Source organism: Stegostoma tigrinum, chromosome 33 (genome assembly GCF_030684315.1).
Source record: "Stegostoma tigrinum isolate sSteTig4 chromosome 33, sSteTig4.hap1, whole genome shotgun sequence".
NCBI classification, from domain to species: Eukaryota; Metazoa; Chordata; class Chondrichthyes; order Orectolobiformes; family Stegostomatidae; genus Stegostoma; species Stegostoma tigrinum.
The window spans coordinates 22369840-22434613 of NC_081386.1; the positions used below are offsets into that span (position 1 = coordinate 22369840).

Consider the following 64774-nt stretch of genomic DNA (forward strand, 5'->3'; position numbering starts at 1 on the left):
ACATTGTTTAATGATTCCTTTGCACCTGCAACTCCTTCAGTATTCTTTTCATGGGAACCAGGTTTATTTTCGGTTTGTAGGAACGTGAACTGAAAGCTGCAGCAGATGGTGTCTTGTCAGAGGTGCGGAAGAAACAGGCAGATGCAAAAAGACTAACGGATATCCTGCGGGCACTGGAGAAGCTGCGAAAACTGAGGAAGGAAGCTGCAGCTAGAAAAGGTGTGTTGGTAAGAGGGTGTAATAGATACTGGCATTTATTTTCAGGTTTGCTGATTGACAAATGGTCATAGTATGTCAGCTGATGACCTGTTACACCATGTTAAGACCAGTGAGAAGGGTGAATAGTCTCCCCTCTTTCCAACTACCTTAGTCACAACAATGATTTAAGTAAATTACATTAGTTAATGAATAACCAATCATAAGGTTTTCTTGAATTGAAAAAAAACAAGTTTATTACCTGCTAACCAAAGAAAAATAATAAAGATGCAGCATCTAGTAAATGACCCTTATCACTTGGCCCAAAATTGATAGGTGATAATGTCCAGTCCAGAGGAAGATAAAAGAATATGTAATCTTCCTTGGTCTTTGAGATGTAAGGTTTAACTTGAGATGAATTTGTTGGTTTCTTGAATGTCAATCAGCAGCATGAGATCTTGAGGGGACTGATAGGCTGGATATCAAGAGGATGTTTGATCTTGCAGGGGAAAGTAATACCAGTGGATATTGTTTAAGAATAATTGGTCAACCTTTTAGAGTAGTGTTGGGCAGAAAATATTTATCTTATATGGATTTTAGACACACCATCCCTTAACTCTACCCCTCCCAATAGGTCTTCACTGAACTGAATCCACAGGAGATCAATCTTATTTAACCCTCCAATTCCTTGTTGTTCTTAAATTGTGGAATCATCCTCCCCAGCAAGTAGCGTAAGCTGTGTCTTTAAATTTACTCAAGGCTGATTAAAATTTTTTGATAGACAAAGGGGTTGATGCTTACAGGGTAGAGACGACAGAATGTGGAGCCAAGACTACAACTGTCTCAGCCACGATCTTATTCAATGGTGGAGCAGGCTTGGTGGGCCAATGGTCTACTCATGTTCCTGGTACCGAATATTGCAGTTGTTTTAAATTTTCAGCTCCTCTACACTTTCTTTATGGCTGTTCCTGAGGTAACTGGGCCAGTTTCTTTGAGAGAGTGCAGACAGTTTCCTTTCCAGTATAGCTCAACCAGTGCTTGGAACCTCCACTGAAGTTATGATACTACTGTTTATTTTCAAGAAATACTTTGTTTTTGCCTGATACAACCATAGTGATAGTGCATTTGTTAATGTCTTCCTGAGACAGTAATTCAATGGTTGTCTAAAGATTATGAATCTGTCCGCACATGTGCGATCTCTCTCTCACTCTCTCTCTCTCTCTCACACTCACACACACACACACACACACACACACACACACACACACACACACACACACACACACACACACAATACCTCCATGTGTGTAATTCTTTTGATCTTTCAGCTCAGCCTTGAAGTGGAATTTTAAGCAGTTTGCCTTGTCTCAATTAAATTTCCAATATTTTCAACCTGTTGAAAATTTTAAAAAATTTATCAAAAATATATTGCACAGCCTTGTGACAACTGTCAAGAACTCAACATTTTGTGTCAAATTACACAATGTAGACAGCTTTTGTACAGCAATGTTCATAGAACTGTGCAGATTTCCAGTACAGGTGATGACTAATCAGCCTGTCTTGTCTGTGTTGAAAAATCACAATCCAGAATGAACCCTACTCCTCTCCCTACTGTCATTTATATTCCCATTTCAAATGTTTATCTACTCTTAAAAGATGCAGAGGTCGGCTGCATTTGACTATTCTGCAGATCACTGTTATCACCAAGTACTCTGATTCACACAAGGGTTGCAACACAGACTTACAAATCGTTTTACAGTCGTTTCTGATATAACACAATAGTTCTGTATTCGTTTGATCCCGCATTATTAGAAAATTGTGCAATAGCCACGCCATTTAAACTAGCCAGGATCGCATTATACCCAATACAGGTGAGAAAAGTTCACTTTCTACAAATAGTGACCTAAATTCTTCAATTGTATTAAAGCCAATTTGTATTGAAGAAACACACGCTATAGCAAAATCGACTGTACTGAACCATGATTAAAGATGCATTAATACTGCATGCTTCTTCCTTCGTAAGTCAGCAAACCTTACCTGGTTTTCATATTCAGCAACAGCTAGTCAATTGAGTGATTTTTTTTCTTTCAATTTCTTTCTGCAAATCTGATCCCAACTTTTTTGAGAAAATAAATGATATTTACTTGAGATAACACAGGGTGGCGCTGGAGGAACACAGCATAAGAGGAGCAGGCAAGTTGATCTTTTGGGTTGGGACCCTTCAGAAATGGCAGTCAGGGAGAAGGGAGCTCCAAAATAAATAGAGAGAGGAATGGTAGAGCTGAAGAAAATAGATGGGGTGGTGATAGGTGAGTGCACGTAGGGAGTGGTGGGGATTGGTCAGTGAGGTAGGAGGAGCAGAGAGATGGGAGAGAAGGTGGACAGGTTGTGTCAGGTAAAGGAGGCAGGGATGAGAGGGAAGGTTGGTCGGTCGTGGGATGAGGCCAGGGGTGGGGAGGTTTTGAAACTGGTAAAATCCACATCAAGACTGTCAGGCTGTAGGCTCCCAAGGTGGAATATGAGGTGCTGCAACTCCAGTTTCAGGGTGGCATCATTGTGACACTAGAGGACATCAAGGATGGACATCTCACCCAGGGAGTGGGAGGGGGAGTTGAAATGGTTTGCGATTGGTAGGTGTCGCAAACGGAACACAGGTGCTCTACAATGAGTGCTGGTTGCTTTTAAATGCTGGAATGGCAAAATGACAGTTCACCGGAGAATACAGCAAGTTTATGTCTATACCTTAGAATATTGCACACTCGCATGGAACTATTAACTCAAGTGCACCTGAAGAGTATGAGTAAAAGAAATGACATGTTTAAGCAAGGAGATTTAGCACATGGAAACTCATTCACTACATTAATTTTCTCATTATGATAGTCATTTGTATTTCGTATATAATAACAGACCTTATTAATCGTATTTCTTCCAAAGAGCCTTGTGACGTAATCTGTCATGGACTTGTGTACTGGTACAATCTTTTGACTACCAGATAGCAAATTTCACACCAGTAATTCACTTTTAAACTATTACTAATATTGCAAACATTTTATTGCATTGTCTTTTTAAAAACTTAATATAAGTTAACTTATAGTTCATAAAAGATTGTAGAAGAATTAACTGGAAGCTAATTTTAATGTTTTTCCATTTTGGAATGAATTATGTACAATCAGAATATTTATTTACAATTAAGTGCTCAGCCACATTAAGAACCCTACAGTATTCTTTTAAAAAAGGCTTGTGTTTGACAGTGCATTTAATTCAAATGATTTTATGCAACGTTCTTTGAGTATGAGCGTTAACCAAACAAATTGACTCAGAATGGAAAAATCTGATCTCATTTTGCAGAAGTCCTAAATTGTAAATAAAAGATACAATGAAATTTTTATAATCCAGCATATGGGAACTTTGACTCAACTGAAAACTACTGTGGTCCGATGGATTTTATCATAGCAGGAGCTGTTTATTTTTTTGTCACTCTTGGAGAAGTATTGCCTTATGCTTCTAATTCCTACTGTGGTAACGTATGGAATAAACTGATAGACATTGTTAAATTCTAACTCCTGCAATTTTATGGTATTGGATTGCATTGTAATGGATCTTAAAATTGGCAATAGTTTGCTAAATAAAGACTCATGCTAATTAGCACAGTTTGCTCGAGATTTTGTACCTGATCAGTTTGTAACTATATATTTAAATCATGCTGACTATTCAAATACTGGTTTGCTTTTCCAGGCGTTCACCCTCCTCCTTCAGCTGATGAAACCTTTGAACGTCATATTGAGAGGCTGAGAAAGCTGATTAAAAAACGCAGTGACTTGTATGATGCAGAAGAAAGAGCCTTGAGAGTTATGCTGGAAGGAGAACAAGAAGAAGAAAGGAAAAGAGAAAATGAGAAAAAGCTGAAAAAAGAAAGGGAAAAACTGGAGAAACAGCAACGTGAAGTGGAAATGATGATGTTTGGAGATCCAGGTATTTGTAGTACCTAGCTTATCCATTTTACTATAAACAGTACAGTTTTTTTAAGTAAATGTTAGTTTATTAAAGTGAGCAAGTTAAGTAATTGGTTCTTGTCTTAATCAGCATCGTGCAACTGAAAACCTATGTAAAATTATAGAACGTTTAACTTGTTTGTTAGGTGTTCTCTTACCAGTCCTCTGACAACAGATCATCAACCTGAAACATTACCATTTTTCTGTCCACAGCTGCTGGCTATTTTCTTTGTTTTCTATTTTTATTCCTTCCCAGCATCTACAGTATTTGTTCTGCAAAGTTAATCAGTGTTAGTAATGACCAATTTGAAAAGTTTACTTATGCTTGTTGTGTGTAACTGAAATACCACCCAGGTGACCAATAAAAGGGAAACCTGAATTCATGTAGCAAGTTGACTGATCTCAGGAAATACAAAAGCACTTTTCCAGTGATGTTGTACTTCTGTAGTGTAGTCGCTACTGTATGGTGTGATATACATTGTGTTAAAATTTCATAAATAATGTCATTCAGAATATTTGAATCTGGAACCACTGTGTAATTGTTACTGTTTTAGCTAATTAACTTGAGGACATAGGTAATGAACAATTGGTTTGAGGACTATGAGCTTTTAATGGAATGTAAATCTGCCTGAGCGCTCAATATTTGAATAGTACTGAGTGGTTATTCAGATTTCCATCAATCTGCAGAAGTGCAGTGATTTATTGCAATTTGGTTTACAACTCTCATTACTGATGTCATTAGTATTCATTATAAGAATTTGAATGAATTGGTTTTCTTTGAATAATCATCATCTACATTGCTGTGCGATATCTAAATATATGGGCTGCTGATATAGTTTACTAAAAATTTTTGTACCCATGAAGTACCCTCATGACCAAAACTGTTTTGCTTATTTTCTATTCATCTGTGCTGATTGACATTTAATGTGCTTTGCTAACAGCAGCAGATATCAGTCACTACAAATAGAATAGTGGTTCCCACTGAACCATGAGAAGTTTTATTCTTCCTGTCTGTTCTCCTGGGAACATTAGTGTGCTGTATTCCTTGAAATGAGGAGTGCCTTCTGGCTGTGGATAAATAGTTAAAACTGTGGAAGATTTATTTTTGGTTACAGTAGCTCAAATATGATTAGTCAAATATTTTACACAAGTATTGAAGATTAACATGCAACCATAACCCCTGTTGTTGAATAATCCACCACTTTTTGAAGAGATTTACAAGTAATAACATTTTGTTCTGTTGAGTTACGTCTAAAGTTCCCATTTGTTGGAATGATACTTTAGCAGGAGCTTTCCTTAAAGAGCTACAGGTTGCAAGCAGATTAAAATGGTGCAAAAAAAAAGGAGTTTCTGAAAGTTCGGGCCTGGGTGGAACACCGAACTGAATTGATCAATACATTAAAGTATTGCTGTTATGGCACACTACAAATACCAAATGATTTATTAATGTTTTACTTGATTCAATAGATTTGCCTTCAGACCACCCACTACAGCCATTTCGCCAATATTATTTGCAAGCTGAGCATTCTTCACATGCACTCGTGCAAATCAGGTGAGGGTTAATGAATGTTGATAGCTGAAGCCTTCGGATGTATTGATATCATTCAGTTCAGTTGTCTGTAAAAACAATTATCATATGTTACTGAAACTGTTTCAATGTTTCCACATAATTCAAATGTATCCCCTTTTCCAAATGTATCTGATAAACCACAGGACTTTGCACATAATCGGATGAATTGAGGAAGAAAATGGTCCTCCTTAGCTAGGGCAGTAATTTTTACTAGGATTGTATCTTGGAGTTGAAGATAAAGACAGACCTATAATTTTCACATGGAAAGTAATTATTTTTGACTATTAAATAACAACAATGAAGTCAACGAAACCCATGCAGTTTATAAAAAGAAATTGGTACTTGGAGGCAAACACACCCTCTTGGCTTTCTTGGATGTTTCTCTGTAGCCGGTCATTTGCCATGAAAAGTTAGTTTTTTCAGGTGGATCATTTATAATGCTCCGTAATATTTGCCAGACTTGTTAATTTCCAGATGATTTGTTATGCTTTGATACCTGTTTCTTTCTGCAGGAGGCAGTACCACCTCCATTCATACTCTCAAGGAGGGACCAAATAATCCAATTCATAAAATCCCAACAGTGTGAAAGTAGGCCATTTGGCCCATCGAGTCCAAATCGCATCCCACTCAGACCAAAACCCTACTTTATCCCTGTAACCCTACATTTCCCATGGCAAATCCATGTAACCTATACATCCCATTAACTGTGGTTGGATGCTCAAAATTGGCTTTACTTTTGTTAAATATAGTTCCATTGTTTTTCAGTTCACTTTTTTACTGCTTGAGGTTAAGCCTCAAGGTTTAGGCCCTATCAGAACCACGGAACTTGGATAACACTTTCTGTTTGAGACCTGTTTTGGAAATAATCCAAGTAGGCAGAACTGATTTACATTCTCAATAAATGCATGCTGGAGCAGTTCTTAAGACAAAGGGGTGTTGATTATAATAATTGGATTTAATATTTTTCTTTTACTCCTCGTTAGACAAGAATGGGATCGATATCTTGTGTCAGGTGATCATCCTGATGGAAGCAGTATTCCTCAGGGCTGGGTCTTTCCACACCCACCCACTTCTGACACGTGGGCAACTGCACTCAAACAGAATGAGAGTTGATGCTGATCAACAATTTTCTCTCTGGCTGAAATATTTTATTGCTGATTAATATCTGCTTTATATTTAATAAAGATTAATTCAAGTTGTTTCAGAGTTCTGTGATTTTTCTGATAACATCTTAAATTCATAAAACTAGTGGATCATTTGAGTTTCTTAACAGAAACACAACAGTGGTTCTGCTATAATACATGTTCCAGCATCACAAATTGGCTATAATGTGACTGATGAGTAAGGGAACGCTGTTTCTAAAAGTTGTATTGGCTATAACGTGATTCCATCGGTGCACGGAGAATGCGTCAACATCGTAAGAAAGAAAGCCTTCTCATTTCATGAAGATTTAACAAAAAAATGCTGAAAATCCTGCAGATGTGCCTGCCTTTAGTGCTAGCAGTGGCTGGTTTGAAAAACTGCAGTGCTTTTCATAACATAAAATTATGTGGCGAAGCTGCCAGTGCATATGAGGAGCATGCAATGGCATTACCCCCATATTAATAAAATTAATTGACGAAGAAGGCTACCACTTGGATAAAATTTTCAATTTGGATGAAACAGGTTTATACTGGAAGTGAATGTCATTAAGAACCTACATTTCTACATATAAAGCACATGCTCCAGGCTTTAAGGCAACAAAGGATTGTATGACTGTGCTGCTGGGTGCCAGTGTCAGTGGAGACTTAAAGCTTAAGCCTATGGTGGTGTCCCGCTCTCCCAATTCATGAGCTTTGAAAAGTTACCTTAAGTATACGCTAGGCATCTAATTTATGTCAAGCAAGAGGTTAGATGATGGAGCAAATTTTTTCTGAGTTTATTGTTGATGTTTTAGAAGATGTTTTTAGAGTAGTGCAGAAAAAAAACATGGTTTTCAACATTCTCCTCATTGTGTATAATGCACCAAGCCATCCTCCCACCATTGGTGAGCTTTCTGAAAACATCAGAGTGCTATTTCTACACCACAGACACAACCTAAATCCTTCAATCCATGGACCAGGGTGCAATAGCAGCTTTTGAAGCTTATTATTTAAGGCACACATTTAGGAGACTGATTACAGCCAATGAAGGGGATAAGGACAGTCTTCAATTTTGGAAAAACATTTAAGAATCCAATTGACATCATGGAGACCTGGGGTAATGTCAGTAAGGACTGCTTGCATGCAGTTTAGCGGAAGCTTCTCCCACATTCTTTTCAAGATTTTAAAATCTTTGATCTGTCACAGGAGTTCCCAAGAATCAAAGAATATTGTGAGAATCTTGCAAAGCCCGTTAGATTTAAACAAGTGGAGAGTGAGGGTGTTGAAGAGCTGCTTCAGTCCCAATGTGAAGACAGTGATCTACACTTGATCTACAACAACCTGTTGCTGGGGGGAAAGTGGAAGCTGAAGATGAAGTCCAGGATGTAGCACCACAAGAGCTTTCCACCTCTGTTTTGTCTTCTATCCTGAGAGAAGTTGAGAAGCAGTTGCAGCTCTTAGAGATAATGTTTACAATCCAGAATGCAGCAAGGTAGCAGTTCATGGAATAAGATCTTAAATTTTGCACCATATGAATAGGTTCTTCATTAAAGAAGGAAAAGGGCAAAGCTGCAAAAACTTGAGACGCTGGAGAATCTGAGATAACAAGGTGTGGAGCTGGGATGAACACATCACGCCAAGCAGCATAAGAGGAGCAGGAAAGCTCTCATTTCAGGCCTACATCAGAAATTTCTGATGAAGGGTCTAGGCCCAAAATGTCAGCTTTCCTGCTCCTAAGATGCTGCTTGGCGTGCTGTGTTCATCCAGCTCCACACTTTGTCATCTCAGCAAAAGCTGGATGTCTTTTTTTAAGCTAACTACCCAGAAACAACCAGAAGACAATGAACCACAACCATCCACTTCTAGATTAACTATTTTTCACCCTGCTACACCACCATCTTCAGGTGCATTTGTGGTTGTAATGAGGATCATCATCCCATACCCTGCATTGATAATAAAGTAACTTCAAAACCTCTTCCCCATTGTCATTTTCTTTAGATAAAGTGTTAAATTTACTTTTATTTCATTTTTAGATATAAATTAAATATTTATGTGAACTGCTATCTTTTGTGTTAGGCTTTTGAGTGATTTTTAACCATTTTTGAGTTTTTTTTTGATGGTCTGCCCTTAACACTGCTTTTCCCATAGGTTATGTTATAGCAAAACCCCTGTACAAAGAAAATTTCCTCATTAGTGATGCTGAGTTATATGTATGGGAATTTATTTCTGGAGTCTATGAAGTTCTATCTAATGTAGGACTATGCAAGTTTGACTTTGTCAGAGGATGATGCGCAAGGAAGAGAGTGATAATATATTTAATATATTACAGGCACATCTCCAGTGGCATTTTTTATTTGTTCAGTATTTATTGCCCATTCCTAATTATCATGGACAGTCAAAACCAGTATAGTCTTCAGCTGAAGTGGAGATTAGAGGGCTTGTAGTAATTAGTGTGCTTCTAACAATTATGCATATTCTACTACTAAGGTCAGATATTAGGGATTGGACCAAAACCCCTCAAAATATACCATGGAGGTAGTCTAGACACTAACTTTTATTTTGTTTGAGGGCAAGTGTAAGGGCTGTGTTCTAGATTTGATCTAATTGGTCAAACTACTAGATTTTAAGCAAAACACTTTATTCATTACAAAATGCAAACAAGAAAAAGCTTAACTTATACTTAATAAAATATTATTTAACTAGTAATCATTAACTGTTACAATTTAGCAGCAACTCATAAATACACTGCTAGCAAGGGCAAATTCAGTGTAATACATTTATCTCACTTGGTACCTCCAGTCCAGGATAAAGGAACACTGAAAATCTAGAAGCTGAGAGAGAATTTGAGGTTTTTTTTGGCACAACAAAGAGAAAGACCTATCACCTTCAAACTCAAATTCCAACTCCAACTGAAAGCAAAATTAAAACTCTGAGTCTGTGTGAGCCTGACTCCACCCATTAATGTTTCTTTTGTAATTTAAAACACTCAGGGAGCTCAAAACTGTTTACCCACTGCTTCTCAAGCAGATGTTTCAGAACCACTACGAACATCTCTCTGCATGAGAAACTGCACAGAACAAATCCCTCAAAGGCACAGTATCATCACACTGGATAGATTTGGAGAGAGATGGTAGGAACTGCCGATGCTGGAGAATCTGAGATAACACGGTGTGAAGTTGGATGAACATAGCAGGCCGAGCAGGAAAGTGTGACGTTTCGGGTTGGGACCCTTCTTCAGAAAAAGGATATATTTGGAACTCGTTTTAATTATAATTCTGGATGCAGGAAAAGGAAAAGCAGAAAGTACACATGGAATTTTTCAGAAATAAGAGCTGAAGATTTGCAATATTTTGAAAGGTGACTAATGTTTCTATCAGAAATACTAATTTCTCTAACACTGTCATTCCTGTTCTTTGCCTGTAGTTGATTCTAGTTTGGTAGTTATTGTAGTTGGGTCTGTGAATATACTTCAATCTCAGTTTACGCAAATATCCCATTTTAATGGAGCCTGTTGTTAACTATAGTTAATAATAGCACTTCTGGGTTTGTAACATGAATCACACTACAGGAACTAATGCAATTCTTTGAGGGGTGAAAAAAAATAATGTTTTAAATATTCAGACGACTTAAGTAGTTTTCTGAACTTACTGATTCATTTGGTCTTATCCTTTTAGTTTTTTCAAAGTTTTGTCTGTTCTCACAAAGTTACTTATGCTGAGTTTTTAAAAAAGGCCTTTATTTAGTACCAATATTGAGCCTGTTTCATGTAATGTGAATGTGCTGTGCTGGTTACCTCTCTTCAGCTGCATAATTGAAATCAGCTTTCCTTTGGTCACTGAGAGATAGCAAGAATTGCAGATGCTGGAATCAGAGACAACAGTGTGGAGCTGGAGGAACACAGCAGGCCAGGCAGCATCAGAGAAACAGGAAACTGTATCGTCTCTTCCTTTGGTCACTGAGCCAGTTCTGAGGAACAGTCACTGGACCCGAAACGTTAACTCGGATTTCTCTCGATAGATGCTGCCAGACCTGCTGAACTTTTCCAGCAACTTCTATTTTTGACTCCAGTGATATTGGCTTAAAACCTAAGAAGATATTACTTTTTGAAGAAGAATTTTGTGTACCATGTGAAATCTAAATAAAGCAGCAAAAAGCAGAAGTATTAATCAATATGTTTGTATTTACTCTTATAACTACTGTACCTTCTTATTTCACGTTTTCAACATAAGACTGCTGCTCAGATACAGTACAAAGTTGTTTTATGCCCATTCTGTGTTCCCCATCTCAAATTTCACATTCCTGAGGATTACTATAAAATGCACTACCATTCCACTGAAGCAGTTCAACCCACACTACAGCCATGTTGGTTACTGCAGAAGTAAAGCAGCTGAATGTTATATTAAAAAGAGTATTAAGAATGAGAAGTTACAATAGTGAAGATTGGCTAACAAAATTGGGGGCTTTCTCATTGTGCAAGAGAGGCGTAAGGCCTCATTAAATGATTTTAAAATTTGGGAAAGCTTCGAATTTGTGAACAGTGAAGTCAGGTGTAACTGGCTTGAACTGCCTTCTTCCTTGTAAAATATATGATACAGCACCACTGCAATTAGGGGGAATGAAGTGGTTATTGGTTTTTGTTCTCCATTTGAAGTGACTGAAAATTTTCTGAGATGGTGAGCAAGATTTGAGAGGCAGGATTGGACAACATTTGGAAAGACAAGAAAGAAAAGAGAGAGAGAAAATTTGAAGTGACAAATTCGATTCAAAATCTTTGGTGCCATAGCGATCATAAATTCAGGCATAGCTGTGCAGGGGATAGGAAAATGCTGATACAGGAACACAATGAACCCTGTCTTTTCTGAAGAAGGGTTCAGATCCAAAATAACAAAGTGTGTAGCTGGATGAACACAGAGGGCCAAGCAGCATCTCAGCAGCACAAAAGCTGTTTTTGAATCTTTTCGGGCCCAGACCCTTCATCAGAGATCTGGGCCCGAAACATCAGCTTTTGTGCTCCTGAGATGCTGCTTGGCCTGCTGTGTTCATCCAGCTCCACACTTTATTGTCTTGGATTCTCCAGCATCTGCAGTTCCTGTTATTTCTGATCCAAAATGTCAGCTTTCTGCTGTGTTCATCCAGGACTACACCTTGTTATCTCAAATCACATGTATTTTGTTTTGGGTCTCGAAAACTGCAGTAAAACCTGTTAACCTCCAGGTGGCAGTAATTCCAAGGGAGTAACTCAAGAAATATCAATGCTTTCCAAAATAGAGCAAAAGGTTTTGATCTATTTTATCCTTAAAATGAAGGCAAATACTGATAAAATTACCTTTGTTTTAGTTTTTGCAACCAGTGAAAATATTTTAACATCGGGTATGTTGCTACAATACTAAGGATGATGCAGACTTGAGCAGCAGGTGAAGATGTACCTGCATTGAGCGACATAAGATTACAGTAGCATTGAACAATTTCAGGTTAAAGTTAGCTAAGTTACACCACATTTCAGATTGAACCAACCAGAATTTTGATGCAATTAAAAGTAACAGCAGGAAAATTTGGTCCAGAAGGAGACTATTAAGCCTGTTGTATTTGTACTGGCTGAAAAAGTGCCTATTCTTGATCCACAGCCCTGTAGGTTACAGTTCTCTAAGCAAATTTTAAACGTGGTGATGGTTTCTGCCTCCACCTCCGTTTCAGACAGTGAGTTTCACCGACCTCTGGGTGAAAAGAATCCCCGTCAAATGCACTCACCTTTCACCAATTGCTTTAAATTATTCCCCTTTCCTCATCACACTACAAACCCCTGTGTTATTGATCTTTATAGTAATGAAAATAGATCCTTCAAATTCCATTCTATTCAGGCCCCTTCTTATGTGGCATACATAAATTAAATCACCTCTCAGTTTGACTCTGTTCCAAAAGTACAACTCTGATTGACTCGCAAGGTTTGGCACCAGGAAAATAAAGTGCTTCCATACATTGATTAGGCTTTATCATGAAAATCTGTACTTACCATGCACAAAAATAATTTTTTGAAGGTATCTTTTTTAGACAACATTACAACTAATAGGAAAAGAGAATTTCAGAATAATAAAATATACTTCTGCTACCTTTTGGGTTTTTTCATTCCTTTTTAGGCTTTTTACTTCTCCCTTTTCTCTTGTGGTTTTGTTAGTTTTCTGTTCTTCATGCAACTTTGTTTTAGAAGATCCCTCCCATTTTATGGATTCTGTCCTGTCTTTCAGTCAAACCTCCTTCATCCTTTCATACTTTTGTGTTTAATATTTGCTCCATTGTTCTTATTTCCAGAAGTACTTGGTCAATTTCTTTAGCCAGATCTCCGATTTCTTCCAGCTGTCAGTCCCAATCAGCTTAGTTCTCTTGGAACTACTCTTAAGTTATGACTCAAGTTACAAGTCAGCAATTGTGTACTTTTTCTAGACTGGGTCTCTAGCCCAGTATTGAAGGATAGCTTTGGAGTAAATTTGAAGCTAGGCCTGCCTGGGATTTAATTGGATATGACAGACCCTGTGACACCGTTTAAAGACGACCAGTGAAAATTCTGCCCACCATTTCCTCAAACATCATCACAAAGATTGTTCACTCTAATCTGCACGGAGCCACTCCAACATTCCAAGGACAGTGATCAGTTGTGGATTGCAGTATAGAAGATTCAGAAATGTTGCAGCATCAACTTTGGTTTCCAAAATCTTGTACTGCGCAAGGATCTTGGAGAGTGACACTAGGAGCAGTGCTGAGTACAATTAGATTGTTTGACCAATCGGTATATTGTTCCTTGCAAAATCCAGCGTGCAAAATGGCAGCTGTGTTTGCCACCTGTCACTGGACAGTTCTTTCCAAATTCATTTCCAGGATGTAGGAGTCGCTGGCTAGAAAAGTATTTATTGCCCACCTCTAACTGCTCTTGAGAAGGTGTTGCTGCATCACCTTGAACTGCTACACTCCACATGGTGTTGACACCCAGACTGCTGGTAGGATACGAGTTCTAATTCCCCAATGCCAAATACCTGCCAATTCCTAAGCTCAAAGTTTCCTTCTAAACCTCTCTGCCTCTTGAACTCCCACTCTTCCTGGAACAGCCTGATTATAACCTACATGTTTGATCAAGTTTCTAATTAGTCTTCCTAAAATCTCCTTTTCTGTGTCAGGTTTTGTTCTCATGCTCCTTGAAGTAACTTGGGATATTTCCCTACCACTTAGAGCATTTTATAAATGTTTGCTTTATGAGATGACTATATTGGGGTAGTCCAAGTGCTGGTGTTATTATTAGGGTAATTTCCACCGGTTTAGGAAATATTCTATCCATCATCCCATCAAGCTCTAATCAATAATTACTGATTCTGTCAGAAAATCATTCAGGTGACCAGTGACATGTCTCTCTACTAGATTGCACAGAGCAATTTCTACAACAACAGTTTGTTACGAAGGTAGTTTGAGGAAAGCGTTTCTCTTCCCAAACCTGGCTCCCAACAATTGGCAATATTAAATAATAATTATGCTTTTGAAATCACACCACAAGACTGTTCACTTATGGGCTGAACAGTAGTTTTTGTAAAGTTTTCTGCAGGTGATATTTTTCTAGAAACATTAAAATTAAGAATGTTCTTTGCCCTGTCTTGGATTTCTCATACGTTGAATTTAGTAATCTCAGAAAACGTTGAGGCAAAGGGCCAGACATTAAGACTTACATGATTCAAAAACCGAAATTGCTGGAAAATCTCAGCAAGTCTGGCAGCATCTGTGGAAAGAAATCAGAGTTAGCATTTTGGGTTGAGTGACCTTTCTTCAGAGCTTTTCTGAAGAGTTCCGCTCAGTTCTGAAGAAGGGTCACTGGACCCGAAACATTAGCTCTGATTTCTCTCCACCAATGTAGCCAGGCCTAATAAGATTTTACAGCAGTTTCTGTTTTCCAACATCCACAGTTCTTTTGTTTTTATGACTTTTATGACTGCTTGAGCTTAAGGCATAAAACACTGCTCTAGTAGTTTCAATGTATTTTGCGAACCTGCACATTCAGTTTGGATTTTTGGTTTGATCATTGGAGTTGGACAGCTTCCAGTGAACAAATATAACTCTTGTATATCTGAATTTTTCTGATCTGATTGCCCCATTATTATGATGTTTTTCTTTCATTTAAAACTAACAACTATGTATTTTTAACCATCTGACGGAAGATATTTGGAACAACACCAAAAACAAAAACACCAAACTATTTCGCAATAAGTATTTTATCATAGGAATTTCTAGCTGTGCCCTGTCAGGCAACTAAACATCACCTGTTCCAGTCACATTAACACAGACAAGAAAATCATTCTCACACTGATATTTTTAAGGAAACCTGTGGTTACAAAAGATGCTCCATTTTAAATAAAAAGCTTGTATTGATCATCTGTATGTCATAGCGTTGTTCTGTAAGCACTTTTTAAAAAATCTTTTATGGGATATGCATATTGTTGACAAGACCAACATTTGTTGCCCCTCTCTACTTGCACTGGAAATGAGTGGTTCCCTAGGTCATTTCAGAGGGCAGTAAAGATTCAGCCATCGTCTGGGATCAAATGTAGATCAGATTGGGTAAAGTGGCAGATTTCATCCTCTGTAAGTAACCAGCTGAGTTTTTAGCTATAATTGATGAAACAGTGAAGTCACCTTTACTATGCCTAACTTTACAATTCCATTTTTTAAATTGACTTAAGATTTGAGCAGCTCCTGTGGTGGTGGTGGGATTTGAGCTCATGTCCCCAGACTACGGGCCTAATAGTTACTAGACTAGTCATATTATTACTATGCTACTGGTTCTCTTTCCTCACCTTCTACTCCCCAACTAACAGTAGCCTATTAATAACTTCTAAGTTTAAATAAATCAGAGAATGCAAATTAAAAGCCCATCAAGACCATCCAGACCCTTGTGAGTTTTTCTAGTCCACTTTTTCTCCCAGGTGGTGTACATTTCCACTGTGTATTTCTGACCAAGCTCGGCCATTCCCTTATTGCCTGTGGAAGTCAGCATGCTTCTACAATCTAACTTCCCGGCCAGACATTTATGTATTTTGTCAAGGAGTTTCCAATTCAATTCAATCCATAATTACTTAGCAATAAAGCAAATATTGATCGACAGCAGGAAAGCTGACGTTTCGGGTCTGGACGTTCCTGCTCCTCTGATGCTGCCTGGCCTACTGTGTTCATCCAGCTCCACATCCATTGAGAGGTACTATTTTAAAGTAGCATTAGAAATATTGCAAAATGGGAGCTTTCTTGTGGCTTGACAGATATCGTAATTGAGGCAATAGTTGCTAATTTACCTGAAATCTGTATCCCTGGAATAAACATTCGTCTCTGCTTGGGTTCTCCTTCAAGGTCAGTATTTTTTTTAAGGTTGGGAGGTGGAGAAGGGAGAATTAATGCAACAACTGGGACTTTTCACAAACACTACATGTATGCTTCGATATGTAATTTCTAGTTTGTCTCTTTTACATATGTAGTGATAACATGGTCACGCCAAGCAAATCTGTTTATTGAACTTCTACTCACGTAGAAGTGACATGTTCAATCGGGATAATCTTTCTGGAGATTAACCTGCGTCCGACCTAAACTCCCGCAGTTTAATTACAAACATACTCTCCACCAAAGAAGGGGGAGGGGTGGCGTCGGAAGCGCCCATGTGCATCCGCCTGAAGCATAATCTGCAATAAACCTGAAATACAATTAACAGGCTGACGAAAGAAATAAGCACAAGCACATTTGCACGTTTCTATTTTTAGCATATTTTCAAGCCATTTGTGTGTGTGTGGCAGAGCTCAGAGCCAAAAAAAGGTTACGTCTTCATGTCATTGTTTTCTTCTTTCTCGGAGTGTTTCAATTGCGGTAACAATGGGCAGCCCGGGGAATGAAGTTTACAGCAGTTTAGGTAAGTACGGTATGGACGGTAAGGCAGTGCGAGCTTCCTAGCAATTAAAATGGATTAGTGGTACTTCTTTGCTGTAACATTTGTAGGTGATTTTGCTCAGTACCAGTTTCCTACTTCTAAATGAAATAGTGATCATCTGGCTCATAAAGATACCAGGTCAATCAATCTCACAGTCTACCTCTCATGGATATCCCAATCACCCTGGGAGAATGCAAAGACAGAAGTCTCCCATTAAACACTGAGATGAGGAGGAATTCCTCTTTGGAATTCTCTTCCTAGAGAACTGGAGGCAGAAATATTGAACATAGTCAAAGCTGAGCTGAACTGATTCATTGATAGTATAGATGATATAGTATAAAGTTATAATCAGATCAGAAAAGATTTTTATTGACTAGCAGACCAGTAGTTTGGTTAGGTCCAGATTGGGAGAGGTGGCGAAGGAAGTTGCAAAATTCCTGAGAGCCCCAGACAACCTCCCATTAGTGGGATAGTAAGGACTGCCGATGCTAGAGTCAGAGATAACAAGGTGTGGAGCTGGATGAATGCAGCAGGTCAGGCAGCATCAGAGGAGCAGGAACGCTGACATTTTGGGTTGGAACCTGTCCATTAGCGGGACTGTGTTGCAGCTGTACCAAACTTTGCTGAGGTCATAGCTGGAGTACTGTGTTTTTTCTGGTCACTGCAATATAGAAAGGATGTGATTGCAAGTGCAGATGAGATTCACCAAGATGTTGCCTGGGTGGAGCAGTTCAGCCATGATAAGCTCATGTTGTTTTCTTTGGGCAGAAAAGGTTGAGAGGGGACTTGATTAAGGGGTATAAGATTGTGGGACATGGACAGGGTGGGTAGAAAGCAGCTGTTTCCTTTAGTTGATGGGTCAATAATGAGGGAGCATAATTATAAGGTGAAAGACATGATTTGGAGGGGATTTGAGGAACTGATTGTCACCCAGAGGGTGGTGGGAATCTGGAATACACTGCCTAGGAGGATCGGTGAGGCGGGAAACATCACACCTTTTAAGATGTACTTGGATGAGCACTCGAAATGTCAGACCATTCTGGGCTATGGGCCAAGTTTGGGAAAGTGGGATTAGAGTAGATTGGTCAGTGTAGCCTCAATGACTCCCGTCAGGTAATTGAACCTGGTCTATGGCAGCAGTCCTTGAACTAGGGTCTGTGAACATCTGGGGACTTTTCCTGATTGGTCAGTGACAATTAAACAGCGGCCCTGTGCTCTCCAAGTTCATGGGTTAAGGGTAATGTAGCTGCCACATGTGCCACTCCTGGTCTTAAAAAATACTCTCTAGATCTTTATAAAAGTTAAAGGAAAATCACAGCCAACCAACAGAGTTAAAGGCATTCAGTCAGTGAAAGGGAGAGATTATTTTTTAAACTTGGTATTTATCAATTAAATATTCATTTAAATAAAGAATAACAGTGCCAACTTTCTTTCCTGTACTGTCCGCTCGTCCATTGTTGTTCTTTTGTGTGTTTATAGGTATTAACCCATTATGTTAAAGCAAATCATAAAATAGTGTGTGTTTTTGCAAAAGTTAGAATAATGAGTTACATTGCAAAACTCTTCATTGCTCACTCAGGGAGGTTCGACCTGATGAGACCTCACCTGGAGCGCTGCATTCAGTTTTGAGCCCCAGATCTGGAGGAAACACAATACAAATTGGCTAGAACAATTATACATTTCCAAGGCTTAAACAAACAAGGAGAGGTTTCATGGACGTGTGGGTACCCCAGTGTTACCAGTTATTGACATTTGAGAGAAATGTCAAATCTTCCTGTTGCAGGAGTAAACCTTCTGCTGCATCTGACGCACCTAAAGATATTACTTACGTGCTTAAGCTGTAAGTTCAGCATCGGTCAAGGTTTGCGCTAATGTCTTTTTTATTGTAGATATTTTTATAATCAGTCTGCTCAGTGATGTTATGGCACATGCTTGGAGTAGGTAGGACTTGAACCTAGACCTTCTGGCCCAGAGCAGGGGACATTATCATTGCCCCACTAGAATCCTCCCTAAAATATCACAACAATACTTGAACCTGCAATCTTCTGATAGCTCCTCCATTCACATGGAAGTCAGTTGTCATATCTATTAGGTCATGTGACCACTGCTATTTTTTTAACTCAATGTGTTCAGACATATTGTGACACATCTCAGGCCAAGTGGGACTTGAACTCAGACCTTATACTGAGTGAGGTCCCAACTGGACTTCAGAGTTGCATTGTGGTAGCAATGTGGTTATGACAACTGTGGAAGGGGGGGGGGTGTGGGAAATGGCTAGATTTTCAAAACACGTTGGGCATGGACAGAGGAACCACGAGGGGAAGCAGCACCTGGTTTACGGTTCGTGGGTGAACACCAGCCAGAGGAAGGGTGGTTTCCCACTTTACTAATTAGCACTGCTGTGGCTCAGGCCGTCCTCTGGTAGGGTTCCTGCTCCAGAATGGTGGTCTGGTATTCAATGGGCATTTATAATTTCAACAGTTTTAGAAGTGCTGAAACTCAGGTTCATTCTCTCCTGCTTACCTGCTTTAACAGGGTAATCCCTCCTCTGAGTTGGATGGCCTCATTGTTGGTTTTCTGGTATTGGGACCCCACCAAGTGTCCCTAGTTGCAGTGCGACTGTGCGCTGTGGCCTTTGAATAGCCAGTTCTGCAGAAATAACTATTCCTAATGTGATCCCAATGTTCCCAAACTCTCTGTGGCACTTGACTGAACCTGAAACACTCAAAGATATTCCTTGAGCGTTCAAGCTGTTAGTTGAGATTTACTTACAGCCTAGCTGTACTATCCATGTCACATTAATGCAATAGCTATCGGCCAAATGCATCCTCAGATATGATTCAGCATTATAGAAATGTCAGTTATTTATTTTTATATTATTTTCATATTTAGATCACAACCTTTCACCAAGTTTTCTCAGCTCAATTAAAAATGACCATTTCTTGAATTGTTATCACGAACAGTTAATTGTGTTATCTTGGAACACCGAAAAATAACAATCCAATCTAATTGCACAAACGTTATGCTTAAATATTCAATGTCAAACTTTATCCGTATAAAAAATATATATAAATGGTAGTCCAGGCTGAATAGTTACTTAGATCAATGCTACCACAACTTCACAGTTCAAAAGGCAAGCAATTGCTGTGCTAAAACTAACATTCTAAAATACAATATGCCAATTTCACCCATCTGGTCACTAACATCCCTTAGAGAGAGAAGTCTGCTAGTCTTTACCTAATCTGATTTACATGTGACTCCAGACACACAGCAATGTGGTTGACTCTTTAGTTGCTTTTTGGGCAATGATGGATGGGCAATGAATGCTGGCCTAGCCAGCAACATTCACGTCCCATGAACAAACCTTTTATACAAAACGTCAACACATGCCATCCATTTAGAAAAATAGCCAGCTGAAGAATCTGAAATAAATGGAAACAAAACTGGAACAATTTTCTTCTCATTGAAAGTGAACAAAGGACAATAAGACAATTGGACTAATAGTACAACACACTGTCATGGGTTTTATGAATCTGTTTTTTTTATCAATTATTATCAAAACCGTGTTTTAATGGGAATCACAACTGAAACATTAACCTGGCTCAAATCAACAAACAAGTTAAAGTGTAGAATCTGAAGATTGCAGCCTAGTGAGGATTTGAAACAAAAGGTTGTTACCTTAAAATAACAAATCTCAAGTATATAACTTAATTATACATATATTGGTTTATGCCTATATTAGGAGCAAGAGGCTAGCTAGGTAAAGAGTTGGCCCCCATTCAAGGATAAAGGAGAGAGATTATTTGTGGAACCAGAGGGAGTGAGTGAGTTCCTTAATGACTACTTAACATTGGTATTCACCAAACAGAGGGCATGATAAATTTTTTGAATTGGAGAGTGTCAAGAGCATCAAGTTTCTAGGAGTGACAAGAAGCAAGAATCTGTCCTGGACCACCCACATAGATGCAACAGGCAAGAAGGCACAACATCAGTACTAACAGGTTCAAGAACAGCTTCTTCTGTGCTGTTATGAGAGAACTGAATGGACCTCTATAATTTCAAATCTAATGCCAATCTTTCTTTTGTGCACTTCCTATGTAGCTGTAACCTTGTGCGCCTCACTCTTATCTAAACACCCTATGATCTGTTTGTCCTTGTATGTTATGATCTGCCTGTATGGTCTGCAAAACAAAATTATTTACTATACTTAGGTACATGTGACAACAATGAATCAAATCAAATCAAAACGTTGAGGAATGGGAAAGCTGTGTGAATGCTCTCAGGCAGGTCAACATAATGAAGGAGGAGAGATAACAAGGTGTAGAGCTAGACAAAGCAGCATCAGAGGAGCTGGAAAGCTGCCATTTCGGCCTAGACCCTTGTTATCTCAGATTCTCCAGCATCTGCAGTTCCTACTATCTCTAATAATGAAGGAGAAAGTGTTGAGTGTTTTGAAATATATTAAAGTAGACAAATCCCCACTGCCAGATAGGATCTATCCCAAGATATTGTGGGAGGCAAGGGAGGAAATAAAATGGGCCTTAACAGATAACTTTGCATCCTCTTTGGCAAGGTTCCAAAGGACTGGAGAATGGTCAATTTTTTCGTTGTTTAAGAAGAGAAACAGAGATAATCCCAGGTAATTACAGGGCAGTCAGCCTGATGTGAATGGTGGGGAAGTTATTGAAGGATGTAATGAGAGACAGAATTTATTCACATTTGGAAATGAATGGACTTGTTAGTGATAGGCAGCATGTATTTGTGTGGGAAGGTCATGTCTCCCTAATTTGATAGAGTTTTTGAGGAGGTAACAGGAATGATTGATGAGCGAAGGGCGGTGGATGTTGTCTACATGGATTTTAGCAAAGAATTTGATGAGGTACCTCATGACAGCGTGTATAGAAGGTACAGTCTCATGGGATCTGTGTGAGCTGACTAGATGGATACAAAACTAGCTTGGTCATAGTTGACAGAGTTTCGGTGGAAAGGTGCTTTTTGAAATGGAGCTCAGTAACAAGTGGTGTTCCACAGAGATCAGTGCTGGGGCCTTTGTTCTTTGTAATATATATATATATATTTCAATGATCTAGAGGAAACTGTAGGTGGTCTGGTTAGTAAGTTTGCGGATGGCATCAAAATTGGTGAGTTGCAGATAGTGAGCAGGATTGTCAAAGGATACAGCAGGACATCGGTAAGTTGCCGATTTGGGCAGGAAAATGGCAGATGGAGTTTTTCCGGACAAATGCAAGGTGACGCATTTTGGGTAGATCAAATTCAGGTGTGGATTATGCAATAAATGGCAGGACCTTTAGGAGCATTAACGTACAAAGTGGCCTGGGCTTACTGGTCCACAGATCTTTGGAAGTGGCACCACGGGTGGATAAAATAGTCACAAGGGCATACAGCACGCTTGCCTTCAACAGCCAGGGCATCAAATGTAAAAGTTGGCAAGTTATGTTACATCTTTATAAAACTTAAACCACATTTGGAAAATTGTGTGCAGTTCTAGTTGCCACACTACCAGAAGAATGTGGATGCTTCAGAATGGATGCAGAGGCTTACAAGGATGTTGCCTAGTCTGGAGGGTTTTAGTTATGGGGAGAGGTTGGATAAACTCAGATTGTTTTCACTGGAAAGACAGAGGCTGACGGCATGACCTGATAGAGGTCTACAAAATTATGAGAGGCATGGATAGGTTAGATATTCAGAGGCTTTTTCCCAGGGTAGAAAGATCAATGACAAGAGGGCACAGGTTCAAATGAGAGAGGGAATGTTTAGGGGAGAATTACAATTAAAGTTTTTCACAGAGAACGGTGGGTGCTTGGAACGCACTGACAGTGGAGGTGGTGGAAACAAGCACATTAGTAATGTTTAAGGCATGTGAACGGGAGGCGAACAGAGGGATAGAAACTGTGCGTAGGCAATAAGTAGCAGCTCTAAATAAGGATTAGAATTGGCACAGGCTTGGTGAGCCAAAGGGCCTGTTCCTGTGCTGCACAGAAATGTAGTAATTGTATAATTTAAGAGCAAAGTAACTGTTGCTAAATGAGTGTGATTACATTGTTACATGTATAGTACAGCAAATTTCAGATCCTTTCATTCATTGAGAGGAGACTGGACAGATTACTGATGGACAAAGGTGTAATATTGAATGCGTACGAACTGGGCCTTAGTCAGTTGTAAGATCTCCACAAAGACTGGCTGCTTTAGCGTCTATTTAGAGTTCTCAACTTCAGAAAACAGGAATTACACATTATTAGTTGGCCTTGAGCACTGCTTATCATCTTGAAAATAGCCAATGGGCTTCCATTCAAGAAAACAGTCAAAAAATTTTAATGCCAAAGTGGAACAAGCTGTGCCGATACAAGGCTATTTGTTGGAAGGATCCAAAACAAATTTCAGACAAAATGTCAACTACTGCAGAGAGAAAGAAATGTACTCAATAGGGAGATACAATGTTAACTGCTTGATAGACTGTTTTTGCTTTATGGTTAATGAGAGAAAGAAGCTTCTCACCACCTGGCTTGATAGATACTTTGCAAAAGTATTTGCCTACATTTTATTATTAAAATACATTTAAAGAGTTAAAATTCTTTGGCTTCTGGCACCATTGAAAATTCCTGCCAGATTCATGGAACTTGGAGACAAATGGGGTCTATGATTACCCTAAAAGGATTGAATGACTTCATTCTGCACTGTAAATATCTGTGGCCCTTTACCCTTTTTTAGCAAATAGCCAGTGCCTGCTACTACTTTTTAAGTATTTTTTACACAGCTAGCATTTCTTTTTTATTCCTATATTAAAGTCATTTCTGGACTGTTTAAGAAAGGTAGATTTTGCATTTATTTCGAGATAACAAGGTGTAGAGCTGGATGAACACAGCAGGCCAGGCAGCATCAGAGGAGCAGGCATGCAGGAAAGATTTAACCCCTTTTGCATTTATATGGTAGCTTTCATCCTGAGGACATTCCAAAGTGCCTTATGACCAATGAATGCCTTTTGAAATGTATTCATTGGCTGTTCTATGTCATTACAAACAACAATCTATAGACAGTAAGGTTCCACAAGTAGCATGCAAGATGAGTAAACAGCTTACCACTTTGTTATTGTCAGAGGGAAAAGTGTTGACAGAATTCCAAAAAGAACTCCCCAGACCATCTTCAAATAACACTTTTGGATCTTTTACATCCACCTGAATTGGCAGATAGGGTCTAAATTTCACATTTGTCTTGGGTCTGGATTATAGTGTGTAGTCATCTTGTGCACTCAGGTCCAGGAAGTATCACCCCAGATTATGTAATCAAGTCTTTAAGCAGAGCTTGAATCCCAAAGTTTTTTGACTGTCAGCCCTGACCCAAGCTATCACTATATTTAACATCGGTATTTTTCCTCAGATATATTTGGAAGCTGACATTACTTGTTAAATATTGCATGTTGTTTGAATAGGGCTTATCAGATTAATGTTCTTTCAAAATAAATTGACCCACTGGGAAGCAGTAAATTGGAACAATGGAAGCAGCCTAGATGTGGTCAGCTTTCACAGCTTAGACCTTCTAGATTTTTCTAGTCTTTAGATTTAGCTTTAAGCAGAAGCTTTTGTGTTCCCAAAAGAGTTGGAAGCTCCAGTGAATGTCCCCTAGCTGCTACTCTCTCTGAATTTCTTTTGATGTTTTTTCCTCCTGGATTGGAGAACTGCATATAAGAATCTGAGTCTGAATCTTCCTTTTTGCCAAGGGGTGTTTTTAGGGGATATTACTATAGTGGAACAGTGACTTAGTAATAGTTACTGTATCTATTATTCTGTTAAGTTTTCCAATAGAGCTAAGTTATTCTAAATTCTTCTTTCTTTTGTTGTATTTTAACCATACTGTTTAAATAAGTTGTCTTTTGCTTAAATCAAGTAGATTGACCAGTCGCATTGCATCAGGAACAGGCACTTTACATTTGCCTTTCAAATAAGCAAAAGTTAGTGTCTAAGCTACCTTCTTAAAATATTTTGAGGGGTCTGGTCTGGTCCATAACAGGAAAAGACTCTCAATTTTCCCCAAGTTTATGGCAAAGAAACAGTGAGGAGGCAATTGTGTAGCACAGTAAGGAGTTGAGTGATGAGATGTAATTTCTCCGAATTTGAGTTTGTGTAGCAGAAAATGTTAGGAAGCAAGTGGAAGCTTTGTTTTAAGATCTTTCTAACTCTGCCTTTATTTCTTTCTTTTGTGTAATATGTTTCAATCCCTTTAAAGAAAAATTTAAAGAAAATCTGCAGCCTCATGCATCTCTCAGTGAAGAACTACCATGTTAAACACAAACAAAACATATGATCTGTGAAAGAGATAATGGGAACTGCAGATGCTGGAGAATCCGAGATAACAAATTGTAGAGCTGGACAAACACAGCGGGCCAAGCAGCACCTTAGGAGCACAAAAGCTGACATTTTCGGCCTAGACCCTTCATCAGAAAAGGGGGAGGAGGAGAGGGTTCTGAAATAAATAAGGAGAGGGGGGGAGGCGGATCGAAGATGGATAGAGGAGAAGTTAGGTGCAGAGGAGACGGACAATTTAAAGAGACAGGGATGGAGCTGGTAGAGGTGAGTGTAGGTGGGGAGGTAGGGAAGGGATAGGTTAGTCCAGGGAGGACGGAGAGGTCAAGGGGGCGAGAAGAGGTTAGTAGGTAGGAAATGGGGCTGTGGCTTGAGGTGGGAGGAGGGGATAGGTGAGAGGAACAGGTTAGGGGGACGGAGATGAGCTGGGCTGGTTTTGGGATGCAGTAGGGGGTAGGAGACTTTGAACTTGTGAAATCCACATTGATGCCATTGGGCTGCAGGGTTCCCAAGCAGAATATGAATTGTTTCTGCAACCTTCGGGTGGCATCGTTGTGGCACTGCAGAGGCCCAGGATGGACATTTTGTCAAAGGAATGGGAGGGAGAGGTGAAATGATATATGATCTTTGAAAGCCAGGTTTGATTTCTGAGATCTGACTTGTCTGGTAGTATTATCAGCTGTGACTGTAACTCCTTTAAATAGTGATAATGGCTTCATAAAATAAACCATAAGCATATCTGATAGATCTGTCTACAGCACAAGGTCATATTTTAAAATTTACCTACTTTACTGAACAGGAGGAACCTCAACTTGTTTGGATGAAGTACCTTTTAAAATTTCTCAGAAGTTTCAGTTCGTTGCTTCAGAAGAACTGTCCGCACTATCAAGCTTCTATGTGCCTGATCACTCTGAGATAAAAACACAGGTAAATCATGACTTGGTATTTTTGTAAATGAATAATACTGAGCATTGCATTGATGACATGCTTAAACAATATCACTGTGAACCTTTGTTTTGATGGAATAATGTTGCTGTTGTATAAATTGTGAAAACATGAGGAACATTATATTTTCCATCTTGCTAAGTTACAGCAGTCCCTTCCTGTGTTCAGCATGTTATTTTCAGAAGTCGTAAGCTAGTCGTCTCTACACTCAAATTGAGTTGGCTAATAAGCTTCAAAGAATTTTTTTTTACTCATCAGCAGGATGAGGGCTTCTAGCATTATTACGTTAATTGCTCAGAGGACAGTTCAGAATCATCCACGTTACTGTAGGCCTGGAGTCACATCTAGGGCAGACTGGGCAAGGATGGCAGATTTGCATCTGCAAAGGACAATAGTGAACCAGATGGGTTTTTCTGACAGTCACCATGGTCACCATTAGACTTTTAATTCCAGGTTTTTGTTGAATTCAAATTCCACTATCTGCTGTGGTGGCATTCAATCCCTACGCCCCAGGACATTACCTGCATCTCTGGATTAAATTGTCAAGCAGTAATACCGCTAGGCTATCAATGCCCCAAGAACTGTTTGGTATGTTATTTCATAGGCTGTAGGAGTTATTTCTATGGACAACATTTACTGTCTATCCCTAATTGCCCTTGAGAAGGTGGCCGGGAAGTGCTTTTTGAACCACACCAGCCTGTGTGATCTAGATATGCCCTCAGTCCTGACTTTCCATTGTGATTTGCTATAATTGAGTGAATTGCTAGGCCGTTTCAGAGACAAGTTAAAAGTCAATCACATTGATGTCAATCTGGAGTCAGATAGCGAGGCACTATATGCAAGGATGGAGGATTCCTTCCCCCATGGACTTCAGTGAACCAGATGGATTTTTAAAATCCTATAATTGCACTATCACCATTACTGATATGAATGAGTCAATTAAACATTAAAAGTTTTAATTATTCAGAATCTTAATCACCAGTGTTTGCTTCACCATATCTCCAACTAACAAATGAGCACTTGGAATCCTAACTGGCCATCTTTGAAACCCTGGCAAAATAGTCACACTCAAATTTACCTGCGCTCCCCTTCCTGTGCCTTTTTACCCTCTTTCAATGAAGTGAGTGAGATTTCAGATAAGACTATTAGCAATAAAATGAGGAAATTGCCAAGGACACATTACAGGACTGTTTATAAAAAGAAACACTAAACTAAGTGTATATCCTGTACCAGACCTGAAAAGTTATCTATTTTATTTTTAACATGTTTGTAATTGCAAGGTAACGTTGGCCCTAAGGCACACTTAATGCCAATATTGAAAGAAAGGGGTGAGATAAAAGTTTCCAAAATTGCACAGCGGTCAGATCAATGATAGTCATGACGAAATAATTGAGTGTTTTATTGAATGCTGTCATTTTTCTCCTGAAACACAGAGGCCATAATGGGTAAATTTATAAAGCAGTAATAAATCACAACTTACAAATCTGACAGGGTCCTTTGAAGAGAAGGCAAAATTAATGGTCGAGGAGTATCTAAATGGGGATGATATATTTAGTGATTATGAAGCTGCGTCCAAGTCTTTTAAGAACATTATCGATGTGTGGATTTAATAATAATTAAGCCAGTTAGATCTAAAAGTGAGTTGGCATTAGAAAAATGATAGTTGTGGTAAAAAAAATTAGTTATTGAGCAATCAATGACTAGTGGAATTGCGCAAATATTCTTTCTGGATCCCTTGCTAATGTAAAATAAGGTGATGCAAAAGTCAGGATCATAGCTGTTTAAATTTGCTACTGACATTTCAAACTCCATAGTTAAATGACCCAAATTGGGATTTTAATGGAATTTGGCCCAAATGATGTTGAATACCAGGTGATATTTAATTAGTTAAAACTAAGTAACACATTCAGGTGCAGGAAATGTGCAATATGGCTGCATGATCATTGGATGTCTGTTCGTAAGTGTGAAGGCAGAAGAAGGTTGCAATGATTATCAAGCATTAACTGAAAGTATCCAGTCAATACAAAGCTACTCTCAACGATAATCACATGGTGAAATGCAACCTGAACATTTACAGCGACTGTAAGTTGAAGAATACAGAACCCATTTGGAATGACAGGCAAATTAATGGGCAAGCGCCAGAAAGATTAGAGATTAAATTGAAGCCAATGGTTATATTCTTTAAAAGTAGATTAACGAATATCTGATTGTGAAAGAAAAAGTGGTTACTATAATGTGTATTCTGTAATGGATCTCTGCAATTGCAATGCTACTCGGCAAAATGGGAATGCCAAGTTGAATATGCTTGGAATTTCATAATTTCAGGTGTTGTGCAGATGTTCTGCTGAACTTTCCCCACTTTATTTTCACTTCTGTTGCAACCCAGTCAGGAAAATGCACTGACTCTAATCTCCACTACCCCTGTGATCACCACAAAGTTAATGACTGAAATGAAGCATACAAAGTCCTGGTTTTTCTGTGTGCAGTTAGTGGAAAACACTGGCCAGATCCCTGTAGTTAACCAAAACTTCTATTCATTAGAAATATATAAATTCTAATTTCAAATATGCAGCTATGAAGTATCAACATATGACTTCACTAGTTAAAACTCTCATCCTCTTTCTAACACCTAGATACATGTGCAGGCAGACGCAAACAAACCAAACCAAAGCTCTAAAGAACGGTCAAAGGACCATTCAGCCCACCAAGTCTACACCAAGCCTCCAAACAGCATACCACACAGACCCGCCTCCCCCAACCCCAACCCTGTAACCCTGCATTTCCCATGGCTAATCCACCTGGCCTACACATCCCCGGATATTGTGGACAATTTAGCATGCTCAATCTGCCTAACCTGCACATCTTTGGACTGTGGGAGGAAACTGGAGCACCTGGAGGAAACCCACACAGACACAGGGAGAATGTGCAAACTCCACACAGACAGTTATCTGAGGCTGCGATCGAACCCGGGTCACTGGCACTGTGACTTCCAGATCCCAAAGTCAGTGCTGTAATCCACATTGACAGCTGATCGCCGTGCATGGAATGTTGGAGCAGCTGCACTGCTCCAGCAATTCCCCAGTCTTCCCCACTTCCCTTGGCAGAACAGACAGTGCTTTCCTGTCTGCATCCTAATTGGAAGGAGCTCCCTGTGCTGTCTCCTTCTGGTCAGATCTCAAAAGCCCAAAGAGTTTGGGACCAGGAATAATCCCAATTGACAATGAGAAACTAAGGCAGTCAGATTCAGTCTATCATTGCAGTTAACATGAGACAGATTTCAGTTTAGACAGGGAATGACTTTTTTCTGTGAAAGTCCCTTTGTTCTAAATTTTGTGTGGAAACACCAAATATATTACAGTTGTTGCAAAGTCAGCAGCAATAATTGCTCAAGTTTTGTGATTATCTGCAACAGAAACGGTAAAGAGACTGCACCAACTATGAATAGGAAACTGCTGGAAGTCCAGCAAGAGATATTTGAGGCCGCATCTCCCAGTTTCGCTCAGTATAATTTTGGAAGTGGAAATGGATTTTCAAGCTTGACTTATGTCTCCAAACTCAAAACTGAAAGGATGTTTATAAGGAGTAGGGGAATAATGTGGGAGGACAACATTACCCTCATTCTAGTTAGCTTGACTACAACATTTTCTATCTTTAACAAACTGTAGCACTAAAGCAATGTGATGAAGACAAGCTATACCAAAATGTATTTTAAAAATCTATAGTATTTTAGGTGGATTGGAAGAGGAAATTCAAAAAACATTGCATCTGATGGTTTGTTGATGCTAAACCCACACCGTTACTTTTTGTTACTTTTGCCATGAATGCACCGGCGAGTCAGAAGAATCAATGAGATCTCAATATTGCATAGTCAACACTCAAAAACAGTTGGAAACCCATTTGCACCTAACCAACACATACCAATGCTTGTTTTTGTGACTTGTTTTGATAAGCATTTTTGATCTATCTTAGCCTGTATCCATCCAAGTTTTATTTGATTATATTTGGAATAAGATTTTCAACGGAGGCTGTATGAGACTAAGTAAACAAGCCCAGGTGTTAGCATCCACAGTCAGTATTCAGATGTCAAAAATATAGTTGTGCTCATGTTAATGTCACCTTACTTAGCATGCTTCTAATTTAAGATATACTTAAATAGGTTGCTCTGTGACGGATATATGCCTGGAAACAAGGTAGACTACTTTATTTCAGTGTTCCAGTGGAGCCTAATGCAAGCTGGAGGAACAACACCTCATTTTCTGCTTTGGGACCCTACAGCTCTCCCAACTCAATATTGAGTTCAATAATTTTAGGGCCTAAACTCTCCCATGTCACAGCTCCCCCACCCCACACACCCAGCCTTGTTACCACATAGCCTGCAACTACACACCCCCTTTTGTTAGTCATAAGCAGTCCCCATTAACAACTATTCACCCTCGCAGCCTGATCGTTAGCAACTCCTTTGTCTGTCCAACTGTCTTTCTCTCTCTTTGGGCCGTATCGTATTGTTTACTGCCTACACCACCCACCTCCCGAATTTCCGCATATAAACTGATGTTTTCCTCGCCACCATCAGTTCTGAGGAAGGGTCAAAGGACGTGAAACATTAACTCTGTTTTCTCCTTCACAGATGCTGCCAGAATTGCTGAGCTTTTCCAGCAACTTTGTTTTTGTTCTTGATTTACAGCATCTGCAGTTCTTTCAGTTTTTACTTTATTTCAATGATGGCCCAAAATGGTCACAGTGATGAATGAGTACATCATGTGCAATGTTAAGAAACGATCAGTGGAGCTGTCTTCCTTTATTGTGTGTTCTACCTGAAATTAAATATATCATCAAGACTAACTACTCAATAAGACACAAAAACAGAAATTGCTGTGAAAACTCAGCCGGTCTGGCAGCATCTGTGGAGACAAAGCAGAGTTAATGTTTTGGGTCCAGTGACCCTATTTTAGAACGCTGTGTTGTTCAGTGCCATAAAATCAGCACAAAAGATGTTCAGTACTTTAAAAATGTAATGTAAATTGCTCATGGTCCTGCTCATTATCTCAGAGAAAGCATTGTTTTGTATGAACAGAATGTGATTTCGCATAAAATTGCTTTAAGGCTAGAAAATATAATTGCTCTGTCTTCTTCAAATGATCAAAATTATTTTACTGAATTGTGTTGCAGATAAGAACTGTGGCTTTATTTGATAGTTCTTAATAAGGCTTTTGAGATGGCGTGGAAAGGGTAAGCCCTTAGAAAATGAGAGGTGAAACACAAAATTGGAATAAAATATTTAGATGTTAGCGTACTGTGGACTAATTTCCTAAAGAATGCAAAATCCATGTTATTCAGATCGTTTTCTGGTAGTCTTTTGGCATTTATGCCTGAAACATGAGTTTCAGCAAACTATCCAAATGAGAAAGATGTCACAGCCTGAAACTGTCCTCATCTGACCACACTCATGCAGACTTTCTGCTGTAAGGCAGTGATCAGAATTTGGAATCATGACTGATTTTGCTGTCAACGAGTTGCCAGCAGATCTCCAAAACATTGCAGAAGAAACATGGGATGAAATGTAAAAGCATGAAATAACTTGACTGAGACAACAAGATGTAGAGCTGGATGAACACAGCAGGCCAAACAGCATCAGAGGAGCAGGAAAGCTGACGTTTCAGGTCTATACCCATCTTTAGAAAAAAAAACTTGACTGATTACTTTTAGTCTGTATTACCAATATGTATATTTTATCCATTGGTCTAACAGAACTTGAGTATTTTTAATTAAACAAAAAGACATCGTGTCGAAAGTTTACATCTTACACTCTTTAGGATAGAAGCAAAAACACCAAAGTTCGAAGGGAGCAACAATTTTACTGCATGAATAAAGGTACAAATTGGTTGGCAAATCAACTCCAATTAGTCAAGAATGCACCAAATAACAATTGTCCTCCACATTACAATTTAATTCAAAAAAGTTCAATACTTGGGAATGTGCCTTTTACTAGTTTTACTACTGACAAGTTTCCCTGCACTAATATATGTAGCTTCTAGCAAGCATAAGTGAGCCACGTTGTGACTCTGATTTGTGTCCCAAATTAGTTAAGTCTCTTTTCTTCAGTAATTTCAATATATTGAAGGAACTATTATTCACTTCAGTCTGATGTCAACATTGAAAATCAGTTGCGACTGCAACTTTTTTTTCACTACCGTACCGAAAATATGTGAGTAACTATTATGCATTAAATGCAGTGAATCCTCGAGCGCAAGTTTGTCACGATTTTACGATTGTGCTGTATCCAAAACACTCAGTTAATACTTTGACTGGTATATTCGGAGGGATATATTCAAAATTAACTTGTATTGATCTAACTACTCTGACATGATGAATTGCCAACATTTGGTGTTTGAAGTGACCCTTCCATCTGGTGGCAGCTGTGACCATTATTTGGTCTTGCTTCCATTCAAATTTATTGTATATATATTTAAGAGGTAAATCGACTCCTGATTTGGAAATGTTTTCACTTCAGAATTTTTTCTTTCATGTTTTTCGCAATTGCTCGTGGTTTAGTTTTTAATTTCATTTTTCATCATGAGAAGGAATATTTTAAACTTGCTATCTCATAAAGTGGATGCCAATTTGAATTCTTTAAGAAGAGTTTTTTGAAGCTTATTTTTAACAGATTTCCCTGAATTTTTCTTCAATTTTACCCATCTTCCTCCCTTTCTCAGGTTGTGCAACTTTGCAGAACAAGAGTATGTGCTCCACCAACTTTCAGATCTTTTGTTACGATTTCGTCTGAAAGTGTTTCCAATGGATCGTCTCCTCCAATAATCAATATGAAATTGCTTGTAATTTGTAGTTACTGATGAAGAAGCAGTGCCATTCATCTCACCAACAACTTCCTATGAAGTTTCACAGACATTTGAGTAGAATTTGATCTAATGTGGCATCTGATTTTAGTATTGTATTATCTACAGGGAATCAATGATGGGAAAGAAACAGGAAAGGCCTTCAGCATCTCAGATTGAAGGATCTTCATTGAGATACTGAATATCCATATGGGGAAAGCATAGCATAAATTCATTTTGTTTTTTTAGTAATTCAATTTAGAAAGTGGATGGGAGTTAGCAAAAGATGCAGTCAGAAAGGTGAAAGAAAATATTTTATTTTTATTGTTACATCTCAAGCAGAAATTAATTTAAGGAATGAGCACCACACTTGTTAACTTAAATTTTCAGGTGAAGTTTGTTTGTTTCATAGTAATAATCACAAATCTCACCATTAGAGCATCTCTTCTGAATTCGCAGGGCCTAACCTTTGTCGTGTGTCGAGTCAGTAACTAATTGTACATTAAGTTCAGGTCATTGCTTATTTTTCACTGCTGAGTCCTGCAGCATAGTCTGTGATAATAGCCAAGTGAGGAATATTGTAACATGAACCACAATTTTTGGATTTTGTGTCTGTTTTACTGCAGTGCAACAGTGAATGCCATTAGCCTTTCTATCATTAATGTGAAATTCTGGCCAATGTGCACAACTACATTGCTAATGCCTCTCAAAGGACAATTGTAAATGGCAGACTTTCTCTTTTTTGTTCTTCTCAGCTCCAGGTGTTAGGATGTAAAATATGGATCTTCCTAGAGCACATTCCTCTACATTGGGGAAACCAAGCCGAGGCTTGGGCACCGCTTTGCAGAACACCTCCGCTCAGTTCGCAACAAACAACTGCACCTCCCAGTCGCAAACCATTTCCACTCCCCCTCCCATTCTTTAGATGACATGTCCATCATGGGCCTCCTGCACTGCCACAATGATGCCACCCGAAGGTTGCAGGAACAGCAACTCATATTCCGCTTGGGAACCCTGCAGCCATATGGTATCAATGTGGACTTCACCAGTTTCAAAATCTCCCCTTCCCCTACTGCATCCCTCAACCAGCCCAGTTCGTCCCCTCCCCCCACTGCACCACACAACCAGCCCAGCTCTTCCCCCCCACCCACTGCATCCCAAAACCAGTCCAACCTGTCTCTGCCTCCCTAACCGGTTCTTCCTCTCACCCATCCCTTCCTCCCACCCCAAGCCGCACCCCCAGCTACCTACTAACCTCATCCCACCTCCTTGACCTGTCCGTCTTCCCTGGACTGACCTATCCCCTCCCTACCTCCCCACCCACACCTTCTCCACCTATCTTCTTTACTCTCCATCTTCGGTCCGCCTCCCCCTCTCTCCCTATTTATTCCAGTTCCCTCCCCCCATCCCCCTCTCTGATGAAGGGTCTAGGCCCGAAACGTCAGCTTTTGTGCTCCTGAGATGCTGCTTGGCCTGCTGTGTTCATCCAGCCTCACATTTTATTAAAGTTTTCAAGCTGGATGCAGAAAAGTTGACGTATGTGTAGGTTAGTACTTTATGAGCTGACTATGCCGATGACACCACAGCACCAGCAGCCAGGACAAGGCTAAGCACACTGATGGGCCAAGGATGTGTTCTTGAGTTGTTCTGTAATTGCAAGTTATCAGTTTGTCTGTTAAGTAAACCAGTTTAAGATATTTTAAAGCAGGACCTATACTCCTTATCAATCTGGTATGAGAGTACTATTTCTGTACTTTTAAGAGACACAACACAAGAATATGATGTGGTGATCAACAGTGATTTTTCTTTAAAGTGAAGGCTGTGATGCAAGCCAAAAACTCACAGCCAAGATTTGAAGCAGTGCAGAAGTTACATTTACACTATGACCCTGGGGGGAAAAAAATGACTACACAAAAGATGCCAGTTAAACACAGTGAGTATTTGTTTTGTGAGCTGATCTGTGCGATGACTAGTCTGTTCTAAATTGGTCTATAGAAGGTACAAGGCCACGAGTGCAACTATCAGTGCCATTCCTGCAAAAAAAAGAAAATTTCACAAAATACTAAACCTTAAGCCACAGCCAAGAAGAGCACAGAAAATTTCCTTTTTTTTTGAATAAAACAGCCGCATTTTAGAATCCCACATTGTATAGTCTCACTGTCATATAACCCTTATACATTGGGAGCATTTGGAAATGAGAGGCACCTTGTTAAAACATGTAAGATTCTTAGGAGGCTTGACACGGTAATAGCTGAGACATTGTTTCCCTTTGTGGGGAAGTCCAGGACCAAAGTACATAACTTCAGAGTAAAGTGTTACCCAGTGAGGAAAGAGATGAGGTGAAATTTCTTCAATCTGTGGAATATGAGACAAATGCATTTTTAATCAGTAAGGGGATGAAGGATTATGGGGAAAGACAGGCAAGTGGAGCTCAGGATTTTCAGATCAACCATGAAAAGTGGGAGGCTTTCAAAAATGGGATGACAAGAGTTAAGGGACATTATGTTCCTGTTACAGTGAAGGGTATGGCTGGTAAGATTAAGGAACAATGGATGAATAAAGATATTGAGCTTCTAATCAAGAATAAAAGAGAATCTTGCCTTAGATGTAGACAACTTGCCTCAATTGAATCTCTTAATCGATATAAAGAGTGTAGGGGCATCTTTAGAAAGAAATGAGGAAGGCAAAGAAGAGATATGAGACAGCATTGGCAGGTAAGGTTAAGGATAATCCAAAGAGATTCTACAAATTCATTAGGAGCAAGAGGGTAAGTAGAGAGAGGGTGGGGCCTCTTAAAGATCAAGAAGGTCATCTTTGTCTTGAACCCCAGGAGAAGGAAAGATACTAATTGAATATTTCGTGTCTGTTTTACTGTGGAGAAAGAAATGGAGGCTAGAAAATGCAGAAAAATAAATTCTGATGTTTTAAAAACAGTTCAGATTACAGAAGAGGAGGTTCAGGAGGTCTAAGAGAATGTAAAGGTGGATAAATCTCTAGGTCCTGATCTAATGTATCCCAGAACATTGTGGGTAGTAAGGGAGGAAATTGCAAGACCCCCTGCAGAAATATTTTCATCATCTATAATTAAGGGTGAGATGCCTGATGACTGGAGAGTGGCTAATGTTATACCTTTGTTTAAGAAAGGTTGTAAGGAGAAAGTGGGGAACTGTAGACCTGTGAGTCTGACTTTGGTTGTGGGTGAGTTGTTGGAGGTGATTATAAAAGATAGGATTTATGGGCATTTAGAGAGGCAAAAATTGATTAGGGGTAGTTAGCAGGAAAATCGTGTCTCACAAACTTGATTGAGTTTTCTGAGGAAGTTACCAAAAAGATTGATGATGGCAGAGCAGTAGACATTGTTTACATGGATTTTAGTAATAACTTTGACAAGATTTCGCATGGTAGACTAATTAATTAATAAAGTTAGGCCATGTGGGATTCAGGGTGAACTTGCCAATTGGATACTTAATTGGCTTAATGGCAGGAGACGGAGAGTAATAGTGGAGAGTTGCTTTTCAGACTGGAGGCCTGTGACCAGCAATGTTCCACAGGGATCAATTCTGGGTCCTCTTTTGTTTGTCATTTTGTATAAATGGCTTGGATGACAAATGACAAATATAGAAGGCATGGTTAGTAAGTTTGCAGATGACCCCAAAAATAGTGGCATAGCTAACAGTGAAGAAGGTTTTCTTAGATTTCAAACGGATCTTGATCAAATGGGACAATAGACTTTTAAATAGCAGATGAAGTTCAATCTGGATAAATGCGAGGTAATGAATTTTGGTACAACAAACAAGAGTAGGGCTTATACAATTAATGATAGGTCCTTGGGTAGTGTTGTCAAACGGAGGAACCTAGGGGTTCAGGTACATAATTCTTTGAAGCTTGCATTACATATAGAAAGGGTGGTTAAAAAGGTGTCTAGCACACTTGCATTCATTGCTCAGTCCTTTGGTTATAAGAGTTGGGAGATCATGTTGCGGTTGTGCGGGATATTGGTGAGGCCTCTTCTGGAATACTGTGTCCAGTTCTGGTCACCCAGTTATAGGAAGGATATTATCAAGCTGGAGAGGGTTCATTAGAGATTTGCCAGGATATTGCTGGGAGCAGACGGTTTGAGGTATAAAGAAAGGCTGGACAGGCTGGGATTTTTCTCACTGGAGTGTAGGAAGTTGAAAGATGACCTGATAAAAGTTTGTAAAATAATGAGAAGCATAGACAAGTAGTCAGAGCAATTGTCTTTTCCCTAGGTTGGGGACTAGGAGGCATACTTTAAAGGTGAGAGGAGAGAGATTTTTAAAAAGACACGAGGGGCAAATGTTTTACACAGAAGGTGGTATGCATGTGGGATGAACTTTCTGAGGCAGTAGTGGATGTGGGTACAATGTTTAAAAGACATTGGATAAATACCTGAATCGGAAAGTTTTTGAAGGATATGGGCCAGGAGCAGGCAGGTGCGACTAGTTTAGTTTGACATGATGTTTGGTGTGGACTGGGTGGACTGAAGGGCTTGTTTCCATGCTGTAGGATCTTATTGAATGCAGAGTTGTCTTGATAGACCAAATGACCTACTTCTGCTTCTATGTTTTATGGTTTTATGCTTTAGCTTTCAGACTTGGGTTCTTTCTTTCCTGCTCAACCAAGAAATTTCTCCCTTAGACTGCATTGCCTCTAATCTTCATTTCTGCATCTATCTCTTTGCATTACCCACAAGCGGCTATTGTCTGAGTCCTGGGAATTCTAACAAACTCTCCTGTTTACGCACCACATTACATAACACTGATCGCTGCTGTACAGCTGGTTAGTAAAAATTACTCCATGTCCTCTCGCAGTAATGACAGCGTGTGTCTGCTGAATCAGAGTCACATCATCTCATACACTGTCAAATCATTAAGCTAGGCATTCTCATTTTATTGTAACTGTCATCATTTCAAAGCTACTCCCACTGTATGTTTGCTATGTAAGGACATGAATGAAATAACATTTCTGAAATATTGCTATTAATTTCTGCAGAGTTCTGTCCTATGTCCATCAGAACATTAGCAGCGGATTCTCACAGGTCCCAGGGAAGAGGGATTTAGCGGATGATCATAAGATCCTTGTGGAAATCCAACCCTTATGTCTTTAGCACAGCCTCTACCTTGTTTTTGACTAATTTAGTTTGCTCTCTTTTGCAGTATGATTTCACTCTGGAAAAGAAGGTTCTGGAATGGCTGCGAGACCATCCCCGAAGACAGCCTCCAAGGCTTCCACCAACATGTCCACCATTTTGGCTTGCTTTTTCCAATCTTGGAGAAGATGGCACAAATAATAATTCCCAGTGCACTAAAGTTCAAAACGACCATATGGTTTTGCAGACCAAGAGGTTCAGGAGTTTCAGTGTGACAGACATTAAATATGTTCGTGCTACCGCTGTACAGTCAGACTCAGAAAGTGATGATGGATACTCGGAGGATGATGAACTGTCATCGTCTGATGAAAATGAAAAGCAGAAGCTTCCTTCAGTGCCTCATCTCAGGAACAAATTTAATCTTCATTCCAGATTGCTAGATGGGAGACCAGCCTCGTCCCCTTTCAGTTCGGATAGCTCTTCCAGCGGCCAGCACTGTGAAAGATGTCTTAGTGCTAGTTTAACTCGACTCCCGCATATCTCTGACCATAGGCCATCACCTCTTTGCAACAGTATTGATAATGAGGAAGATGTTTGGAGGCATAGATCAAACTGGTCACAGGGACACACACCAAGAAAATTTTGTAGAAAATCTCTCTGTCAGCACGAAAACAACAGAAATGGCAAGAATATGAACTCAGTGCAAATTATGATTGGAAGTCCACCGTTATCCTCTACGCGATGTCACCTGGAAAGATCATTTATGTTCAGGGCAAGAACTCCACTCAGAAAACACAAATCACCACTTCTGGTAAGAACTAGTGGTATCTTTTAGTAACTGCAGTGTGGCATTATCCTGCTTGAAATCATTCTTCAGTGCAAGTTCAGATATAGTGTAATAAATTTGTTATTTCACCCAATGTTTTTCAGAGAAGGAAATCTGCAATCCTTATCTGGTGTGAACAATATGTGACTCCAGGCTCTCACTAACGTGATTGATTCTTCACTGGCTTCTGAAATGGCCTTGAAAGCCACTCAGTTCAAAAGCAGTTAGGGATGGGTGCCCAAATTCCCAGAAAGGGATAAGAAAATACTTGTCAGTCACAAACATGTTCTTCCCAGTCACAAAATATGTCATGTTTGAGAATTCCCAATGATTGTGAAGATAGGAATGCAATTTCTCTTTTGATAAGGGGACCAGTGCAAATCTAATTGCTAACTCGTTGATGAAATTGCATTTGGTTCTGAATCAATTATTCCCCAGACCTCATCAGTGCTACTGTAGAAGTTGATATCTGTTTACTTATCATGATCGAGTAGGCTCACCCCTAGGAGCAGAATTCCTTTCTTTGCCAAGTGGGAAAAAAGACATATATGAATTAAAAAATATACTTAAAGTTAATTATCTGAAGCAATGTGTCTGTAAGTTCATCAGGATATATCTGGTAATTAGGCCTGGTTGAGGGATAACAATCACATTGAATGAACCCTTGTACTCTGGTGTGGATGGAAATTTGTCTCAAAGCTCAATGTCAGGAACAATTTGGACTTATTGTCTGGTTTTCATGCCTCTGCCCAGCTGCAGGAAGTATCTTTGATTGGTGTCTCTCTCAATGCAAGATGTAGGATAGAAATAGGGGGAAGAATGAATTAGAAGCACTGTCCTACTTTTCTTCTCTATGATTAATGCTACAATACTGGGCTAACTGGATTAGTTTTTAAAACCAATATGCTGTGATCTTTCTAAACAAAAATATTTTTAAAAATGCTACCTTTCATTGTAAAGCTTGTATGCCTTTCTGCAATGTAACTGGAAGCATCATTCCCTACCTGTTGGTTCCATGGTAAACCTTCATAAATCACTGGTTTGCTTTCATCTGAAATATGGTGTCCAATTAGTGCATTTTAGGAAGGATGCAGTGACTTCAGAGAGAGTGCAAAAAGAATTTACAAGATGGTTCCAGGAAAGAGGGACTTCAGTTATATCAATGGATCAGAGGATCTCAAGTTGTTCACCTGAGGAAAAAAAATGTTCACTGAAGATAGGATTGAAGATATTCATAATCAGGAGCATATAGTTAGAATGCAGAGAAGGAAGGGTCAAAAATTATAGGACATCCATTGGAGGGTGTGAACAGGAAACATAATGGAAAATGCTTTTACACAGCAAACAGTATAATCTGGAATGCACAGTCTGAAAAGGAGATAGATTCAATTGTGCCTTTCAAAAAGGAATTAGATGAGCAGCTGAAGGGGAGAAAAATTGCATTCCAGCGGGGATGGACCAGGAGTGGGATGAGCTAAATTTCTCTTGCAAAAGAGCCAGCAATAGCTTGGGGCTGAATGTCCTCCTGTGCTGTAACCACTCTATAATTTGAATTTACAAATGCCCAGACACCACGATAATGGTTCAGTCAACTATACAAATTCAGTTAACAGGATCACATCCTTCCTACATGATTAGTAAAAGTCGAGTCAGTTAATAAAAAGATCCAGATTGTTATTTTACATCTCAACATGTTCATCACATCCTTTCTTATCCTGTCTAGTTCTGACTATGAATACCAATGTTTCATGTTGTGTTGAGAACCTTGACGCCTCAGTGCTTCATTCTTCTGCATCATCTACACTATCCAGAAAAAGTCTCTTGAGTCTACTTCTCATTTATAAGCAGCTATATTTTCAATTACATCACCTTTACACCAGAGTAACTTGTACATTCATGTCTTTCCAATTGGGATGAAAGCCAAATAAATAATTATTCATTCAAAAGAGTTGGCCAGGGTATAGTCGAGTATAAGTTGTATCTCCTCAAGAGGCTACTAAATTAACTCAGCCCCACAAGAATTTTTAACAAAATGTTTTACATTATTATTGCCAAATAGAGTTATAGACCCATTGCACTTCAAAGTTGGAGATGACAGTGTCAGCCTTGAAAGAACCAGACCAGACTAAACACTTCCCTGCAGGAAATGGAAGTAAATAAGAGGTTAGTTATTCTGGGATGCTTTGACCTGCCTCCTGATGCACAGTGCAGAGCAGCTTTGGAAACTGCTTGTTATAAGCAGACCCAGTGGAGAAAATTACTTCAGCAATAAGGGAAGCTTCAAATAGTCATTTGATATTACAAAATATTGAGTACTGCTGGGGAAAAAAATGATAAAGTACTGAAAAGACACACTTGCACGTACTAGATGCTACATGTATTATATACAGGATCTCGGGAAGTTTTTTGCAGACAAAAATTTGATCTCACATATTGCTCCAGTTGCAACCAAACAAAATAAATGACAAGGTCAGAAGTCAGATGACACCAGCTTATAGCCCAACAGGCTTATTTAGAACATAGAACATAGAACAGTACAGCACAGAACAGGCCCTTCAGCCCACAATGTTGTGCCGACCATTGATCCTCATGTATGCACCCTCAAATTTCTGTGACCATATGCATGTCCAGCAGTCTCTTAAATGACCCCAATGACCTTGCTTCCACAACTGCTGCTGACAACGCATTCCATGCTCTCACAACTCTCTGTGTAAAGAACCCGCCTCTGACATCCCCTCTATACTTTCTACCAACCAGCTTAAAACTATGACCCCTCGTGCTAGCCATTTCTGCCCTTTATTTGAAACCACAAACTTTTGAGGCAATGCTCCGAAAGCTTGTGATTTCAAATAAACCTGTTGGCCTATAACCTAGTGTCATCTGACGTCTGACCTTGTTCATCCCAGTCCAAAACCGGCACCTCCACATCAAAAATAGGCGACAATCATTCTCTGTTTCATTCCTTACAGCAAAGTCCATCCAATCAGAGTCAATCCTGGGTTTAAATTTAAACAAGGCTTTGCAATTAACTCTCATTCACTATCTAACTGGCATATTCTCCACATTAATGCTTCTAGAGCCGACATGCCAACTAATTAGCACACTCTTCTCATATGGTATTAAATATTAGTCTCCTTTTCACTGGTATTCACGCAAATGTCCTGATGAGGGAAAATTGAAAATCTTCAACAAAATGCGCCCTTTTACAGCAGTACTAAAGAGAAACTTCATTAATTACTACTATGTTTTCTCATACTGTTTGATTGTGTTCTGAATGGGCTGAACATCGAAGTTCACAGTTAACCCACAAGTACAGCACCATTTTCCTGCAACTCATCATGACAGACTCTGCTGATTCAGTATTGGAAAGGATCTTTATTGACATGTTTCCAGCTGTCTCTCAAAACTGCTGACCTTGAAGAAGCAATTTGAAACTGCTAGGTATGAATGTCAATGATGTAAAGTGAGCTTTGGTGTATGTTTAATTTGATTGAAAAGCGTGAAGTTGAAATTAGTCCATCTTAACAGAGAAGCAGCGAAGAAAGGGAACAATCAATTTGTGATTGACTTACATAAATCCCCAACTACATATAAATCATTATACAATAATCTGACCCCACTGGGCTAAAAGAGGCCAAATTATTGAGTGGTAGCATGTATGTGATGTCAACACTTAGTGATAGTAATCGTATAATTCAGATTAAGGTTTACATTAAATGCATAATTAAATAAAAATACATAAAAACTGAGAATAATTCGCTTTCAAACCTTATGATGTTAAGTGAACCATTAAGCTATAATTCAAACAGCTCTTGCTATTTGTTATTTTTAACATGATTTATGGTATTATGATCTAGTGGTCCGAATTGTTATGGGTAATGCCTAATTGATATTAGTACTGGACCATCAGATCAGCAACAGGAGCTGGGCTGAATAGATCATAAATGTTATGTGTCTATTATTATCGAAGCAATCTTTTATAAAAGCATAAGCACACAATGTTGTAGTCTTTGTTTTAACAATAAAACAAAAGTTTATTAACTAGAGAAATGAAGATAAACAGGGAAAAACATTGTATTCTTTTATAATATTGATTCAAAAGATCTTTAAACAAGCAGTAGAATTAACCCAAGTACACTTCATTGATAGAACAGAAACAATAGCTTTGTATTGGAATCTGTACACCCGGTACAGCTTACAATATTCGAGTCATAGAGCTGTACAGCACAGAAACAGACCCTTCGGTCCAACTCATCCATGCTGACCAGATATCCTAAATATATCTAGTCCGATTTTCCAGCATTTGTTCCACATCCCTCTAAATCCTTCCTATTCATCTACCTATACGGATGCCTTTTAAAGGTTGTGATTGTAGCAGACTCCTCCACTTCCTCAGGTAGTTCATTTCATTCACACACCACTCTCTGTGCGAAAAAGTTACCCCTTAGATCCTCTTCAAATCTTTCCCCCCTCAACTTAAACCTATGTCCTCTAGCTTTGGACCCCCCTCCCCCCCATCCTGGGGAAAAGACCTTGTCCGTTCAACTTATCCATGCCCCTCATGATTTTATAAACCTCCGTAAGGTCACCCTCAGCCTCCAGTGCTCTAGGGAAAACAGCCCCAGTGTATTCAGCCTTTCCATACAGTTGAAACTCTTCAGTCCTGGCAACATCCTTGTAAATCATGCCTGAACGTTGTCAAGTTATTACAATTCTTAGAATATCAAGTGTTGTACCTGTAGCAAGACCCAGTCCAGCTAATTTCCAAGGATGGGATGCTCTCTTTCTTACTACTTCGATGAATTTGAAGTAATCAAATTGAACTCATCTGCTGGAACTGAAGGTGACTCTTTTTTAAGTATTGTTATTGTGATCACTGCTAGGCACTTGATTTAGTTCCTTTATGGTGCTATTCTATCCCTTAAATTGCTTAATTTTTTTGTCTTTTTTAAACTCAAAAATCTTATCTTCAGTTCTTTTCCACTGACTGTATTCTAATGCACTTGCCGAGAATTAATAATAACTTCTTGCTCAAAGATAATTTTATTAAAGTTATTTTCTTATTCCAGCAAAAAAAAACATCTCAGCATTTCAGAGCTTGATGCACGCTTCTGTCTTGAATGACTTACAGTCACAGACTGAAAATGACATTCAGAGTCTGGAAAGTTCTCCCCTAGACCCTCTGGAAAGTTCCTCTAAAGAACTCTGTATAACTTCCTCTAACTTGGAATTATATGCATTTAAATTTTAAAAGCTAATTGTTAGTTCTACACATACAGAAAACCCAAACATGTAGTAAACGATATTAAAATGCATAAACACAAATCTCGCACTTTCATCACAGTAGTAAAAAACAGAGGTGGGCATCCCTTAATAATTGGCCCAATTAATTTTAAACGATGTATGCATTAAGTATAGCCATCTGCCATTGATTTGATCTACAAGCTGTAGGAAGTAGTCAGAAAGCTAGCTTCGCTTTTTGCTTGCAGAATATGCCACATGGTCAGGACCATAGATTGATCAGAAGGACCAAATTATAAAAAGTTGCCGTGCCATCTTTGAAAACATTCTGACAAGAGGACATTGATCTGAAACAATTGCTCTGTCTCCCTCTCCAAAGATTCTGGATATTTCCAGCATTCAAAATCTTTAGTTGAAAATCCTGCTTGCACAGGAGATGACATTCAGTTACAATGCACATTTGTAAAGCTGAGTAAAAGCATTCATGCTTTAGCTCGGTGATTAGCACTGCTACTTCACAGCGCTAGGGACCCAGGTTTGATTCCACCCTCAGGAAATTGTGTTGAGTTTGCATATTCTCCCTGTGTCTTGTGGGTTTCCTTTTGTGCTCTGGTTTTCTCCCACAGTCCAGAAACATGCAGGCTGGGTGGATTAGCCATGGGAAATTATGTATGCTCTTTGAAGGGTTGGTATGAACTTGATGGGCCAAATGACCTGCTTACACACTGTAGGGATTCAATGTCCTCCTAGTCCAATGGTAATCATACATCAGATTATGCAGAAGACAGGGTGAGACAAGTTTCGTTGGTGTACTTTTTTAAAATTTAATTACAATACATTTTTAAAAAATTAAATGTTAACAACATGCTGTGTCATTTTAAGCAATTGTGCCAATGCAAAAACTAGAGAAGTGGCTTACAAATTGAATATTGAATAATCTCCAAGTGTTTAGTCTCAGTTGAAGTTTTCTCTGCAGACTACACCAAGAAACCGCAATTATGTTTCCAAACTGTAAAACACCGCAAGCTCAGCCAAGATGCTGGAGCAATTTGCAATTTCTTTAGTGGGCTCCTCTTTTCAAAATCTTCACATTTCTAAGCATTTGCCGACAGTGAGGAGTAATTCTACTGCTCTGTGATGAGATATTAGATAGGGACCCTTGGAACAGAGAAATGTGAAACCAAGGAAGATTTAAATAAAGAACAAATCCTTTCCTGGATGAAAACAAACAAAACTCTTTTATCGGACTTAAGGTTCGCTGTACGAAATGCAATGATAGCTAACTTGTATTCTGAATGTTTATTTGTTCTTTCACAGACCCTCAGTAAGCATTCCTGCCTTCCGGCGCCTCCGTCAACTCCAAGACCTTTATATTCTCACAAAACTCTCCCAGACTCTACTGCTGACCTACTACTGGCACTGAGTCAAAAAGAGCAGGACCTCATCCAGCCACTGATGAGACAGGGCTACCCAATAAGCAGAGTGATTTGGGCGATCCAGAACGTGGGACAACAAAGCAGAAAGCAGGTGTGTTTACCTCTCCTTGCTTAAACACAGCGCATCACACCAAAACCTACCTTTTTAAAACATACTTATTTTAGTTTTTTTTCCTTTCAAAATGTCAAAATATTGTACAAGCAGAAAACTAGAGCTGTTCAAGGTTTGTGGGAAGAAAATGAGTGTATGGTATTCAGATGGAGGATCAACCACGGTCATATTGAATGGTAACGCAGGCTCAAAGGACCGAATGGCTTACTCCTAGCTTCTATGTTCTATTTTACAGGTTGGGAGGGTGGTCACTCTCATGGATGGACAAATTAGTAAGGGAGCTCACGTCGGACTTTGAAATCCAACCTCCAGTGATGTTGGATTTTGCAACACTCCCTGATAGGTGATTTTTGAATGTTTTTGGTAGTGAGGGGAGGATTGGGGGCAGGGGGCAGTATTGAATTCAGTCCTTTGTTTCAACACAGCATGTCTGACAAGAGGGAAGAACTGACTGAGTTTGATCCTCCAGCTCCATAGTATTTTGCATTCTAATAAGCAACTGCAGATCAACACTGGGTAACCATGCTGACGAATCTTGGCACTGGGGATTCATTGGGTAGGCCTTTTCATTCTGGGTTGGAAATTTGATGTCTGGATCAAATGCAGATCCAGAATGTGTAATGTTTTGGGACGTTTGATTGGCCAATTTGCTCTTGGAAAGCTCCTCACCATCCAATTAAGCGTGGCATGCAGGCTTTCAAAATTTGGTAGCCAATACCATCTGCAGGTAAGAGGCAGAAAGAACACTTCCATCCTGATGCACCCCTCTCAGTCCCATTAATGTAGATATTTTCCAGTCAATCTGTTCAGAGATGTTATTATACACCTCTGGAGCAGATGGGATTTGAACAGGTCTCCTGGCTCAGAGGCATGGCACTAACACTGCACCACAAGAGCTCCTAGCACCTTTAATGTATTTAAAATTCAAGTTTGGTTGTGGAGGGGAAGGTCCTCAATGGGACAGTCTGCTGCCAAAGCTGCAACCGGGTAGGAATGGCCTTAGTGCCTATTGTTTCTGATAGGGGACTGTCTCCAGGTTGCTCCTGAGGCAGTGGGTGAGGGTGGGCACAGATTGACTCGAAAGTTCCAGCTTGCCTCTACTCCTTGGCCTTAATCATCCTTTTCAATAGACTTAGCAAGCTGCCTGTCTCTGCTGTGGCAGGGAAGCAGCGTGCTGGCTAGAGTGGGGGTACTCCACCTCACCCTCCCCACCAGCATTCCAGAGTAAAGCTCGTGCCGAGGTCCTCAGCTAAGGGAGAAGTCAGCTGGTGTCTACAGTTAACCGCAGTTAGCTCCACTCTCCCGAGGGAAAGAAAATGTCATATTGGTGAAGTATTGCTGCTGGATCTTGTCCTGTTGCTTGATTGCGCAAAGCTGAAAAGGGATGTCACTGTCCACCCGTCCCTTCCTCTGGCGGAGGGGAAAGCAGGACACTTAGAGAAATCTGTGAATTGGTCTATCCACTTCTCTTAAACCTTGGCAGAAACAAACCAGCTGGTGACCATAGCCATCCAAACCTATTAATCAAGTCACTTGTCCAAAAGCTGCAGTGGCAATTGAAATAATCTAAACTCAACAAATATCTAGGAGTCAATGTGTCTTTAATCATCTCTCCAGAAATGTGCAGATTAAATGAAAAACCAAAGAACTGCAGATGCTGGAAATCAGACACAAGTACAGAAATTGCTGGAATAACTCAGCATTTTGGGTCCAGTGACCCATCTGCAGAGGTTCTGAAGAGTTCTGTTAACTTTGCTTTCTCTCAACATGTGCTGCTGGACCTGCTGAATTTCTCCAGAAATTTATGTTTTTGTGTGCGCAGATAAAGAAATGATGAGGGTCATGGACAGAGTGGGTAGGAAGCAGCTGTTTCACTGAGGTGAAGGATCAATAATGAGTGAACATTATTTTAAAGTGAAAGGCAGGAGGTTTAGAGGGGAGTTGAGGGAAAATATTTTCACCCAGACGGTGGTGAGGGTCTGGAATGCACTGCCTAGGAGGGTGGTTGAGGCAGGAAACCTCACAAACTGTAAAAAGCACTTGGATGAGCACTTGAAATGTCATAACAAGTCCAAATCATGGAAAGTGGAATCAGTGTAGACAGATAATGATTTGTTGCCATTTATGCAGATTTGATGGGCCAAAGGGCTTCCTCTGTTCTGTATAATTCATTTACTCTATAAATATCTGCAGTCAGAAATTGCTAATTTATTAATGGCAACATTGTTTTAAAACAAATTCCAGGAAACATACAAAAATGCTCTGAACAACTAAACTCATGTCTTTTTCCTTAAATATTATCAAAGGCATTCTGATGTATACTTGGTTTGTGATTTTAGTCATTTGGAATTAACGGCTTGACTAAACTAAACAAAGCAGATTAGCTTGCAAACGTTAAGCTTTTGCTGCACTGCTTGTCTGTAATAATGTACTCTACTTAATGGGCTAGAATTTGCCATAGTCAATGAATGAATAGTGCTTTCCACATGGCCATTTAGTTTTTATGATCTTTTGTACCGGAGGGTGTTGCTGTAAACATGAGATACAGTCAACGTGGTACTGATTTGAGTATTTGGCATGCATGTGAAGAGGATAATGAGTTGTGTACCTTCTTCACCAATTATACAGAAAATTGTGAACGAACCATGGAGTATTGGAATCAAGAAATATCAATGGAATAGTTAACTTAATTGCAAATCAAGTGCAGAATGCAAAATGAAGAGAGGTAACCAAAGTGAGGATTAAGTGAATGAAAGAAAGAGGCAAAAAGAAAATATTAAGAAAAACAATTTTTTAAACCTCCAAAGCAATTAAAATCTGAAAGAATGAGACCCCACAGTTGTAAATATTAATTTTTAGTGGCAGGGCGATTGAATTGAAGTCAATAAGACTTATCACACTGTTAAAAGGGTTACTGAAATTGAAATGAGCAAAGACCAAGTTTCGGCAGCAGCTTTGTCCGTTTCCAAGATATCAGAACAGGAAATTCATGCCATCTGAAACATTTGATTAAGGAATTCAGACTGTGAGATGCTGTTTTTGCACCGTTTACAAAGAAGTTGCACATCTCAGACAATTTCTTATGGGTTTTCATATTTAATTGCACATCTGCACTTGTTTAAAGTTGCTGTCTGATTTGTGCCTAAATGATAAGCACTAGTAACTTTTACTGGTATAGCTCACAGAATTTACTGGAAAAAATATCTTGGCCACAGTCGCTACAGCTGATGCCATTTTATTCCAGCTCAAGTAATTCCACAGTAAAAACAAAATAATAAGAGGTTTAAGCTGGAAACATTTTTTGGCTCCATTGATTTTTCTTTTGGATCCTTTAATAGTCAGCCTTAGAAATTCTTGACATTCTGAATGTGGATGTTTAGAGAGCAGGGAAAAAACACTCAGCTATTAGGAATAGTTTTCTATTGGACAGCTATATCATTTGAAGCTGCCGCCAGTTTTCTCTTTTACTCTTTGTGTTTTAACCTTGATTTCACCGACAAAGCATTTCAAATTGCTAATGACAAAGACTAAGGGATTTATTATTAACCCTGACAGCAGAAATAATGCAATAGCCTAAAAATGAACTTAAAGGTTGTGAATCCTTTTGTATGTAATTTTACTTTCCTGACAAGCTATCAGGGTCATACACTCTGTGTGAATCCATAAAGTCATATCGATGATCTGCATTTGTAAGCCTTATTTCCTGTTTAAGATGAGGGTTTGTAATCTAGCAGTTCCCAAAGTGGAAATCAGGACCCCAGACAGGATCACAAGCTTAAGCATTGAGATCACGATCTCTGAGGCAAAAATGGCTGCTGTGCAACAGCGTGACAGCTAACCTACCAAACTTTCCGTTCTCACTGAGGGGTGTTACCATCCTAGCTGATGTTATTACTGCAGAAGTCAAACCCAGGACTGAAATCAGCTTGATAGATTGTATTTAATGTTTTTTTTTAATTTAACAAGGTGGTCTTTTCTCTAAAACACCAGCGCACACAAGTCATGCTATTTATTTGTGGCACAATTCAAAATAAACATAACAAATACAATCCCATCTATTTTCAACACTATCAATTTACAGTACTCAAACACCAGAGAGAACATATTTCTCTATCACATAAATCATTTTAACTTAACGGTCTTTTTCAAAACTTTTCATGACAGTTTGGAAGCCTATTCTTGATTTAATGCGCACCTGAACTTAGACTTTCTCAACTTTAAATAACCTTTCAGGTTTCTAGCCTGGAGCATTCAAACACTGACCTTATATTATGGTAATCTAATTTATAACTTTTCTGAATGAACGTATGACTTTATAAGAACCTGTTTCAAACATCTAATTTCAATCTGGACATCTACAAACTGACAAATGTAAGCTTTCCAAGCTATGGATTCCGCCCCAATTCATGATCCTTCTCAGCAGAAAGCACGCTAATTTTTCTCAATGGTTACTCTGTCCACTCGTAGAACTCTCCTAATGAAAACAAATTCCTGCTATCACCCTAGGGACCCCCTGTTTTAGACTAGTTTCAAAAAATCATGGCTGCATTTTTAATACTAACAATTTAATTTTTAAACCCCATATACACATAGATCAAAACCACATGCCATTTGTTAAAAAGACAAATATAAAATAAAATGATATTAAACTATATTTTAAAATGAGTCACAATGGTGGAAAGTGGAAAGATAGTGGAATTTGAATTCAATAAATAGAAATCTGGAACTAAGAGTCTAATGCTGACCATGAATCCGTTGTCAATTGTCAAGTAAAACTCATCTGGTTCACTAATATCCTTTAAGGAAGGAAATCTGCTATTGTTACTTTGTCTGGCCTACATGTGACTCCAGACCCACAGTAATGTGGTTAACTCTTAACTGCCCTCTGGGTAATTAGGGATGGGCAATAAATGCTGGCTTAGCCAGCAACGTCCTCACCCATGGGTGAATAAATTTTTTAAAAGTGTAATGACAATTTTTAGAACTCAAAATTGTGTGATAGAATGAAAATGTTTTGGAAACACTGATCTAAACACTTGCAAAATGAGTAAGTGTTACTCTCCTGAATAAAAACAGGCAGAGCACTTTATATGGTGAGCAACATGGGCCTGACTGAATACTGACATTTCTCTATGACAGGGTGGACAACGCTAACCTGCTGAATTCACAGAGTTTCTGCAGAATTTGCTCATAGGCAATGCTTTTGTATTGTGTAACTTTTATTAGAAACCCAGTTTTGGCCTGTCAACCTGCAGATCTCACTTTGATGACCCCTAAGCATGTTAGAAATAAAATTCCCTATTAGTCAATACAGTGCAAGGAGTTTGCCATTCAGCTCATTATAGACCTATACCAAAAGCTCTTTTTAACGCATCAGCAATGGCTCAGTGGTAGCACACTTGCTTTTCGTCATGAGGTTCGGGATTCAAGATGCATTGGAGGACCTTCGTACAGAAATCATAGCTGACATTCTAATACAGCCAATGAAGCGAGGTGATGGCCTAGTGGTATAATCACTGCACTGTTAATTTAGAGTATTCCAGGGACCAGGATTCAAATCCTGGCAGATGGTGGAATTTTAATTTCAATTAATAAAAAAAATCTGGAATTAAGAATCTAATGATGACCATGAATCAATTGTTGAATGTCAGGAAATGTTCATCTGGCTTATTAATGTCCTTTAGGGAAGGAAGCTGCTATCTTTACCTGGTCTGGCCTACATGTGACTCCAGACCCACAGCAGTGCGGTTGATTCTTAACTGTTCTTTGGGTAGTTAGGGATGGGCAATAAATGCTGGCCCAGCCAAGGATGCCCATATCTCTTGTGAATGAATAATTTAAAAACTACAGGTCTGAAGGAGTGCTGCATTGTAAGAGGAGCTGTCTTTAGGATGAATCATGAAAGCAAAGTTGTTGGACATAAAATATCCCATAGCACTTCATTGTAGAAGAGAAAACACGTTCCCCCAGTTTGCTGCTCAATGAATATCACAATAAGAAGATTATATGTTCTTCATCACATTGTTACTTATAGAAGCTTACTGTCCACAACTGGTTCCTGCATTTCATATACTGTGACAGTGATCACATGTTTAATGTACTTCATTGGTTGTATAGATGCTTTGGCTGATGGTCATGAAGAGTGTTATCTCCTTAAATACAAATGTCTATTTCTTTCTTAGTATTCTCGGAACATATTGAAGATTGGTCATTTCACTGAGGGTTAGACATGCCTGTTGAGTTATGAAAGCTTCTTTAGAAATAATGTATTTTAACTTTAACTTAATCAAAAACATTGGAATAATCAAATGAAATTATATGTATTGTGTGTGTGTGTGTGTGTGTGTGTGTGTGTGTGTGTGTATGTGTGTTATTGGTGAGGGCAGCTTTTATTTTTCATCCTAAAGGAGGAGGTAACAGTGAGCTGAAGGAGAAGTGGTGAGCTGAAGGAGGTAATAGTGAGGTGAAGGAGGTAATAGTGAGCTGAAGGAGATCGTCGTGAGCTAAAGGAGATAATAGTGAGGTGAAGGGGGTAACAGGTGAAGGAGGTAATAGCGATGTGAAGGAGATTGTGGTGAGCTGAAGGAGGTAATAGTGAGCTGAAGGAGAAATGGTGAGGTGAAGGGTGTGACGGTGAGCTGAAGGGTGTGACAGTGAGGTGAAAGGTGTGACGGAGAGCTGAAGGAGGCGATGTTGAGCTGAGGAGGCGATGGTGAGGTGAAGGAGGCGATGGCGAGCTGAAGGGTGTAACGGTGAGGCGAAGGAGATCGTGATGAGCTGAAGGAGGCAATGGCGAGGTGAAGGGTGTAACGGTGAGGTGAAGGAGATCGTGATGAGCTGAAGGAGGCGATGGCGAGGTGAAGGAGGCGATGGCAAGCTGAAGGGTGTAACGGTGAGGCGAAGGAGATCGTGATGAGCTGAAGGAGGCGATGGCGAGGTGAAGGGTGTAACGGTGAGGCGAAGGAGATCGTGATGAGTTGAAGGAGGCGATGGCGAGGTGAAGGAGGCGATGGCGAGCTGAAGGGTGTAACGGTGAGGCGAAGGAGATCGTGATGAGCTGAAGGAGGTAATGGTGAGCTGAAGGAGGTGATGGTGAGCTGCCTTCTTGACAATTGCAGGCATTGAGGTGTGTGGACACCACAGGGCTGTTAGGAAGGATGTTCCAAAATGTTTACTCAGCCACAGTGAAGGAATGTTGATACTGTTTCAAATCAGGATGGGTGTCAGTTGTGACGGAACTGGTTGGCGGTGGTGTTGTCATTCCATCAACTGCCCTAGTCCACCTGGGTAATGGAGGTTTTGGGTTTGGAAGTCTGTTGCAGGCACCTTGGCGAATTGCTGTAGTGCACCTAGGAGATGGTGCACAAATAAACAAAGTAAGCGTCAGATAATTAGAATTTAGTGTGTCAAACGCTCATGCATTAGAAGCTACATATATTAATGCACAGGTCCTGTTCTTTGCAGACAGAAAGAATGTTAACACTGCAGTTGTTTCAACTCAACACAACTAGAAGAAGCCATTGCTTTGTTCATTCCTCAGGGCAATGCCTTGACTAAACAGAATCAACCTGCCTCGATAAACATTTAAACAAAGCTGACAGCCAACAATCACTCATTATCTAACCTGTGAAATCTTTATGGCAACATCTCTATCAATCAAAGTCCACTTGCCAACCAATCAGTACTCTTCTTTAATACAGCATGTGTGTTATTTTCCATTTATGTTGGTATTTCTTGCAAATTGTCCGGAAAAATACACGACAAAAACTTTAAGAAAATGTTGCTCTTTCATCAACACTCAACATTTTAATTTTGTTGTTTGAGCAAATATTAAATTATTTTCCTTATTTCCCTCTGATTCTTGTAATCAGTGTTCTCTCGAGGTTGCGTGTGCAGCCACCCCAATGTTCAGTGCACGGCAATCAGTTTGCCAATGTGGATCACAACATTGACTTCTCTCAGAAGTCTGTGCAGAAAAAAAAGGAACACTGCTTGTAATCAAGAAATGATATAGTAAACTACCTGAAATAGTTGGAGAAATGAGTAATAAAATCAATATGGTGCATTTTTTCATAGAATCCCTACAGTGTGGAAGCAGGCCATTCAACCAATCAAGTCCACACTGATCCTCCAAAGAATATCCCATCCAGACTCACCCTGTCCCTGTAACCCAGCATGTCCATTGGCGAATTCCATTTAGCTTGCGTATCCCCAGATGTTATGGCCAACTCACCTAATCTGCACACCTTTGGACTGTGGGAGGAAACCCATGCAGACACAGGGAAAATGTGCCACACAGTTGTCTAAGGCTGGAATTGAACCCAGGTCCCTAACACTGTGAAGTAGCAGTGCTAACCACTAAGCCCCATGCTGCTCCTCCTGCATTGATTTTATTAATTAAATAGTCACTAATGTTCATAAGTTTTCTGTAGTGTGATGTTTGCAGTCTAATGTTATAAAGTAATGTTGGGGTTGTTTTTCTGCAGTAATTTCAATCTTTAATTGCGTAGTAATTTTTTTACCAGATCCTCAAGTATTTGCGTGCCTGGGACCGTCTCTGTAAGGAGGGCTATAAGGAGACGCTTGTGGAAGAAGCCATGGAGATCTTTCAGAATTCAGAGGAAAAGGCATGAAACTCATCAAAGTCCTTTTGTTTTCACTTTTTCTTTCTTATGCTGCCCTTCAAATATCATATTGAAAAAGTACAAATTGTCTAATATTTTATCCATATTCTGTTGAATAATCTAAATCTAAAAATTTCTGCAAGTAATAAATTTATATTACATTTATATTTTATACCCAATATACATTTATGCAATATTTTGTTAGAACCTAATGGGATTACCACTGGTTTTATAATTGAAGGATTGCTTTCAAATTGCAGCCATAATAGTGACGAATGCAACGCTGTGACCAATTTTCACACAGCAAGATCCTGAAAAGCAAACCAATGAAAGGATAGATCAGTGTGTTTCTGGGGATGTTCTTCAAGGAGGGATGTTGGCCCTAACATTAGAAGAATTCCATTTCACTCTTCAAATAGTGCCTTGAGAAATATTTACATCCACCTGAAATACATTGTGGTTTACCCTGCAGCACTGAAATCTTTGTTCAGACCATGTGCTCAACTCATGGTTGTGTGAGTCGGTATGCTGGATTACAATTTTATTCCACGATCTGACCCAGGAATAAGAGGACTACCAATGGTTCAATAATGCAGCATTCCTTTGCCAAGACAGTGAAGTGATAGCATAGATTACTAGCCAAGTTCATAATGAGGTCTGAACCTTAAACCTTCTGACTCCAGAATAAGGTTACAAATCAGACCAAATATTAACTGTTTAACTATTTACTTGAAATAGTTTACACGTCTCCTAAAATAGTGGAGAAATACATGGACACTTCTCTGTTGGCATTAATAGTGGATACTGTGGTGTTATTTAAAATAACCAATCCTATGGGGTTTAATAATCTTTAATCAAAGCAATTTAGAGTGTTCAGTGTATAAATTCTGTTTAGCACTTGTGCTTAGTTGAATTAACATGATATTAATGATTTTGAGCAGTTAATTTCGCTCCTTTCAAGGACAGAATAGGGAAATGATTAAGGATAAAATAGTTTACTTTTTGCAATTCACCAGCTGATAGTCCTAAGTATCTTCCTCTGCTTTGATTTTGTGTGGCATTGCAACAGACAAGTTCAAGTTTTGTCTTGGTCTCTTTCACTTGTGGACTGTTCCGCACTGTCCTGCACTTGTTACAGCATATTGTTTCTTGCTGTTTTGATTTATCTCTATTAAGCACGACGCCTCTCACCTTTAAACTCTTTGAGTTTTAGCTTAGAAATATCCAATACAGTTGTGGAAAAGTTTTGTTATTTAAATGCTTCAGACAAAGGATAATTATAAATGCTCACCTCCTGATAGTTAAAGTGCTTCTGTCTGTGGTGCCAAAATGTAAGCAAGCTGGAAGTACTTAGTTGTGGTCATTCTTCAGAATTTATAAAACAAGCTCAAATTGTTTCTAAATCAAAAGAGCTGGTGAATGTTCTATAACAGGGTCCTTTTCAGTGCCAGAGTATGCAGAATTGTGAGATCTAAGATATTTGAAAGCTCCTTACTCGCCCGAAAATGAAGCCTGATGATTCCCTGGGGTCCCTTCTGTTCTCAGTTTAGATTGTGTGATAGCACCACAGTTACTCTTGTGTCTGGATTTCATTACCATGTCCTAAAAGATGTCCAAAGCTGATAATGAGATCCTTTTGTTTGCTGCCAAACTTGACTAACTCCTTCTTGCTTTCTTGCACCCTTTTGCACGCAGGCAGTTGAATTTTTGACATTAATGACACAGTTCGATGAGATGGGTTTTCAGCATGATGATATTAAAGAAGTTCTCCTCATCCACAACAACCATCGGGAAAAAGCGCTGGAGGAACTTATGACACGTGCCCGATAGTTGGAAAAAGTTACGATTCTACCTGCTCTGGTTTTTGTGTTGTGCCGTTAAGCAGTCTAACCCCTGACCCTCCTAGATGCAGCATTTATCCTTTATAAAGTATTTGAAAATGGATCTATCCTAACACAAAATAGTGAGAGATTGCATAGCTCTGATTTGGAGTGGAATCTGGACGTCCTACTATATGAATAGCAAAAGGCTCATTTGCAGGTACGCCAAGTTATTAGGAAAGCTAATAAATATTGTCTTTTATTGAGAGGGTAGTTCAGTTCAAAAGTAGGAAGGTTTTGCTTTAGCTGTACAGGGGCCTGGTAACTCCAAATCTGGAGTACTATGTACAGTGCTGGTCACCTTACTTAAGGAAGGATACAAATACATTGTTCACAGAAGGTTTACCAGACTAATACCTGGAATGGGTGTGTTTTCTTTTTCAGAATGATTGGATAAACTAGGCTTTCATCTCCTGGAGTTTAGATGAGTAAAAGGTGACTTGAATGCAATGTTTAAGATCTTGAGGGGCCTTTAACAGGGTTGATGAGTTTCCTTTTATGGAGAATTTATATCCAGGGCTTGCTGTTGAAAAGTAAGGGGTTGCCTATTTAGAGGCCAGACGCCAACTCTCTGACACCACCTCCTACCGCCCCCTCGATCATGACCCCACACCCGAGCACCAAACCATCATCTCCAACACCATTCGTGACCTCATCACCTCAGGGGACCTCCCACCCACAGCCTTCAACCTCATTGTTCCCCAACCCCGCACAGCCCGTTTCTATCTCCTTCCCAAAATCCACAAACCTGCCTGCCCTGGTCGACCCATCGTCTCAGCCTGCTCCTGCCCCACCGAACTCATCTTCACCTATCTGGACTCCATTTTCTCCCCTTTGGTCCAGGACCTCCCTACCTACGTCCGTGACACCACCCACGCCCTCCACCTCCTCCAGGACTTCCAATTCCCTGGCCCCCAACACCAGATCTTCACCATGGACGTCCAGTCCCTATACACCTGCATTCCGCATGCAGATGGCCTCAAGGCCCTCCGCTTCTTCCTGTCCCGCAGGCCCGACCAGTCCCCCTCCACCGACACCCTCATCCGCCTAGCTGAACTCGTCCTCACCCTCAACAACTTCTCTTTTGACTCCTCCCACTTCCTACAGACTAAGGGCGTGGCCATGGGCACCTGCATGGGCCCCAGCTATGCCTGCCACTTTGTAGGTTACGTGGAACAGTCCCTCTTCCGCACCTACACAGGCCCCAAACCCCACCTCTTCCTCCGGTACATTGATGACTGTATCGGCGCCGCCTCTTGCTCCCCATAGGAGTTCGAACAGTTCATCCACTTCACCAACACCTTTCACCCCAACCTTCAGTTCACCTGGGCCATCTCCAGCACATCCCTCACCTTCCTGGACCTCTCAGTCTCCATCTCAGGCAACCAGCTTGTAACTGATGTCCATTTCAAGCCCACCGACTCCCACAGCTACCTAGAATACACCTCCTCCCATCCACCCTCCTGCAAAAATTCCATCCCCTATTCCCAATTCCTCCGCCTCCGCCGCATCTGCTCCCACGATGAGGCATTCCACTCCCGCACATCCCAGATGTCCAAGTTCTTCAAGGACTGCAACTTTCCCCCCACAGTGATCGAGAACGCTCTTGACCGCGTCTCCCGCATTTCCCGCAACACATCCCTCACACCCCGCCCCCGCCACAAGCGCCCAAAGAGGATCCCCCTCGTTCTCACACACCACCCCACCAACCTCCGGATACAACGCATCATCCTCCGACACTTCCGCCATCTACAATCCGACCCCACCACCCAAGACATTTTCCCATCCCCACCCCTGTCTGCTTTCTGGAGAAACCACTCTCTCCGTGACTCCCTTGTTCACTCCACACTGCCCTCCAACCCCACCACACCCGGCACCTTCCCCTGCAACCGCAGGAAATGCTACACTTGCCCCCACACCTCCTCCATCACCCCTATCCCAGGCCCCAAGATGACATTCCACATTAAGCAGAGGTTCACCTGCACATCTGCCAATGTGGTATACTGCATCCACTGTACCCGGTGTGGCAACCTCTACATTGGGGAAACCAAGCGGAGGCTTGGGGATCGCTTTGCAGAACACCTCCGCTCAGTTCGCAACAAACAACTGCACCTCCCAGTCACAAACCATTTCCACTCCCCCTCCCATTCTTTAGATGACATGTCCATCATGGGCCTCCTGCACTGCCACAATGATGCCACCCGAAGGTTGCAGGAACAACAACTCATATTCCGCCTGGGAACCCTGCAGCCATATGGTATCAATGTAGACTTCACCAGTTTCAAAATCTCCCCTTCCCCAACTGCATCCCTAAACCAGCCCAGTTCGTCCCCTCCCCCCACTGCACCACACAACCAGCCCAGCTCTTCCTCCCCACCCACTGCATCCCAAAACCAGTCCAACCTGTCTCTGCCTCCCTAACCGGTTCTTCCTCTCACCCATCCCTTCCTCCCACCCCTAGCCGGACCCCCATCTACCTACTAACCTCATCCCACCTCCTTGACCTGTCCGTCTTCCCTGGACTGACCTATCCCCTCCCCACCTCCCCACCTATACTCTCTCCACCTATCTTCTTTTCTCTCCATCTTCAGTCCGCCTCCCCCTCTCTCCCTATTTATTCCAGAACCCTCACCCCCTTCCCCTCTCTGATGAAGGGTCTAGGCCCGAAACGTCAGCTTTTGTGCTCCTGAGATGCTGCTTGGCCTGCTGTGTTCGTCCAGCCTCACATTTTGTTGTCTTGGAGTTCTCCAGCATCTGCAGTTCCCATTATCTCTGGTACTCACAGATTTGTGAGTTTTTGGAACTTACTTCCTGAAAGGGCAGTGGAAGCAGAACGTTTGAATATTTTTAAGGCAGCGGTAGGGTTCAGAAGGAGTTTACCAGGATGTTTCCATGTATGGAAGGTTTGAGTTGTAAAGAAATGCTTGATAAGTTGGGACTTTTCTTACTGGAGCATAGAAGATTGAGAGGTGACCTTACAGAAGTTTATAAAATCATGCAGGGTATAGATAGGATTAATGGTAGGTGGCTATTTTTTCCAGATTGGAGGATTCCAAGACTGAGGGGCACATTTTTAAGATGACAGGAAAGAGATTTTAAAAAGACATGAGGGCAAAATTGTTTACATAGAGGGTGGTTCACGTGTGGAATGAACTTCTTGAAGAAGCGATGGATGTGGGTATAATTACAATGTTTAAAAGACATTTAGATGGATATATGAATAGGAAAGATTTGGGAGGATATCGACCAGGAGCAGGTAAATGGGACTAATTTATTTTGGGATTACGTTTGGCCTGGACTGGTTGGACCGAAGGGTCCGTTTCTGTGCTGTATGACTCTATGACTGTATAAGTGGTGGATATGGGCACAATTACAACTTTTAAAAGACATTTGGATAAGTACATGAATAGGAAAGGTTTGGAGGGGTATGGACCAGGAGCAGGAAGATAGATTATGTTCAGCATAGACTGGTTGGACCGAATGGTCTGTTTCCATGCTATATGACACAATGACTCTTTAAGTGGTGGATGTGGGTGCAGTTACAATGATTAAAAGATATTTGGATGGATGTATGAAGAGGAAAGGGTTGGAAGGGTATGGGCCAGGAGCAGGCAGGTGGGACTAGTTTAGGTTGGGATTATGTTCAGCCTGAACTGGTTGGACTAAACGGTCTGTTTCCATGCTGTAATACTGTATGACTCTAGATAGATTCTCAGTAAGCAAGGGGGTTTAATGCTACGACAGGAGTGTGGATTTGAGGTTACAATCAGATCAGCTACAATCTTATTAAATGGTGGAACAGGCTCAGGACTAAATGCTCCTTGTTAGAGAGTTCATATGAAAGCATATCATAAATGTGCAAAGGAAATCTATTCTTAAGGTATTGGAATTTATTCAGTATTTAAAATGCATTAACATTCCCCAGCCTCTTCTTTGTTTACCCGTTTACTTAGTGTGGAGAATTATCTAGTTCAGCTAATTGTTCTTTTGAATGGTTATTATAAAGTGTGTTTAATTAGTGGAAGTGAAAATTCATCCAGGACTGGAAGACAGGTTTGACTGCACAGACGTGGTGAGGGGTTGAGCGAGGTGATCCTGAGGAGGAGCTGAGTGCCATCAATGTACATATGGAATTGTGTCCTTGTGCCACATAAAAAAAGGGAAGCATGTAAATGAGAAACATGAGGGGCTCAAAAATTGATCCTGCAGAATCCTGAGAAGGGGGAAGGAAGGATATTGCAGGGATTCGCTGCTTACAACGGACTGAGTGAGGGAACTGCGCCGTCAGCTTACCATCGGAAAAAGAGTAGAAAACAGGAGCTACTGGAGGCCTAGCCCCAGTTGGATTTGGGTAGTATGGGGCAGGATATATTCTGAAGGAAACACACACAAATCCCATCTGCTATTTGCTGGACTGTCAGTTCTCCAGGAAAGTTTAAAACTTCTTTTGCTTAAAAGTTATACCGCCTAATTTATAAGATATACTTAGGAATCCAGCACATTTTTTTGCAGAAAACAGAAAGAGATTTTTAAAAATCAGACAAAAGTTAGCAGAGTGTAACATTCCATTTGCCAGAGTCTGGAGAAAGGCATAACCTCTGGAATTGTAATACTTTTAGCCCTAATCAGATCCCAAAGACTCCTAAATCTTTGCTCGGTAGTGAAGCAGCCGTCAACATCAAAGAGAGAAGTCGTTTTAAAAAGTACACATATTTCCAAAGCTTATTTTGCAATGGTAGGGTAGCAGTATTTAATAATGTTTTTACTGAATTATTCTTAGAATTTGGTTGGCTTGGAACTCTCTTGAAGTAAACATTTTGTTAGCTTTGAGATGTCTGCATTGAAACAAGTGAAATTTGATGAGACGTTAGATTAAAAACTGGACATACTAAAACAGCAGCTGGTTCATAGCAAGGGACTGAACTGCACTCGGCACATACCCATTAAAAACAAGTGACTAATGAGGAAATAATGACAAGTGCAAAGCCTGAATCCTGATAATGTGGAACATTATTACATTACAGGCTCTCTAAGGCTAATCCCTAACATCTAGTACATTACAATAAGCTGCCTCATTTTAACTTAATTCTTTTGAATCTGAACATTTGTTAGAGCGACAGTTGGATTGAGCTGTTGAAAGAGAACTGATTGTTCAGCTCCTAGTTCTTCACTGCAGGAAAGCCCTGAATAATCTGAAATTGCTGATGTGAAGCTGTCAGTTTCATTTTACACAAAGACACCTTGGGGGTTGGTGTAAATGGACAACATTGAATTGGCAACCATCGTACAATACATTCCGTCATTCCCTCCATTGACTTCAATTAAAGAAAACCTGGATGTGGGCATGTTGGATGGCACATTTAGATTTACCACCCATTTACACCATCGGCCAAAGTGAAAAGCATCCCCATTCTTTCAAGTGATACATCTTCCCTTAACAAATCAGTAATGTATCTGTCTTTTCCAATGAAATGTTATATTAGAATAAAAGAAATAGGAACAAGTTAAAGGACCAAGTTAAAAGCCCTTTGAACCTGCCGTGTCAAACAATGCAAACACAGCCAATCTTCTACATCAGCTTCACCTTCCCACATCATCCCCATTTCTGTTAAATTCTAAGACAATCTATTGACCACTGTCTTGAATATACATAACAAGTGAGCATCCCTTTTCGTTAGAGAATTCCAACCCTTTGAGTAAATCAATGTCTCCTTATCTTAGCCCTATAAAATAACAATATTATTCTGAGAGTGTAGTCGCATCATTCTAGACTCAGCAACGATGGGAGCATCCTTCCAGCATAAGCTCTATCAAGTCCTTCAGGGATTTTATGTTTCAGTGAGATTGCCTTTTATTCCACGGAAGATAGGCCTAGACTACACAGTATTTCCTCAAAGATAATACCCTACTCCCTGAAATTAAACTAGTGAAATATTGTAGCAAAGAAATTATGCCCTTCCTTGGTCAAAGGAGTTTCATTATATGTGGCAATATCCATGAGCCTAGTGTCTTATGAGAGGCATATTTCATTTTTCAAGATCATCAGATCTGTTCAGCTTGCATCTGAAGTACATTCCATGCAACATATTTCAGATGTGTTTATCGTGTACTGCAGTGAATTAACTTGTCTTTCCGCGCAATCCACTTGCATAAACATTTATAGCAACCCGTGGACTTAAGTTTATCATGTAGATTTATTTTAATACTTGCTCAGTTTGTCAAGTGGTTTTGTTCAATCTAAAGTATGTTCACCAGAAATATGCTCTATCACTGTGCTTTTTGAGTAAATAAAACAAATATGTGGGTAGAAATAAAGACAGTTCATAAAAATTGTGATCAATCGCGCCTTCTTATTTCAGACTGATAAACAGATTCTTCATTGCAATTGTAAACTTAACCATCTGAATGGTAATATTTTCATATTTGGACAAGGTCATTATTTGGGCAGTACAGTGGTCCTCAGCAGCTCCAGATGCAGTGGAAAACTGGTCATTGCCCTCATTTCTGATGTTGTGCAGGGACTTTGTTGTGAAGTGTGACTGATGCCTTGAATTTGACTGTGATGCTTGTCTAAATATGTATGACCCAAAACTGTACAAGGTCCAAGAGAGTTCCTGATACTCCCAGAGCCAAACCCCAAAAACCTTCAAAGCAAGAGGGATACAAAATTGAGCAAGTGTAGAAGATTTATATGAATTAAAAGCAGGACAAGGCTACTCAGTAAAATTATGGTTAATCTAATTGTAACCTCAAATCCACATTCCTGCTAACTTTGATAATTTCTACCTCTGCCTTAAACAGAGGACACTGTTACCACCAAATTGTCAGGAGGTGAGTTCCAAAGACTCATGACTCAGAGAGAAAACAAATTGCCGAATTTCGGTTTTAAGTAAAGTCTCCTAGATTTTAATTGTGACCCCTACATCTAAATTCTCCATTTAAGGACATCCTTTCCACATGTACCCTGTTAAGACTTCTCTGTCTACAATCGATGTGGTCTGTTTAGATATATTTCAAACTGAGATTGAAAATTTAAAAGAAATCTTTCCTTGAAATATGGGCCTTGGGTAAACAAAAGGTATACCGTTGTCACCATTGTTCTATTAGACTGATAACTGTCGTCGATTCCATCACTGAAAATCTCAGGAGAAGGAAAGAAAGGTCCTAACACATTATTTACTCTGGGCTTGTATGAACTGTGGAATTTTCACAGTTTTGAAAATGTGAGTATTTGGATAGGACAATTAGCACATTTAGATTTATAGAATAATATAGTGTATAGGCACACTGTAATATTAATAATTAAAGTGCAGTGTCTCTACACATAGTTTGTCTTTTTTAACTAGTTGCAACATTGTTTTGGCCGTGTTTAATCCAAACACCAAAGAAACCTCTTTGCTGAGGTGAAATTTATAAGTTGTTAACAGATCTAAATTTTCCTGAACATTCAACAGAAACTCTTATTTTAGAAAACCCGAAACATTGCTTTGTGTCGTAAAGGAGTCTTCAAATAGAATCTAAAATGCTTTGAAATCAAAGCCCATCTGTTTCCACATATCCATGGGGGAAAGTTCAGAACCCTGCTCTCCAATAATAATGACTGCAACTTCTCACATGCAGAGCTTTCCACAGGATGAAAATACTCTGGGAACTTTATTACAAATTCCCTTGGTGTTGTGTTATGAAGGTCAACTATTCCCCCAGATAATTAGATGCAGATATATGTCAGGATGCAGATCTTTGGGGGAAAATATTTTAACCCTTATTGCACTTAATGAGTATCAACTCCACATTCGCACAGTGTGTAGCCTGTGAGATGCTGAATCAGTAACCAGTTCACACAATGTGTAGTTCGTATTGTGCCAAATGGCCATTGACTCTATAATTATACAGATGTGACCTTTACTTACTGAATAAACTATAATTCCTTACAATTACAGAGTTTAGCCTTCCCACTGTTGAATCAGGAACTCCATGTGGAAACTAGTGAGGAAGCCCTATCCTGCTGGTTAAACGGGAGCACTATACTTTTACACTGAATAGCCCATTTGTGCTTTTGTATATCCTTGTAATTATCTCCATTCGAGATATTAATGCTAAACAGTAGAAATTCTTTGTAATTTTAGTACCCAGCATCACCAACACACACTCCCAGTTCACCCCAATATGGGTTTGTTGGTCAGCTTGGGATGACCTCAATAATATTTAGAAATGTCAATTAATAGGGGACATAGGTTTAAGGTAAAAGTGGGTAAGTTTAAAGGAGATGAGAGGCAACTTTTTTTAAACACAGAGAATGGTAAGTGCCTGGAATGGATACAATAGTAATGTTTTACAGGCATCTTGACCGGTACATGAATGGGTAGGAATTAGAGGTCTATGGATGATGTAGAGGCAAAATATTTTTAGTTCAGAAAGGTATCATGTGTCAATGCAGACTTGGTGAGTTGAAGGGCCTATTCCTGTGCTACACTGTTCTTTGTCCTATATTGACCCAACAGTACACACCAACTCAAACTTGAGGTGGTGTTTCTTTGCAGTTAAATTTGCAAACGTTAACAGTCAACATATCTTCAAATACTGCTGCACATTTATTGACAAGGCATTGAAATTCACAGTCCAAGATGA

The 64774-nt window shown here is 39.8% G+C and overlaps 2 protein-coding genes across 2 annotated transcripts in view; both read left to right on the forward strand.

The window, feature by feature from the left end:
• The window catches only part of pdcd7 (programmed cell death 7), an 11626-nt gene extending 4670 nt beyond the window's left edge, over positions 1-6956 (forward strand). The window contains exons 2-5 of the mRNA XM_048562572.2: positions 81-219; positions 3931-4167; positions 5655-5739; positions 6741-6956. Of these exons, the coding sequence (XP_048418529.2) occupies positions 81-219; positions 3931-4167; positions 5655-5739; positions 6741-6870 (591 nt within the window). The 3' untranslated portion in view covers positions 6871-6956. The remainder of the gene's footprint in view (positions 1-80; positions 220-3930; positions 4168-5654; positions 5740-6740) is intronic.
• Positions 6957-16689: 9733 nt separating this feature from the next.
• On the forward strand, positions 16690-57153 carry ubap1lb (ubiquitin associated protein 1-like b). Its single transcript, XM_048562834.2, has 6 exons — positions 16690-16803; positions 25939-26066; positions 38095-38838; positions 45412-45621; positions 54168-54269; positions 55962-57153. The coding sequence occupies exons 1-6, from the start codon at positions 16767-16769 to the stop codon at positions 56094-56096; spliced, it is 1356 nt and encodes a 451-aa protein (XP_048418791.1). The 5' UTR covers positions 16690-16766; the 3' UTR covers positions 56097-57153.
• Positions 57154-64774: the final 7621 nt, after the last annotated feature.

What these genes read in the sequence shown, in the direction of transcription:
- ubap1lb (XM_048562834.2), top strand. Translation starts at nt 16,767, where the DNA reads ATGGGCAGCCCGGGGAATGAAGTTTACAGCAGTTTAG. An exon ending in AACACAAATCACCACTTCTG is followed by an intron (nt 38,839 to 45,411) that starts GTAAGAACTAGT and finishes GTTCTTTCACAG; the next exon opens with ACCCTCAGTAAGCATTCCTG. An exon ending in TTCAGAATTCAGAGGAAAAG is followed by an intron (nt 54,270 to 55,961) that starts GCATGAAACTCA and finishes TTTTGCACGCAG; the next exon opens with GCAGTTGAATTTTTGACATT.